Raw genomic sequence first — 68,077 nt, forward strand, 5'->3', positions numbered from 1 at the left:
ACTGATTTCATGTTAATGTATACCTGAAATTGTTGTAAGATTAAAAGCTACGTGTTAATAATTACAAGTAACAGATCTATCAACAAATATTCAAGAAGATTACACTTCAGTTAACTTTTTTATATGATATGTTAACTTAATCTTAGTAATCTAATCATTTTAAATTGCTAGTTAATAAAGTTACAGTAAAGAAATATAATTTATATCAGACAAAGATTGGTACTAGAAAACAGCTAAACATTAAAATTAGAACACAATGCTGGATCCCTTTTTTTGACATTTTTACCAAAGATGTCTGTTTGTTTTGTTTACACACTGTTGTCAATATAATGAAATTTTAACTGAGAGGTTTAGCTAGCAATAAAGTCTTGTTCAATCGGCCTTTTTTGTACATCAGAAAATGCCTGTTCCAAGACAGGTCACTTGTTTGATTTTGCCATTTGACAAGGGACTTTCCTACGTTTTGAATTTCCTCGGTGTTCGTTTTTTTGTTGTTATTTTACTATTTTCTTAATTAAGGCAATAAGACAACAACTGTTATCAAAAACATATTAGTTAAAGACTGCTGAGTTATTAGGTTGCTTATGCCTTACCTGATTAACTGTTCCTGGTGTGCTTGAAATAGAAAATAAAACGATGATATAATTTGAAGCTTACAATATTAATATCCCAATATACTAATTTTACAATTGTAATCATTTAAAAATATTTGTCAATGGTACGTACGGTCACGGAGAATCGTAATCGTTATAAGTATAGTACATGTGTTCATACATTTGAAAACAAACTTCCAAAAATGAAACAAAAGCTTTATTTAAGAAAGTATTCTATATTTCTCGCATTTCGTTATTATTTTTGTTTTATGTGAAATATTTGTCAGCAAACTACCTACTACAAAATTATGATATGTGTTACTGTTATCGTTACCATTGGACATCAAGTGTTTTTAGATTCCTCTTTACAACTGATTGATGTAAATGGTCCAGTGACAAATATTTTATGAATATGCAGCAGCAGAAGAGGCAGTAATAAATGTGATCGAAAATAAAGTTATATATTGGATAGTGTCAGAAATGATTTTCATGTCAGGTTATACATGCTAAAGATTGATTCTTACACTCCCTTGTAACCACTTAACATCAGGATAGGATTTTCTTCTATAGAATATGAGTGTACACATAAACTCATCATAGATACCAGGACTAAACGAGGGAAGAAAGATACCAGAGGAACAGTCAAAATCATAAATCGAAAATAAACTGACATGGCTAAAAATGAAAAAGACAAACAGACAAACAATAGTACACATGACACAACATAGAAAACTAAAGAATAAGCAACACGAACCCCACCAAAAACTAGGGGTGACCTCAGGTGCTCAGGAAGGGTACGCAGATCCTCCTCCACATGTGGCACCCGTCGTGTTGCTTATGTGATAACAAATCCGGTAAATAGTCTAATTCAGTAGGTCACATTCGTGAAAGGGAAAATAGTATACGGCAGGCACACGTTTGGTCTACACAAGATTCACCAGTGATGCATGCTTCAATAAACTCATCATGAATACCAAGATTGAAATTTTGTATTTGCGAGAGATACGCGTTTCGTCTACAACAGACCCGCTAGTGACGCTCGAGTAAACAAACGTTAAAAAAGACAAATAAAGCACGAAGTTAAAGAGCAGTAAGTACTAAAAATTACCAAATACAGTCAGTACAATCTATCCCCAAGGTAGAAAAGCCGTAGTATTTCAAAAATTCAAAGCTTTGTAAACAGTAAAGTAATTATGACCACATCAATGATAATTCGTGTCATCACAGAAGTGCTAACTTCAGGGCCGGTGATACCCTCGGGGAATAGAAATTCCACCAGCAGTGGCATCGACACAGATTTTGTTAATAAACTCATCATAGAAACCAGGATTGATATTTTGTATTTGCGCAAGACCCGCGTTTCGTCTACAAAAAACCCACCAGTGACGCTCGAATAACTAAAAAGTTGAAAAAAAACCTAACTTAAGTACGAAGTTGAAGAGCATTGAGGACCGAAAATTCCTTAGCTATTCTTATGGAGAATCAAACAACTCGACAAAACTACAGTACCAATTTGATAATTTTTTCTCGAATTTGAAAAGAAAAAATCAGATCTGTCAGTTAAATAAAAGGAAATAGGACTTTTTGCCTTTTTGTTTTAATATGAAGTATTGTTATGAAGTTTTACACATAAAGCATGTCACTGGTGAGATGTGCCAGTTAGATACATAGCAACAGGGGGTATGACCCTTATGAGATGTACCAGTAAGATAACAACAACAGGGGGTATGACAATTCAGAAAATACCTAATATGTTGTATTGTTTGCTAGCTGCTATTGACATAATCAGTATGGTTGAAATGAATTGCCTCACTGATTTCTTCCGCTTACAGGAAATTGGCAAATTAAAAGAAGTCCAGCAAATTCTAATCGTAAAGTTTCGTCTCGCACAATTGCCAATGATTGATATTAATCATAGTTTATCACAAATTAATATGATAGTGTCCTAGGTTTTTTCTCTTCAAATTCTATAGTATTCACTGGAATCATAGTTATAGTTGTAGGCCAATTTGTTGTTTAAACTTTTAATATTTTGATAGCTTTTCTCTATTTAATTATCAAAACAAACGTTAATACTCCATTTACCTTCAATGATTCAAGTATAAATTATCAGGTTTCAAAGTTCGATATGAAAAGCTTTTTATCGAATTTTGGATTTTGCTATAATTAAAAAAAAGTCCCTTTTTTTTTGTTTTATCCGGTTGGTACATTTGAAGTTAGATTTTGGATTTTAATAAATATTTTGGCCGCAAGCATATTTGAAAAAGACACATTTATTGTCGATTCCGTTAATGTTATTGATATCTGATACAAATTTTTAATAAAAGCGTTTGTGATGTCAGATTATGTTTGTAATGCTAACTTTTCAATTCATATTGTCAAACGAAATAACAGGTTATTGTTATGAACTTGCTGTTGGTGGTATTTGCTATGTATAAAAAAACGTATCGTTATACAAGCAAAGGCGACAGTTGTATGACGCTGTTCATCATAAATTGTCTTTTATAACATAGACTTTCAATGTTTCAGTCAAACATCAAGAAATGGAATATGTTTGTTATTAATGAGACAATTAGAAAGAAATTCAAAACAGTGTGGCTGTGTCCATTGATTGACACATTAAATTCATCCATTGACTGGGACAATTTAGGTGAACGTTTGTATGTAACGACCACTGCTCACTATGTACTTTTTAAAGACACTTAAACTATGGGGTCACCAAAGGTTCTCAACACCTTAACAAAATTTGATCACCAGATCATTCCAAATATGTTCTATGTTAATTTAAAGGAGAATCATTATTCGAATTGATCAAATATTAAAATAAGACATGCACAGTTGTTTTGTTTAGTAAACAAAATATAAGTGAGATCACCTGACTTTAGTGTAAAATGACAAATATTTAGAATACACCTCATTCATGTTATATAAAGTTTGATTTCCAGATCAGATTGATATAAAGTTTTTAAAATTTTAAAAAGGAGACAAAAAAGGTCTTTTAATAATTCAAAAAGTACATGTTTTTGTTTTAGTTTTTAAGAAGATATTAATATATATTTCAATACCATTACATCAATAACAGTTTAATAAGATTGTTTATTTTATCTAATTATATCATTTATATCTCTTGTATACAAAATAGTTGACATCGTAGTTTTCATAGGTTGCATTTCGGTTTGTTTTAAGTCAACAATTTACTTAACCCCTTTTTGTCTACAAAGGGACTAACTAGCATGACCAATAATTCTGAAAATATCTTTTATATAAATTGTTCTGTTTTCTTTGTCTTTGAAGATATCAGATAGAAAGGCTGATTATTTATATAATAATGCATGTTGTGTGGCAGATATCGACATAAGATATGCCAGTTTCTTTGATGGTGTTGTAATAAATTTGAATTATTTTCAATGCAGAGACAAATGCTTTCAATTAATGAAGATGGAGATCTATCTTTGGTACACTCAAATTGCACTGTAAAAAGCAACTAAACAACTTGAAAGCTACGCAACGTTTCTCTGGTATAATAAATATCAACAGAAACAAAATGAAGAGCTACTTGTAGGAATATCACAAAACCTAACATCTGATCCTTAAAAGGTTTATAACGTTGTTCAACCTGTTTATCAGGATCATCTGTGTGATGGTGCAGTATACCAAAAAAAAAAAAGACAATCAACACAGATATTCTTATTTCCTGAAAACCTTGGTGTTTAGCTGACCTGTCTTATACTTCAATATATCGCGGGTACACCACCTCAGTGTGTAGAAGAGAGAGGGGTGAAAGATAATAGAGGGACAGGCAAACTCATTGATCAAATGGAATGCTGTACATTAAGTAATTTGTTAAAACAGCAAAGAGTGCAATAAAGAATTTATGAATGTTAAAAAAAACAACAACTCATTGATCAAAAATAAACTGACAACGCCATGGCTAAAAGGCTAAAAAGTAAAAAGATAAACAGACAAATAATAGTACACAAGACACAACATAGAAAACTAAAGAATAAGCAACACGAACCCCACCAAATCTAGCTATCATGGTGACAATTTTGTTTTCGTTATACCGTTCATCACCAAAATGTCTAGCTGACAAAAGAAATCAAAGTCTCGAAATTACAGAACATCTTTTCGGTGTCAATCTGATAAGACTACTAATTTTATCAATCTTATTTCCAGTATACTGTACAACTCCATGATATCCAGTTAATAAGAAAATTGTTTTATTTCCAGTATATCGTACATCACTTTGATGTCTACTAAGTACCTACAATTTCAATTTCGTTCATCTTGGATATTCCGTACACCACCCGTTGGTGACAGCGTCCAGCTGATAAGACAACAACCTTAATCTTGGTCATTCCGTACACCACCACATCAACTAGTTGATAAGGCAACAGTCTTAATCTGGGCTATTCCGTACGTCACCCCTGTATCTGGCTGATAAAGCAATAGTCTTCATCTCTGATATTCTGTATACCACCACAGCAACTAGCTGATGAGACAAGTCTTAATCTGGGTTAATTCGTACACCACCACCACAGCAACTAGTTGATAAGACACAGTCTTAATCTGGGATATTAGTATACCACCTCACAGCAAAAAGTTGATAAGGCAACAGTCTTAATCTAGGATATTCGTACACCACCTCACAGCAACTAGTTTTAAGGCCACAGTCTTAATCTGGCATATTTTCATACGCCACCACAACGCAACAGTCTTAATCTCTGATATTCCGTATACCACCACAGCATCTAGTTGATGAGACAAGTCTTAATCTGGGATATTTCGTACACCACCACCACAGCAACTATTTTATAAGGCAACAGTCTTAATCTGGGATATTCGTACACCACCTCACAGCAAATAGGTGATAAGGCAACAGTCTTAATCTGGGATATTCGTACACCACCACCACAGCAACTAGTTTATAAGGCAACAGTCTTAATCTTGGATATTCGTACACCACCTCACAGCAAATAGTTGATAAGGCAACAGTCCTAATATGGGATAATTCGTACACCACCTCACAGTAAATGGTTGATAAGGCAACAGTCTAAATCTGGGATATTAGTACACCACCTCACAGCAACTAGCTGATAATGCAATAGTCTTCATCTAGGATATCCCATACCCTACCCCAGCATCTAGCAGATAAGACAAGTCTTGATTAAGGCTATTCCATACAAAAGACATCATTTGTAAATATAGCTCAACATGCAGACTTCTAATACGTTCAGGTATTTCACATCCAATTTTTTATGGTAATATTCTTTATAAAGCACAAAGGTGTCAGTATTCACCTCAGAAACTTACAAAACCTTTGAATAGGCTTATTAAGAAGGGATATAATTACGATACTGTTGTCAAGTCATTAAAGATTGCATATTTTGGCGTTAATATTGAGTCACTGATAAGGTCTTTGCATCGGAACTAAACACATTTATTCTAAAAACAGTTGTTGGCATGACACGGGTTATGTTCTTCTCATATATGTTATGATGGTATGATACTAAACCCCTAACGGGAAGGATTGTGCCTGATGTTTATATGATGAAATCATAATCTTTCAGTCAGTTTAATTGAAGTCTGGAGCTGGCATGTCAGTTAACTGCTAGTAGTCTGTTGTTATTTATGTATTATTGTCATTTTGTTTATTTTCTTTGGTTACATCTTCTGACATCAGACTCGGATTTCTCTTGAACTGAATTTTAATGTGCGTATTGTTATGCGTTTACTTTACTACATTGGTTAGAGGTATAGGGGGAGGGTTGAGATCTCACAAACATGTTTAACCCCACCGCATTTTTGCGCCTGTCCCAAGTCAGGAGCCTCTGGCCTTTGTTAGTCTTGTATTATTTTAATTTTAGTTTCTTGTGTACAATTTGGAAATTAGTATGGCGTTCATTATCACTGGACTAGTATATATTTGTTTAGGGGCCAGCTGAAGGACGCCTCCGGGTGCGGGAATTTCTCGCTACATTGAAGACCTGTTGGTGACCCTCTGCTGTTGTTTTTTATTTGGTCGGGTTGTTGTCTCTTTGACACATTCCCCATTTCCATTCTCAATTTTAACTTCTAGCTGATAAGACAACAGTCTTAATATCGGATATTCCGTACACCAGTACAACGTATTGCTCGTATAAAAGAGATCGCTGTTATCCATATTTTCATTTGACAAGTCAATAGTCCCTTTTCCAATATACTGAACATCACCTAGGTATATAGCTGACCAGACTCATTGCTCATAAAAATTATTTCTAAAACGTAAAGAAGCAAACATTCAACAGATCACAAGACAATGGAATTTAAAGGTTTATTCCTAATTCAAGTATATCAATTATACTCTAGGTTTGATTTTTATAACCATCGTACTGGACTAATGGTATTCTAGTGATTGCCGTGTTCATCCGTTCATTCATTCAATAATTTGTACGCATCAAAATTTATGTTCAATAACTTTAGTCAATAACTATTTTGGAAAATATTACAATAACTGCACTTTATTATTGGTGCATCTTCATTTAAGCAATGCATGGACTATCCGGGCAGCCATGTATTCCAATTAGGGATAGACATCTTGTAAACGTCACTCCTACAAACCATTGAATTTCAATGTTATTTTCTCAGAATATTTCGTTGATACTACCATCATGACCATGGGCACATCTTGTTTATTTCTCGATTTCTTTATTAAAATGACTTTTTTTTTGTCTTTATATATTTTCCATGTCACATCTATATATCAGTAGATGATGTCAACAGGATTCTGATTCCTAATGAGACAAATATCGAATTACTATTGAACAATTATGTGAACTTTGACTTTTTTTTTTAAATGAAATTAGTATGGTAATACTTCAGTTCTCACATGAAGAAAGGTTTTTAGTTTGTTTCAAAGTTATCAGAATGTAATTTTGATTGTTATATTTGGAATACTATCAGTTATCTTATTAATGTTGATATCAGGTTAAACCATAAATTGTTACTCCTGCTTAGTTCTCGAGTAGCTCATAACCACAAGTATCATATCCTACGGTGAAAACAACAACATTTCGATATACTTATATACTTATTTCATAAATACAATTGAAGTTTACAAGAATCGTGCCTCATTTTAACGTTAAAATGTTCATTTGATTATTATTATCGTCCAATCGTCTAGAATATATATACTTTGATATCGTATTTTAATTCAATTTAATGAATAAGTATGATAGAAAATTGAAATAATCTAAAGTCAGTAGTTACGTTTTATTTGTCTATTATCATCTGACTTTGGGGTCACGAGGATTTTTTTTACCCAGCTTTGGAGCTTGATTCATACAATCAACCTTAGTTTTTGAAATTTTATTAAAGTATTGACGAATAAAATATAACAGAATCATTATCAATATATTCGTGGATATATATGTTTTTAACGTTTTTCTCTTTTGAAAATCTGTTGCTATTTCGATAAAACTTTAAAACGGATGACTTTTTTTGTCTTTTTAAAGTGTTTGTTTGTTGAAAATTGAAAAGAAAGAAAAAGGTCAGATTGATTTTTTGTAAACAATTTGTTTGCTTTTTGTAAGCAAAACTGAAAAGTATGAATTATTGAAATAGTGCGAAAACCATTGTATACTGGTTTATTGTTAAATGAATCAATATCATATAACTTAAGAGAGCAGTAATAGTAAACGATCAATTTTTATTCCGGTGTCTTGATTGGTATATCGAGGTCCGGAACTCCTCTATTATATAACAGTTTATCGGAATCTATTACTTTATTCTCAAATATCTGATTAGTAAGATTGTATGCAGATTTCCGGAGTGAGCAATATAAAAGTTATTCCATTTTCTGGTTTCACAGTAAGCTGTTGACAAACAATGGAATTTGTAATAAATACTTTTATACGTTGGAGGAAATGTTGGATTATTTTTGTTTTTATACAAATTGGAATATTTTCAAAGACAGGTAAGATATTGAAATTTAATCCGGTTTTATCCATTCTGAAATAAATATTTAATTTGTTTGGAAATTGATACTGTTATCTTTGATGAACAAAGAAGTTGTCTTTTTGAAATATGACTTAATATGCAGTGTTCATCTGAGCGATTATTAATTGATGCTACATGTCTTAATTTAAATCCGAACTAATCATTTCTCTAAATTCAATATTTGTTTTAAACTGAAACAACTATATTTCTACATGACCTGATAAGTTCATTATATAGAAATTGGTAATCTTTAAATAAATCAAAATCTTCATGAAACAAGAATTAAATTGATGAAGACTGGTAACTTAGGACGCTTACTTATATCTACTAAGAAAAGTTTCTATAACCACTAAGTCCACGATCGCACTGACGTATGATTGCCCTTTGGAACTAGTTTTGAACGGGGGATGACATACTGCTCTAACACATTCTAAAAGCACCATCACGACTGGGCAATCTCGAACTAATAATGAGCACTATGTTATTGGAAAGGTCAATCCAAAAGTTAAAACTTGATATGCAAAACTATTTTTACGTTTGGATAAGTAGTTCGAGTATATAACAGACCTAATCTTAAGCAACTGGACTCAACAAAACATATTGTAAGTGGTTGTCCACAGGCACTTGTCACATATTTTTTTCCCCTCTTTACCTTTATATTATAACACTATAAAAGTATAGAGGATTTTCTTTCTGAGACAATTGCCAGTGTGGTTGTCATTGGTCAACTTTGATATGTGTTATACATCATTTTGTAAAAATTGGTGCTCATAACAAATCTTTGATAGTATATTTTTTACTATTTTTATTTTATTGACTAAATCCAAGACCTGATGCGAACTTGTTTATCGTTGACTAACACATTTTGAACTTTAGATTTCTTTTTGACTATTTTGTTGCTGTCTCTTGAATGTATATGTATTCACCTTTCCTGTTATTCATATAAAGAGATTGTGTAAATACCCGAACTGTATTAAAACCTTGATGTTACCCACTGGTTGATTGTTAGTTGTTTAAAACGTCCAGTGACAAACAGTTCATGAATGTTCATGACTATGGTGCCTGCTTATATTTGTATCGTACGAAAAAGATATGAAAAAGAAATGCTTGTAGCAATGCATGCCCAAGGAATATATGAGTAATTATTGGTTGCTTAACGTCCAGTGACAAATAGTTCATGTATGTTCAAGACGTAGTTACCTTTTCTATAGCTATAATGGTATCGTACGAAATAGATAGAAAATAAATCGTGCTTGTAATTATGAATGATCAAGTATCAACTGATTGATTATTGGTTGCTTAACGTCCAGTGAAAAATAGTTCATACGTGTCCAGGACGATGTTATTGGTGACCTACTGCATTTTAGTAGCGTACGAAAAAGACAGAAAAATACATGCTTGTAACAATGCATGACCAACTCCTCCTGTATTTATATAAAGCTCATCAAAGATACATCAAAGCTTCTTATGTTGGTACGTCAGACGCGCGATTCGTCTATACAACTTAAATTTTATAGATTCCAAATGAGGAAAAAGGACAAAAATGATTAAAATTGTTTGCCTATGAGATTGCATATATACATGTTATGTATGTTGACTCACAAGGTTGTGGTAACGAATCATTAAAGTATTAAAAAGATGTAAAGAATGTGTCAATTGGGTACACTATGTATAATTTTGTTAGATATTTGAATTAGTCTTTCCTAATATATGCATCTACACTTTGTAATAGCATGGTAATGCGTGAAAGGGACAAAGGTCATTTTTCTTCAGTTATTAACTTGACTAGGATTAAAAAGTACTATGTAATATAATACTGGGTTCATTATAAAAACATTGAATTAAAACGTAAATAATGCAATACATAAAAATGAGAATGAAGAAACTGATGAAAATGAAAAAAAGCATTTTGAAAAACATCCAAAGAGATAGAAGATGTCTGTGGAACAATGAAAGTGATGAGTCAAAGAAAAAGAGTGACCACCTAGACAAAAAAAGGAACTCAAAATCCGAACAAACGAAAAAAATTAAACTAAATTAAACAAAAACAAAACACAAAATAAAAAAATGAAAAAATAAGAAGATTACGTTAAGTACTAGTTTTTTTTTTCTCTATCATTTTAGGAACAACCTATTCCATAAGACATAGATTCATGGTAAACCCATCAAATCTGCATTTAAAACATAAACATAACATATACTTATAGGTTTATACTATTTTCGTTGATGATAATATAAACGATTTACTCAATAAAGTATAATTCAAAGTGCACTAAAATCTCGTACAATCTCATTAAATCTTGTGAGATTTTTAATATCAAAACTACTTTAATTGCGATTGTCAATTTCTACACGTCAGTTGATTTTTAAAGATCTTATTGAATTTTTAAATTGTAACCTTTTATCAGGTGCATTCGGATGAATATGTTTGGTTGCATTCTCTAGTCCCAGGACAATAGTTCAGCGTTACCTTGATCAATAAGTTATTAGATAGTATCAGTGTTATAACAGGCAGCTTTTGATACAGAAATTACGATTATTGTTTGTTTATAAAGGTCTCTTGCTTCAATGGTTTTGTCTCTCATTAGTTACAATAACGGAAAAGCTTTAAGTTGACGTTACAGGTAGAAATAACATTCTATTCTCCTGTGTCTTATTAACCTGATTTAGTTTGGGAAATTCAGGTGTTAAATACGTACTTTTCTATATTGTTTATTCAATAAATTAAAAAAAAAAAAGAAAAACAACAGTTTACAAAACACAACATAGAAAACTAAAGACTCAGCAATAAGAACCCAATCCGAAATCGAGGGTAAGCAGATTTGTTTGACATGTGGTGCACGCTGTGCTGCTCATGTAAGAACAAACCCGTGAAAAAAGTCTTAATTCGGTACACATAAATATTAAGTCTTCTTCCGACCGTTTCTAATCCTTGCCAAAGTTCGGCATCCTTCCGCTGCGCGGGATGCATAATTACGCAGTCACGTCCTGTCAGAATGGGAATTTTAAAAACGTTGCCTCGTGTATCCTCTGTGTTAACTCTGTGACAGGTTAGTATAGGTGACAGCAAGCCAAAAGTGCTGTCTCTATCGAAAACATACTCATTTTCTAGTAGGAGACAAATTAATCCCGACCTTCATCATGGATGGCATCTATTACAAATCAAATCAAATCAAATATAGTTTATTGTCAATTAAAAACGCCCATTACAGGCAGAATAATCACAAGTTAAATTTGGTACAAATGATTACAAAATGAATACAATTATTTGAATACAATTAAATCAATGATTACAACAAAGAAAAGAAAGACACACTAATGTATATTTATAAAACAATGTACCATGTTTCAACTTTGACAAATACAGTGATCCTAAAAAGTATAGGAATCTGAATTAAAATATTCTGTTTTTTCCCCTGGTGCTTTTATGATCATACACTAAGAAGCTTCACAAATATCTAAATTATGCCTCTGTCTTTTTGACAGTAAAATATATAAATTTACTAAGTTTCTAATAGTTGTTTTCGAACAACATTCAAATTATTAATTAAATTGCTCAATTGATTAAAAATGTGACTATCTTCATTGGACATGTGATTGATAATATAAATTGTGAAAGTTTTTGTAACGTTTAACTATGTTGGAAATAATGGAAACTCTCTCACTTTCCAAAGATGAACATTTTAGTAAAAAATGGAGTTCATCTTCCACTTCATTTTTACAAAGATTACAAATTCTATCCATTGCCTGAGGTCCCCCTGTATCTACCTCTCTCTATTTCTAATTCTGAATTTTGACATCTGAATTCTCAGATTCCTATAAGGTTCAAAATATTTATTTCTCTTAATAAGGCTGTATGTTCTAAGTTTATTCGCAAATGACATATTTTTTTCTGTCATCGTTTAAAGATGAATACCACGACTTATTATACTTTGATTTTAGGAACTATACCTATTATATTTATTGTTTATTTGTTTTCGTTCTGAACTTAAATCAAACTTTTGCCACTGGGCGTTTAGTGTTTATAAATAAAGGTAAACCACTTTATGACTTGGTTTATTTGCAAAATATTTTGTATTAACTCAATAAAGCAGTGCTTTTTTTATTGGTTTTGGTTTATTTTTGTTGTTGTCATGATGGCCTAATGACCACCGAATAAAACAGAAGTCTAATTTCTTATTTTTCAAATGAAATCTCCCGATATTGACAAAACATAGGGCACTGCGTGAGCAACTGTAATACTACAAACACGGGAGATATAATTTGTTCTCTAACCCTGCATTATTTACTATTTACAAATAATAGTTTCCTTTGCCCAAGAAAAATGTTGAAATGAATACATGAACATTCAACATTACGTCCACATCTTCAAAGGATGTCATCATCAAAACGCACGCAACTGCATAGCAATTAGTTTAATTGCGTTTTATTATACTGCAAAAAATGTTATAGATGATCATTGACTGAATCATGATAACAACACAAAGCCATAACTATGTAACCAAAGTGTAATCTTATCTGTTTTAATATAGCATCAACAACTATATGAATATAGGTCCATACAGGTCCAATAAGCTATATCAAATATAGCATCGGCATCTATAGCAAAGAGAGGTCTATTCAGGTCTCAAGCTATATTAGATATAGAATCCGCATGAAAGCTTTATGTCTATACAGGTCCGGGAAAACTTTATTGAATATGGAATCGACATAACAGCTATAAGTCAATGCTCGTCAACTTCGTACTTTATTTGGCCTTCTTAACTTTTTTGGATTCGAGCGTCACTGATGAATCTTTTGTAGACGAAACGCGCGTCTGGCGTGTATACTAAATTTAATCCTGGTATCTATGATGAGTTTATCTGTAAAGGTTTCAAAAACTATATATTCAATATAAAATTAAATATATAGTGAACATAGGTCTGAATACCTGTCGCCAAATGTATACATGTATTCATATTTTGTTTATAAGAGGGATTTGTGTTTTATAAGAATGTAAATGAGGGGACAATGTCTCAAAGGAAACATAACATATTAATACAAACTAATTACAGAATAAAAGAGGAAACCGTATTGACACATTCAACAGCAAGTTGCGGTCAATATTTTATTATGATTCCCCTCCATTTAGAATGTGTCTGGATAGTTGCATTATTTGTTAAAGTAACAAGTCAGTTAGTGTGTAAAATAAAATATTTATATCACATGATGTTCCTTTATATACATACATAGATATTTGACATCTAGCAATAAATATTGCAGTCCAAATGTGACGGAAAAGGGGTGATTTGAATGCACCCTACCGTTCGAATAATAGGGGAATGGCCAAACGGGGAAATTAAAACGATTTCAAATTTAAGCAACAGTAGGTAGTTTATCGATGTCTAAAATGAGGCAAGTTCGGTAACAAACATAAAACTGAGTGGATCGCATGAACTATAAAATGGTAGATCGACAGGGTTAGCGTCTCCTTCTATGCATGCATTTCCCGCCATGCGCATCTACACTCAGCGAAATTGTGTAAAAATTGGTTGATTAATATCTAAGACAACGAAAACATGAATTGTCGCTACCGAGTTGAGGCTAAGACATTTTTTTTGTACTCTGTCCAGACGATACAGGCAGTGGATTCATTATTTTTCAGTAGCTTTTCAGACCATTCAATAGTATGCTAATGTGTGCAGGTAAATGTCAACACTAAGACTTAACTGATCATAATTCATTGCAAGGACTTAACTGATTATAATTGATTGCAAGAGAATTGTCTGTACAATATGAAATTACTGCAGTGGATAAGTATAAAAATTGACCGAAAGACTGAAAATGACTTGCTAATTCATTGTCAGTCCTTTAAGAGCGGATCCGATCAAAATGACTGTTTTAATGTTAAACTAAAGTCAGTCAATTTCAGTCGTTTTTCATAACTTGGTTGGGGCAGTTTGTATCATTACACACAAGCGATAAACTGATCAGCCTAAATGTTGTACTGCTAATCCGATATCTTTAAAACTAACTTGAAGATGCCTGCGAATGATCGCGGTACAATTGGGCAAGTATAGGAACAAAGAGTTTTTAAATTTTGAGAGCAGTACTTCGACTGAGCATGCGCGTAGGCGATTAAGACACAGATCGACAATGGTATGCGAATTTGGATATTTTCTTAAACATCGGCGTTGTCTGCGGGAAAAAAATGTTGTCAAAGAAAAATTTAGTAAGTACAAATCACTACATGTTATATACGTCATATCCCAAATATTTCTTATTTTGCAGGGGCGGATCCAGCCATTTTAAAAAGGGGGAGGAAGGGGGGGGGGGGTTCCGGCCAACCCAGGACAAAGGGGAGTTCAAACTATATGTCCCCATTCAAATGCATTGATCGTCCAAAAAAAGGGGGGTTCCAACCCCCGGAAACCTCCCCTCGGATCAGCCACTGCTTTGTATGCCATCAGTGGAGATACGGCTCGATGAAATCGGTCTCTTCATTTAGCAGTATAAAAGTTTGGTTGTTCTTGCTTAGTCACCATACCTAAACATATTGCCATTTTTAAATCTAAATTACTTCACCAAATTTTAATGACGTTACGTCAGACAACTACCCGGAAGATGTTTTCTCTTTTTTCCTCTTACTTTAATTGGCAGCAAGTTCAGTCTGTCTGCGTAAAAAATGCGATTAATTTTCTTCTACATTCGAGAATATCAAAACAATAACTTACAACAGACACTTTAAAATATCGACAATAGAATTTAAAATCTTTGAAAATCAAATGAAGGACGTTTGCCTGTAGCATTTATCGAGTGACGAGTGAATTATTGGAATATTCGCAGACAAAATTGTTTTGATCATTTGTGTCTAGGGGATTGGAAAATCAGGATTAGCTTTTATTCGTTCTTTGGGGAATACGATTTTCCAAAGTGCACGTTGATGATTAATTAAAAGTGAGATGAAATTCAGTGTCAGTCTGACTATAGCAACCAATTATTTGCGATCAAATTAGCAATAAAGTAATTCACCGTAAATAAAGCCATCATATTTGTCGGTACAGCAGAACTATATCTTGCGGAAGTGGAAAGTTGACCATATAAAGCTGTAGTAATGAGAATATTCATATTGAAAATTTCTAAATACATTAACCTTTGGCAAATTTTGTTTTGTAATGTATTTTTGATAAATTCTTTCGAGTGTTAATCTTGATCTTTTGCCTTTCGAAATATACTATGAAATATTTCTTGGGTATGAATTTTGTGACTTCCGAAAATCCTTAAAGTTAATATCTTTAATCAACAAAAAATGCAATGAAAGTTTACACCGGTGTCAAATTTTTTTTATATACTGAGGAAAAGATATATCTTAAAATAGCCATAAAGCTGCAGACTTAAAATTACTAAATGAGATATCAATATTAAGTGTTCTTAATTTGTTTTAAGTGGTCTGGGTCTCAGAGTCTGGGTGTACATAGCTGTTTTTATGAATTACGAAAACATGTTCTTTTTATTTAATTTAAATGTGTTTTTTTTTTCTTCTATCTTGACTTTGGTCGGCAATCTACAACAAGTTAACAAGGGTTTTTTGTTAACAAGTACAAATAAGTGAAAGATTTGACCTGTGGAGTATTTTGTTTGACTTAATACACGTATTGAACATTAAACTTGTATTTTTCCATTGTCTTAAAAGTTTCTTTTTGAATTTGAAAACACATTTTTTAAACTTTTGTTCTTAAGTCGATTGGGCTTTCATAAGAGAGCGCCAGAAATACACTCAGCCGATCGATATGAATATAAAAAAAGGAATTGCTTTTAACAACGATAGACACGATATATAAAGTACATGTATATTAAAATGGATTTTCCCATGTTTTCTTAAAGAGAAAGTTAAGTATACATGCGTTCAGAATTTGATCGAAAATATTTTGGTCGTCGGTTTTATATAGATTCAGCAGGGCATTCATTGACAAATAAAAAGAGAAATGATAAGTTTAAGGAAATAGGAATAGTCCCTTTTAGAAAATAACAGCAAATATCGAGGTGCAGTTTTGTTTGAATCAACGAATAAATGATAGATTTAATAACTATCCGACTGCTTTTTCCCGAATGATTCCAAATGTGTGCAAAAGTAACTTTTCCTTGCTCATATGCAGACTACATATAACTGTCATGATCTGATAACAACAAATACATAAACAGTAACCCGTCTGTTTACCAGTTTACCTGTCTGACTGTTTGACTTATTGCCAATAGACATAATACGTTCTTTTAGTGATAATTCAGTATAAAAAAGGCAGAAGATATCAAAGAGCGAATAAATCTCATAAGTCTAAGAGTCTGACAAAAGCATGGTCCATGTCATTGGGTTGGACATTCTATATCATATCAGCTGTTATAAGTTTCTAAGAAAAACTAAAGTTGAAACTTAACTACAAAGTTATTTTTTCGAAGTTATCTAGAACAGAACAAATACATTGTAAATATCGTAAATGGTCAGTTTATTACTTTTGATTATTGTCTGGATGTTGGAGCTAATGTACAGATAGTAATTGGACACAATTGACCACTACGAGTCTGTTTAATGGGTCCCTACAGTATAGTTAAGATTCTTAAACATGAAAAATATCAGTATTTAGTGTTATTGGGGATAATTTGGTTGTTGTGCGTTGTTTCTTTTATTCATTCGTATTTATCGGTAATTAGGCCTATTTACAACATTTAGTAGAAATGGCTCAAGTTGGACATTCAGTCAAACGTAAGATTAAGGAATAGAGCAAATTTACTTATTTAAGGTTTCTTACAAAAAATATCCATATTATCTATAAACATTGGTGTGGGCTAGATTTCTCTATTTTTTTATAGGAGTATTTAAAAAAAAAACCAATTCTACTGATAAAAGATACATGTATGATGGTAGCTAAATTTTCCATTTCTTTAAAGGGTGTATCAATCATGTAAGATTTAAGTATTTTTACAGAATTCCAGACACCTTAAAGGGCTTTCAATGTTTGATTTATTAGTTCAGAAAATTTTAACAAGTTTTTTGTTTATTGAAAATCGTTAATTTTTTTATGGTAATGTTTCTTTGTCATAATGACTCGGGGAAAATGTAATTCAACTAAATAGGCTGGGTACATAAGTATCTACTCCGATATATAAAAAAGAAGATGTGTTATGATTGCAAATGAGACAACTATCCGTAAAAGACCAAAATGACACAGACATTAATAACTATAGGTCACCATACGGCCTTCAACAATGAGCAAAACCCATACCGCATAGTCAGCTATAATAGGCCCCGATAAGACAATGTAAAACGATAACCTACTTTTTCTACCATTTCTAGATTTTGCTCAGTATGTACATAATCTTACCCACACGGGTAATTGTTTTCTGGACGTCTGTATTTAGCAGTGCTGAAATGTGAATTGTCCAGTTGCTTTTCATTATGTCTCGATTTATTGTTGTCATATTGACAGTAAATGATAGTTCTATTTACTCTATTTCATCTCATTTTGATATAAGAAATAATTTATGAGACAAAACGTCGGTTGAATATACTGTTGCCATTGATTATTTACGAATTTATTGATTGTAAGCATTTGATGAAACAAATAAACATCAAGATACAAATTGTGGACGATAATATAGGTCCATAATGCAATGCTTCGAGATTATTTTTTTTCCTGTTATCTAATTACCAACGTTTTTCTTTCTCATACATTGCAGGTTGTGATATTCAAAACTTCAATTCATTATATTTCCGGGTGCCAAATATGCGCATGTCAAGTCTTCCAGTCATCACAATCAACAATGTTAATGTAGAAGCGTGTGCAGAACGGTGTGTTCGAGAAACTGCATTTGAATGTAAATCATTTGACATTGACAACAAAGTTCAAGGATGTCGTCTGTACAACGATTCAATCGGTGACCCGTTCATTCATCTGATACCATCAACTTATGTTGACCATTACAGAAGTAGGTCTATTACTAGTTACTATATTTACCACATGCTGATAACGGTCATGGACTATAGGTCAGAGCCGGTGTGATCTAGTCTATAAAGTTTTAAAAGAGAGAAGAAAGATTTCAAAAGGACAATCAAACTCATTAGTGGAAAATAAACTGACAACGCCATGTAAAAAAACAAGGAAAAGGACAAAAAAAGACAAACAACAGTACACAAAACACAACATATAAAAATAAAGACCGAGCAACACGAACCCCACAAAATAAACATTCCAAGTTCTAAGATACTACGAAAATGATAATCTTGAGACAAATATCACATAACTGTCAAACAAGGTCTTAGATTTGATAAACAATGTGTTTTTCTTATTTAGACTTAAAGGATTTTTTACATAAAATAAACTGGAAACAAATTTAAAGTACTAGTATATATATATCCATGATATGTTTCTGAGAAATGTTTATCCATTTATAACTTTATTCAATGTGATTATTTTTTTTTTATTGTTACAGCTGCATATGAAAAGCTTTTTCATCGACTTCCAAATCATATAGTGACAGTATCACATGATAGAAAAATATCCGGGATAGATGTAGAAAAATGTGCTCGTCGATGTGTTCTAGAAGTTTCATTTAAATGTCAAGGGTTTGATTATGAAGTTAGACTTCAGAACTGTTGGTTGACTTCAAAGACTCCAGCGGCTTCCGGAGGAGTGGTAATACAATATGGAACAGATTATTACCAAAGAACATTCGGTGAGTAAAATGTCGATACACCGTTGGGCCGCGAAAGGGTTGTAAACATTATGTGTGACATATAAGACGCATTCATGACGGTAATACATTTGCAGAGGCTATACTCTTATCTTCTCCAGCTTTTAGTGGGGTTTGTGTATTGCATACTATTAAATGTTGGGTGACATGTTTTGTATGTTGTTGTTTATAATAGGTATTTTTCGGGGTTTTTTTTTGTCATAGCGTTGTCAGTTTACTTTTAACTTATAAGTTATGAAAGTCCTTTTTGTCTTTCGTTTTAATCCATTCTGAGGATTTTTGCTATAATACAGAACAGATATGTCTAACGCTCGATAGAACAGCAACCCATTTATAGACATTAAAACTTACCTTGCAGTGCAACATACAGTACCACTTCTGATCATTAAGATCTTTAAATGAAGATAATTAGAATGATTTAAGCGCAATAAAAATTCGCAGTTGGAGGTTCTACGTTTTATTAATTTTGCCAAAACGTTTGCTCTTTTAACTTAAACTGATTTCTTGGCCTTTTAAACTTCTGCCTTTGATAATATTAGAAAAAGCAGCAAACAAAAATCAATAACAATTTAAAAAATAAAGAATAAACAAATCAGATTACATGCTTTTAAACTAGTAGGGAAATTAATTTTGAGAGCTATAAATGTCTTTATGCGTATAATATCAACGTCAATACATTTTCATCAAAAACGTAACCATCAACATCAAACAACTTCATTTGTTTATTTTAATTAATGAATTATAACATTGTATCTTATCTAACTTATTCGTGGCCTTTGTGTGTTTTCTGCTCTTTGGTAGGGTTGTTGTCTCTTTTACACATTCCCCATTTCTATCCTTAATTTTACTTTATTTTGTATATTATCAACTGTTGTCTTATGCTATGTGATCATATGGAAAGGTATGTCAATTGTCCTTGTTTTTGTTGCACTCGCATGCTCAAAATCTAAAATTTGCCAAATGCTATTGGAAATTGAATATGACTGAGTCTACATCATAAACTTAAAATAGTCTTTCATAAGTCTACACGATATAAAAATGCTATTGACTCGTTGACACATTCCCCATTTCCATTCTCAATTTTATTCAATGGAACATTTTGATATTTAAGGCATCTTGCTGAAAAAAAAAATTTCGAATTCGAGAGACAATACAATTTTTACTTTCAACAAAATTTTGGCTTCAGTTTACGGTGTAATTTTTATACACCTCAAAATTAACTAAAACTGTGGCTTTCAAAACTGATGGTTGATATCTTTTCTTAAAGCTTTATTATTTGGAGGTCTGTTTAAAACGAATCCATAACATTATTAGATTCTTAAAGGACACACATTGGGCTGCGATAGTACATGAATATAAGACTTTTTGAAAATGGCCCGGGTTTGAAAAACAAGTCCATGGTTAATTTAGCCATACCTCTAGTCTGACAAAATATAACAATTGAATACAATTGCTTTCAGATGGACCCTTTGAAAAATTCATCAATTTTGGATATGGAACATTACGCCATCTTGAAGGAATACACATCTACAACAAGATAATGCTTGGAGTAAATTTAGAACATTGCGCTCAGTTGTGTTTGGTTGAAACTGGTTTTACTTGCTCTAGTTTTGACTACTTATTTAATGATAAATCGTGTCACATGAGTCAATATATAGCTGCCAATGTCCATGGTTTACAGAATGATTACTCGGAAGAATCAAAATCTATGCATTTTGAGGTGAAAGGTAAGTTTACAAAAACTCACAGATAACAAGCTTAATTATAATTGTTTACACTAGACGCGTGTTTCGTTAATAGTTATCCCACGATGACGCGGTGTGTCAGTGTAAGATCACCCCGATGGCCCTTTTTGACCCCCGAACACGATGAGTAGATATCAAACAATGTAAACTTGACCCACTGGCCAATCGGCCTAACCTATATCGCCACTTTATGACAAAAATCGCCCCACTCTTGTTTACCGACTCCCCCCACGTTTGAAAAAGTGTAAAATCCAACTGAACAATCACTGACAACTCACTTATTAACGAAAAGGGTTTAAACCCCACTGAATAAAGAAAGGTCTGCCAACTCGCCCCACTTATAAAAATATCTTGCTTCCTTTAAGTATGTTAAATTACTGACAGTTTGTATCCAGTCGTCCTGGTGTAGTGGTTGTGTCGTGGCTTGAAATGCTAAAGGTCTTGAGTTCGAATCCCAGCATATACACTGGATTTTTTCTACGTGAAATTTGATAGATAGTCTTTTCCGTATAATTGTATATTTAATTATAAGTTTTATAGTGGATTTGACATTCTCGTCAAAATGTTTCAGAACAAAGGAAAGTAGCATAACAAAGAAACTCAAACTGTAGTGATCTGGTAGGGGTGATCCGGCTCAGATCACCCCTGTTAGAACAAAGGAGCTGGGATGTTATCTTTAATAACTCATCGTCGACGCTCGAATGATAAAAGCTAAAACGTCAACACTAAAACAAAGTTGAGAAGTGTTTAGGACCCGAAAAGTCTGAAAATACAGTTTCATAAATGTCCACCTGTTTAATATTTACATATATTTACGTAAAAGTAACTACTATACACGGTATTCAGATATGTCACAAGATCTATTCAAACTTTTGAAATCATTCGTTCGCCGACAATTTATATCGATAATTATTTTTTACTATACGATAACCATCACCTCATACAAAGTTGGCCGTAGACCTTTTTTTATTAGATTATTTGTTTTATCTTAACGAGGAGCTTTATGCCAGCCTTTTTCTATTCTTTCATACAAAGTTTTCTTTAAATCTTCTTTTCATTACAATACTAACAAAACAGGATGAATTTTTCCCTAATGTGTAGTTATTGATTTCGACATATCAACGAATTATACTTGCCATCAGCAACACGACGACAATCAGAAATGTTGCAGTAATTCTTACCTTTCCGAAGCAGATAGTGTCATCCCTTTTTTTCGTGTTTTTTGTTGTTGTCAATTCAAACATTTAGAATTGGAATATATGTTGGTAAATTTTTAATGTTCATAACTTAACAAAGAAGAAAAACAGATTTTAAAATGTCAAATAATTCAAGGTAGTATACGCCAGTAGACGTTTCAACAAATATATAAGAAAAACGTACTAACATAAGCTTATTTGTAGTTCTTACTTATATATAATAATTAAGACTTAATAGAAGTAGGTTTATAGCTTATCGTATTCTTCAGGGTATCAATTAGATAAACGCTGACGAAATGAATAATGACTATGCCCAATAAAAAAAAATAAAATTGTTGTGTGATGCCAACCTTATAACTGAAAATTACATTGTGTTTGTCCTAGACAATTGAAGTATTAACGTCTAATGATTTTTATTTTTGTGGTTCTGAGAAATTTTTATTGTCCTTGGTTGGAGGATCTACATTTTTGTTTGCAAGTGAGATGATAATGGAATAGTTAATTGAAGAAATCGACCATAAACTCTCAGTGTGATTATTATAGCGACACAAGAAAGCAAACGTAGAATTATTTTTTATACGGAAATTAAGGTTATTAAAGCCAGATATTTTTTTTCTCAAAATCAAACGAATATTCTACGACCGAAAACAAGAGAACTAAATAAGTTTTGAAATATTTTTCTTTCAAATCTGCTCTACAACTTTATCTTGAAGGTTACAAGTACCAATCGAATTGGTTCTATAAAACCGTTGTCGTCTTGATAAAGTCTTGTGTCTCATTAATTAAAGAAATCTCGCTCAATTCATTGAGAATTACTCGTGCCAACAAAATGGATGAAGACTCTCTAGTTGATATTGGCTTATTCATCATACTGAATCTTTATAATTCAATACCCCCGAGAAGTAGAATTAATTAAACTGGTTCGCTGTTGAACACAAGAAGATACAACAAGTAGAAATGCAAAGTGTTTTAACAATAATACCAATGAAGAATATCATGTGTATGCAAAGGATTAACCCCAAGATTGTATATTCTCATTATATATCTCAAAATTCTGATTATGAAATTTATGTTATTAATATTATTTGATGTTTTTTTCATATCTGTAATAAAATAGAAATGTTTTTCTTCACAAAAATAAATTTTCTATTAAAATATTGTAATTGTATAAAATTCGTTGTTAATAATCCTCAGATTACAACTTTGAGCTAGTTTTATGTCTCACGAATATACTATAATGATATTTTTATTTATTTTTATTGTTTTCTTTTATTACTCTGGAATATTTAAATAAGTTATGATTATTGCAGTTTTGGATTAGTATTATTTGTCTTTTAACAGTGATAAAAATAAGAAAAAAAGTTTAACCCACCAAATGTTTCGTTTACCTACATCTTTTATTTATACTAATCCAGTTCAAGATATCAAATATTTTACTTACGACTAGTCGGATTAATGAAAAGGGGCATGATCTTTAAAAACGAACAAGAAGTGTATAAAAATGCATGAAACTTTTTAACCATGCTACAGATATGGTTATTTGACTACCTTAAGTCTGGAACAACGTCTATAGTAATTTGGTTTTAATTTTTGGTTACTAGTATCATTCGGTGTTTAATGCAGATATCTTATATAGACGAAACGCGCGTCTGGTTAAATTATAATCCTGGTACCTTTGATAACTATTTACACCACTGGGTCGATGCCACTGCTGATGGACGTTTCGTCCCCGAGGGTATCACCAGCCCAGTAGTCAACGCCGAAACACTTCGGTAATGACATGAATATCAATAATGTGGTCATTTTTATAAATTTCCTGTTTACAAAACTTTGAATTTTTCGAAACACTAAGGATTTTCTTATCCCAGGCATAGATTACCATAGCCGTATTTGGCACATCTTTTTTGAATTTTGGTTCCTCAATGCTCTTTAACTTTGTACTTGTTTGGCTTTATAAATATTTTGATATGAGCGTCACTGATGAGTCTTATGTAGAAGAAACGCGCGTCTGGTGTACTCAATTATAATCCTGGTACCTTTGATAACTATTTGATTTGTGAATTTTATTCGTCATAATTTTTTTTTACTCGGGCCGATTAACAGCTTTGTAAAAAAAGTAAAACATAAAAAATACCAATCTACAAGAAAAACTAAACTCGGAAATGCAGTCATCAAATGGCAAACTAAAAAGCTCAAACACATCAAACGAATTGAAAACGACTATCATATTCCTGACTTGGTACATACATTTCCTTATGGTGAAAATGTTGGATAAAAAACTGAATTACAGTAATAGCTAGCTAAACCTTTCACTTGTATGATAGTCGTATAACATAACATCATATTGACAACAATGCGTGAACAAAACAAACAGACATAATAGGTGAAAAAATCAAAAATAGGGGTACAGGAGTCAATATTGTGTTATAATCTTGTGTTGATAGATAAATGTCCTGTTGTCGTTAACCATCATCTCCTTCGAAAAAGACATCTTCATATCATAACGAATTTCAATACCTCTTAAAATGTAAAATACAAGTACAAATTGTGCTTTCAATGTGAATGCCACTATTAAACTTATCTAATTTTCGATATTTTAGTCTGCGAAGATCAAATTTTCAATTTTCAACATAAAGTTCATTTGAAACAATAATGGCAAACCATTTTATTGCGTCTTTTATTTGTCTATTGTAGAGCAGATAAAAGGCTTCAAGCAACTATTTGCGTTCTTTTTATAGATAATACAAAAATCAATTCTAGAAGAATTTATTTAGTTTCCAGCTGAAAACATCTTCAATTAATGCAGATTGAAAACTTAATTGACAATATAAGAGATGGAGACAGACTTTTATTAACAACAATGTGTTTATGTCATCTTAACCAAACATGCCTTGTGTTGAGATACTCAACCATTTATGTGTTTACCAAAAATGTCAATCACCGTTCAGTGAACAGTCATCTAATAACAAATCTTGCTACATTTCCTGACTTACAAACACATCTCATCTTGGAAGGGTTTTAATTCAAAACCACGTTCTCAAATATATTTGATCGAAATGAATTTCTGCAATTCTGTTAAAGGACATTCAATTTGTGAATGATCGATATTGAAATCAAACGATAGTGCACATACCAACAACAAAAACTAGTTCAATTTGTATTTGTATATTTGTAAATTTTTAAAGCGTTAGTTTATCTTGAGTATCATGGTAAGATTTCACCGCGCGGCTTTTATTTGTCATATCAGGTTTTTGTACGTTGTGACGCTCTTGTTTCCGTCGTTTGGTACACCGTAGTTTGAAATAGATAATGCTATTGTAAATAAAGGCAACAGTAGTATAGTCATAAATCAATTGAGAGAAAACAAATCCGGGTTACAAACCAAAAGCGAGGAAAAAACATACGAGTAAAACAAAGGAAAAGTCGGAACACTGAGTGCAACAAAAACAAACGCCAACATATTATTACACATAAACGAACTATTTTATAACAACTGACATTTACCTGAGTTGTTACAGGACATTAAGCCATATCTCCCTCTTCATAACATTATAAAAAAAATATCGCTAAAACTACTACATGCTAGAAATGCAGCACAAACACACGCACGAACATTCATAACAAGGACACGTTAGAAATTAAGGTGTTGTTTTCTCAAGGATAACGACTGAACTGATCAATGGAACATACAATAGAAATATACCAGAATCGTGTTGAAATTAAAGGAAATATTTTTTTCAATATTTTTCGTTTCATATATATATACATTATTCCGCCAAGCACGAACAATTGACCTTTAGCTTTCTTGTTAATTAATTTGAAGAGGTGAAGAAAGTTTATTGTTGCTTAATATTCTGATTTAATAATTCATCTTCAAGCCATTTCCTTTACGCTATATTAGTTGGTTATTAGCTGCATGGTTTATTCTCTATCATTTTATAGACATCAATCATAAAAGTCATCTTATTTACCGAAATGTCAACCTCTGACAAAACAAATGCAAGTTAATCAATTTCTCTGCCCGGGAAAATCGTTGACCATTTTGACGATGATATATATGTTATCTTTGATAGACTTTCCTTTAGCTTTACATCTTTAAAGATTAATGCGTTCAATACTGCTATGTAAAAGAAAAGTACGATCGAAAACAAGTTTATTTACATAAAAGATATTATACTTCTTTGAGAAAATTATCTGTTATAACACTTAGTTTGATAATAAAATAATGAAATCGCCCATGTATTTTTCTCGCTCTCTTTTAAGAATAAAAGTAAAATTTTAAGAATAAAAGAGAAATATTAATTCCGAGTCCTCACAACTTTTGCGCATCTGACTAGACCCAAAGAAAACGATCAACACTTTTATTGCAGTTTTTCTTCTCAAAGTCAAAGGTGCCTCACAAGTCTGTACAAGTTCAAGTGAAATACACAATGTATGCTATTCCAAAACCGGACCAGCTATAGTGTGGTACTAAGAATAGCTATTTAATGGTATTGTTTTTAAGAAACTGATTGGTAATATTTTTTATATTGATTTTGTTTAGGTAAAGTGTAAACAGAGTTTATTTTGAAATTCTTCTCTTTTGTATTTGCTGTTTCAACATAATAACCCATATCGACTATTAACATTTTCGAGGTATTCTTACTTTTGTCCCTAGTTGTGTATTATCATGATGGTGTATTGTTTGCTAAGATATTAGTGAATTTACCCCCATGTCAGTCCTAATGTCACCGAGAGTGACAAAAAGTCAGATATTGACTCTATAATTATATCCTATTATTCTCTTTCATTAACGCCGTCTGACAGAATTGATTTATTGAAAATGTTAGACTGTATTTACTTATGGTCGAATGGTTGTTCCTTAGAAGTCTTTGGGTTATTCCCCTAACTAAAGTTCGAATTTGTGGCTAGCTGAATTGATTAATAAAGTTTTGGCTGGTCATTTGAGGTGAAATGATGTGATTTATAAGCAGTTTTTCGCACTGTAGTTTTATCGAGTTTCTCAGACAGATTCTTGAAGGATTTACGTCTTATATGTAATGCGTCGGTAACACAATGGAATATAAGAATATTAATACAAAAATGATATTCGATATGGCTTTTTCATGCAAGATGTGTACACTGTCAAAACCTTGTCTAACAGTCATACAACCTTTGAATTTAATTATCGTTCTTAAAGAAGACTAAGCCATCAACCATTCAGATATAGGACTTGATTTTGATGTTTCGAGCACAAATTATGTTCCTCCTAGAACTGAGTAAAGATTTTATTGTATTTTAAAATTATACTCATTATGGAGTTCATAGATTTTCTTTATATATTGTTTAATTTTTCTTCATCTATGAGTCTTAAGCTTATAAAACAGATGCCATGTCTATGTGAAAGGTATATTGTGCATAATAATCAAGTCACCCCTGTGTGTTCGGTTTCAATTATTCAATCTATTGTGTTTTATATAGTAGTTTTCTGGTTGCATTTTGTTATTTTTTTTCTTGCTTTGAAATTAAAATAAATATTTAATGTTCAACTACTTAGATTTTCAGTTGATACATTTTTGATCAATTTATTTCGCAGATGAGTATTTGGAAAAGTTTTATCCAGCGCCATATTCAGCAATAGTTGGACATAACGAGAAAACAATATCACGTATTACACCAAGTAAATGTGCCCGGATGTGTTTGATGGAGAGAGAATTTATATGCAGATCATTTGATTATCAGGTAAGAAAGACATACTTAACTGTGTAACATACGGGAATCAATAAATTGGAATGCAAGCGAGATTTAAAAGGAGGTACAGGCATACACACCACTACTCCCTATGATCGGTAAACATATATTGTGTTTGCTAAAAATCGTCGATTGTACATCAACATACTTTGACTATAACACGTCCTACGATTCCCATACAATATATCGACCTTGAAAATGATAAGTGGATGATAATGAATAACAAAAAGAATATAAATAGTGACCGGCTTCAAATAAAATATAGAACTATTTCGTTTTCTGATAACGCAAATAAAAAAAGCTAGAATCGGGTGAATATTTATATTTCGGTTATAAATAACTATACAAGCGCATGATCACAACGAAACTTCTCATATACTCATTTCTTGCTTAAACGTCAATCATATGTGACGGGATTGCTTCCCTTAGAACATGTGGTAGATATTTAGTCAGCCGTAAGCGGTTGAGCTTAGGAAGTACATCATTGGATAAGTCGCTTAATGCGCTGCCTAGTAACACAGAGATCGCGGGTTCGAGTAACCGGTGGAGACATGCGATTTTGCAAGTAGAATCATGCTCTCCGGTTACATATGCGCCCAACTAAAAAACATGGTGGTTAGAGAGGAATTCTAGCTAGGGTATGTTTGTGTGAGAGTCATAATGGTATGATGACTCTTGAGTTGGGGGAAGTGTGACGGGATTGCTTCCCTTAGAATATATGGTAGATAATTAGTCAGTCGTAAGCGTTTGAGCTAAAGAAGTGCATCTTTAGTTCAGTCGGTTAACGCGCTGCCTAGTAACCCAGAGATCCAGGTTCGAGTCCCGGTGAAGACATACGATTTTGCAAGTAGAATCATGCTCTCCGGTTACACATTGTACATAAACTGACTAAATGCGTTTCTCGGTATAAGGCATATTTAGTATTAATTGTTATAAAATGTTTATAACAGTGCATGTGCCATTTCGTACTGTTTATGAAGATGTCTTTACACACTTGAAATTATTCCAAATTCCAAATCAACATTATTATTACATTTTCACATCAAATATAAAGTTTGAGATCAATGAAATCAAAATATAATAAAAAGATTGTAAAATGAATAGCGTAACTCATTTCAGAGTCAAAATACTCTGAAAATCATTTAACGATTTTGGACAATATAGATATAAAAAAGAAGATGTGGTATGATTGCCAATGAGACAACTTTCCACAAGAGACCAAAATGACACAGACATTTACAACTATAGGTCACCGTACGGCCTTCAACAATGAACAAAGCCCATACCGCATAGTCAGCTATAAAAGGCCCCGATATGACAATGTGAAACAATTCAAACGAGAATACTAACGGCCTTATTTAAATAAAAAAAAAATAGACATGTATCAAATAACGGACTCATATCAACAAGAACTTATGTGCGATTGATAAAATTTCACCGTAGTTACTACTATAATTTCTAATACAGCCTTTGTGTAAGTCGATCATATCTTCACTCCGATAACTGTTGACACCACCGATAAACGATAACACCGCATATTAACAAGCGTGAAGACCGCAGACGAATCATATGTTCTGATCAAATTGAGAGGTCTTTGAGAATGTATGATCGTTTCATTGATAATGGATTAACAAAGCTAAAGAAACACAAAAGTGACATTGTTTGGAATAATGCTCATGTGGTGCAGTAAAATTGGTACCGTTTAAGTTTGTATTTAATTCAAGATGTTGTTAAATGAATGCTCTGAAGTCGGGTTGTTGTCGCTTTGAAACATTCCCCATTTCCATTCTGAATTTTATTTTAAGTCTTCTTTTGAAATAGAAAAACATGTTTACGCCAGGGAAGAACTGAAACAAAGGATTTTTGTTTAATTTTGGTTTCACACAACTGACTTTTGCGTACAATATTTGCCCGAGTCCAGATAATCAAATGGTTGCTACTTTGGGTGAATAGTACAAATTAGTGGTATTTGTAACATGCTATTTTTATATTGTATTTGCTTTCTTTTATAGATTCAGGACGTTAAATGTCTTTTGAGTTCAAAAACAGGAAGTGACGTAGGTGGTCTAACTTCACATGGTCATGCACAGGTACACCATTTTGAAATGAAACCTTATTTAGGTAAGAATAGATAACTGTTACGCGTAAACGAATTATAAAATCAAGTTAGTGTACATGTGCATCTGGTGTAGGGAAAATTGTACTGCTAATATTATTACTTGTCATATTGATACTGTTTTTGAAAAAAAAAAAACTATTCTTAGAATTAATTAAAATCAGATAACTTAAAAAAGATCAACTATAAAAACCAAACAAGTTTAACAACTAAGTTTAACAAAAACAAATACGATTGGTAATCTTTTATTTTAGAAACGATACAATGTCATAATTTTTTTTTAAATATACAAATTATGACGCATTTCTCAATATCAAATCCCCATTGTTATAACTCATTGTATTTCATAAATTTACTATTGATAATTTTTAATGATAATGAAACTTAGTTTCTAATTACCTTACCCATGGCTTTTCATAAAATGTCTATGGCTTTTGTTTTGATATGCATTTTTGATACTTGGCTCCTAAAGTTTTTACATCTTTTTAGAGTCACTGTTACTTATGAAAGTAAATACAGAAAATCACTTCGGACGCGCCAGATTAATTAAATATTTTGTTCATTTCTTTAAAACATATATTAAAACATGAAAATGAAATGTTTGAATAGGTTGTAGACGTGAATTTCTTGTTAGATGTTTATCACATCTAATACACAGACTGTATGCTTTTTAAAAATGGTTTACGGTACATTAATTAGGTAACGCATATTTCAAAATAATTTATTCTATTAATATTCATTGCATTTCTGTTATTTTAGACTGTGGAGGAATATTTACAACATCAACGGGTAACATAGCTAGTCCGAACTGGCCAAGGAATTATCCACATAATATGAAATGTACGTGGAATATAACAGTATCAAAGTTTAAGGTACGTTTCCTTTGTAAAATGATGCAGCATGATTGCCTCCTACTGCTGGAAACAGATTGGTTCTTTCAAGTTACGACTATGTAGTTTAACCCTGTTGTTAGTCAACATATCACTAACAGCACAATTCAATGAACTTCAAACGATAAGCATCTTCTGATATGCAGATACAGTAACATAGTATGTTTCTTTTGCTTTAAAAAGTAAAAAAGAAATGGCCGTACGGTGACATACAGTTGATAATTTCTGTGTCGTTTTGGTCCCTTGTGGAGAGTTGTTTCATTGGCAATCATACCTCATCTTCTTTTTTATGAGCAGATGATTACATATAGATTACAATGACGGCTATCTGTAAACCAAGAACAAACCTCCATTATTAGGATAAATTATTGAAATTCTTATATACTCAAACTTGAGTAATTCAGGTTTACAGGTGAAGCTCTGAATTAGTTATTCATAACAGTTGATATCATTTTGTTAACTACCAACATGATGATTGTTTGTATAATTGAAAAAAGTTATGAAATGCTATAGAATTATGTTTGATATGAAAACTGATATTCTACAGAACCAACAATATATATACACTAAGTTTACCTTAAATCTCACTATAATGATTTCAAAACTTTATATATACATATTACCAATAAAAACTAATTTCCTACAATGCCTGAATGATGCCCTTTGATTCATCTTTTTCTGTAATTGTATAGCAATGAATTGCCTCACATCTTTCTTAATGGTAATTATTATAAATTTTGACTGTCAACTATAACTGAACTAACTGTCATACCATGGCACGTTTTTTTGCACTCTAGAACTTGTTTCAGCCATGTCTCCGTCTTCTAATATGTATTTAAAAGCTCAGAATTTTAATAATGAATCGCATATATATTTCAATGAGGATTGTCTGTAACAATATAAATAATAATACAGTTTATGCATGAGGCGCTTTTCTGACTCTACCGTCAGAAACGCTCAAATCCAAATATATGAAGGTGGAAAATTGGCAAGTGTCAGTAGAACATGTAGATAGTGATGCCATTTAGAATAATCAAGGATACCATACTATATTTATAGGTCATACGACTAACCATTATTCATTTTAACCTCGGCAAGTTTACAGAATTTCCATGTGATGTGGTAAATGATAGATTAATCATAACAGAGGAGTACCAACACCAGAACGATACACTTTGTGTACAACATGATGTTGACACTTACACAAGTAAAACTAATAGTATCAGCCTTACTTTTCAAAGTAATTCAAAACTTGATGCGCCTGGATTTAAATTGTTTTATCAGGAAGGTAAGTAAAAGTATTATTTATCAATACATTATCTTATCATTACTAACAAAATATTCTATTAGCTTTTTATTACTTCATGTATTTTCCAACGATTTGACTAAACGCGTTGAATCTAATGCAAATTGTCTGACATATCTTAATACTTAATAATATGATGAACAATGTTACAAATAATAAAATCTCAAGGTGCAATATTATAAAGTCAAACATGTGAGTACATTCAAGTGTCTAAATTTAAAAACAAAATTATAGTTGGTTTAGTCTGTATTTTTTTCGAAATCAAAATATTGTTTGAATTAAAAATAATAGTTTTTAATGTTCATTTATAGATTGGGCATGTGGTGCTGTACTCATAGACGATAATGGTGAATTTGCATCTCCTAGATGGCCATATCAATATCCATCATTATCATTATGTAAATGGACTATAAGAGCTCCTTATGGAAGTACAATATATCTCAGTTTCACGTCTATCGAATTAGAAGAACATATAAAAGGGAACTGTTCTTCTGCATATGATCGCTTAGAGATTTTTGACGGTTCAACAAAGAATTCTTCTAGACTAGCATCACTTTGTGGAAAAAAAGGAATACATGCTTATACGTCATCACTAAATGTGTTAACTGTGACGTTTATATCTGACGATAGAGTACAAGAAAGGGGTTTTCATGCTGTATATAAATTCTTTTATCCACCAACTACTACAGTTGAATCAACAACAACCGAAGATACAACGACTACTTCAACAGAAAAAATGACAACAATACAAACTACAAATGCAACTATTACAACTGAAACAGCCGCAAAAATATTCCCATTCAATGCCTCACACCTATCATTGATAGCGATGTTTGTAGAACCAAGAAAAAATAATTCTCCTGTAGATAAATCACAACAATCACAGATGATAGATCAAACAACAGAATCAGGTTTGTTTATATTAACTTACCAGTATCTTACCTATTAAACCAGGTTCAATCCACCATTTTTTACATTAGAAAATACCCGTACCAAGTCAGGAATATGACAGTTGTTATCCATTCGTTTGTTGTTTTTGAGCTTATGATTTTGCTTGATTAGGTACTTTCCGTTTTGAATTTTCCTCAGAGTTCAGTATTTTTGTGATTTTACGTTTTGGACTTTATATGAGCAAAGAATCACAAGTGTATTCCTTTGAAATTTGCAGTGAAAATAGCAGAATAACAAATTCATTTAGAATTTCATGACTTTGTTTTGAAAACCATTTGTCGCTTGTTATTAGTTTTGTCACCTTTTCCATGTTTTATATTTAGGGATTTCATTTTCACTTCGATTATTGTGAGTTCACATAACTAAGTATCTTGCTAGGTTCAAATTATGATATTTTTCTTTAAGCGAGTGCTTGGGTATTTGTCTGATTTGAATAGAATATTGTGACAAAAATCGTTGCGGAGATATAGTGCTAAAAAACAGTTGCATATCCGTCTTAGTTGCTCAGTGAAGATCTTATCTTTAAATGTTCTTTTGTGTGATAATCTCGCCAAGTTTTGCTTGATTCCTAAAATTTAGATCTTTTTCTGTGTTTTTACGCCACTTTTAAGCACCGTTTTGGGGCTTTTTCGTGGCGGCCAGTTTTTATTGGTGGAGGTCTTTTTTTTATTTTTTTATTATTTAGAGCGTATATGATTACAGTGGTCGAGGATCAAATGGCATGTGCACTTGAATCTGTATAATACTTTAACATAATGTTGAAGATATATTGTCGAAATGTGTAAAAAAATGAAAACAACACGTATTATAATTTTTTGCATCCGAGGGGCTTTTCTGGATTTACCTTCATCCGGAACGCTCAAATCCAAAAAATTGAAATCCGAAGATGTATAAGTACCGAAACCGTTGAAGATCTATAGATCAAATATACTTAAAATAAACTGGTACATTACAAAATAGATACGTTTAATACTCCTCGCAATGGAATGTCCTTCATGTCTTACCAGTATTTAAACAAGATATATAATGGTTTTGAAAAATAAGAAAAACGGGACGATTTGACAGTTTTTAATAATTCTGTTTTTGCCAGAAAATGTAGCGAAAAAGTGAACCTCCGTTCATCAACGTATTTTGTCATTCGGTAATGTCACATTCGTGGAAACTTAATAGGTTTTTATGGCATTAACATTTGTTCATATATGTGGTCATCTGTGAGACAGATTTTCCATAATAGTAGACTAAAACAAGGTTATGTCCGTAAAACAAATTTAACTATTTGGTTAAAAACTATTTTACAAGGAGCAACACTCTTTCAGGGACGTCGTGATAGGAAAGATAAGAGTAATCATATCGACAGGTAGATACACACATTTTGTACTACAAATATCGTTAAAACTTAGAAATGGAAAATTCTAAATTTGGAAAGCCGAAATCATCTCCTCTGTCATTAACTTCTCTTAACCGACACTCCATGTCAGTTATCTGTCGTATCCTGTATATCGACTTTGGTGCAACAGATGTGTACAACATAGATATCCTGATGTAAATTATTTTGTTAGAGGACATCTCTCATAGTAAGAATATGAAGTTAAAGCATCGTTCTTAGAAAGCTTCTGCTTAATGTCTCATGTGAGTGAAATAACAGTCATAAGCAGAAGGAAACAATTGGTTCCCATATGCATGTTGATTGTTCGTTGAATAACACATCCTCCAAACGTAACAAATATGTAGCCAATAAAAAAAATCAAAGATCTTAATGGGGTCTGTTTCAGAGAATCTTTTACTTGAATCGTAGTGTTTTACAAAGTATTATTTATTCTTACTTTAAACAAGATAAGGATGTTAGTCAGCCAGTCTTTTTATGAAACGAAATTGAATTGATGTTATGTTAATATATTCTACAGTAAATTACTGATATTTAAATATCATAAATTGATTGAAATACAAAACAAATTACCAAATAAAATACCAAAAAAAGTCAAAACACGATCGATGGAGCAGAGGGTATGCTCTATGAACGCATTAAATTTATAACGTGTTGTTTTCATTTTTACTATTCAGAAACGGGAAGTTGACAATTCGGAAAATGAAATCATTACATTTGTCATAGATCCTAGCTTGAAATTGTCCATCTTGGTAAATATCTAGGAAAAGATACAGATATTTTCGTGAGGATTTTTCATTTTGCTTCAATCTATGAGATGCAACCACTCACTGAAACAGGATATTTAATGCGATTTCCTTAGTTTTGTTTTTACCCTATTCTTACGTTTTTTCAGATTTATGAGATTTCTACATCGACACACTGATGTTTCCTTTTATTTGTATTACTTCAAGGCATCCTTAATATGTCTATGAAAGATAAGATCATCATTTTTTTACTTGATATTTTATTAATGTTTGACTAGACTTATTTTCTAAAACATATAACTTAGTTTTAGAATTCGTCTCAAGGGAACAATACCTTACTCTGGTAAAGACCACATTCTTGTTTAATATTATATCGTAAGATCAGACGTACATGCTTAAACTTTGTAGTTGGTTTGGTTTCAAATGTGTTTTGATTCTAGAGTCACTGATAAGTCGTTTGCTTCAATATATACGCGATGTAATCTATTTTTCAAATACAATTCATTGTATTTTCTATGGTGTAGTTTTTCTCTGATACAGCAAACATTTTATTAAACATTCAGTGCCATTGATAACGATTCTTAAACAAGTATAAATCATAAAAAATGAAATTGTAAAGCATCAGGGGATGATATGGTCATATTTTTTTTTATCTTAGAAAGTTGAACAACACTCTTTTGTACTTTTTTTCTATTTTTGAATATTAAAACTTCAGATAATTATTGTTATTCTTACAACTTAATTTGCTATCTACGTCTGAGTTGACTGTCTATTACATAATTTCCATTCTACTTTACCACCACAGTAACATAACTTAACGCCTGTTTATCTTCACAGCTTTTTATTTGTCGACTATGTAGTTTTTGTTTTGTTTTTATATTATTATCGTTAAACTGCAGTTTAATGATATTGTTTATGAAGTATATACAAGATTGTATTCTTGACATGATATGTTACTGAGGAATAATTTTAAGCAAAACATAATTCACGCCATCGCTATTAGATTGACAAGTGTTGTCATTTTCGTTTTTTTTTTATCTGCATGTCAAGAAAAGGAGTTGTCGTTTTAACGGCCTATGAAATAATATTTTTACATTGCACATGAGCAAGTTCTTCTCAGATTACAGATTAAGTTTTTACAGCTTAACCTACAACAGGTAAAAGTAAATTTTGTGTTTTCTGGCAGAAAGCGAGATACTGCATGCTTAGTACAACATGATAATGCTTACAATAACAACACACAAACAAACATATCGATATTTACTTCGTGGTTAATATTATAGTCTTCAATGAGTGGTTATTATTGAAGATGAGCAACACATGCTCTTTTAAACCTTTATTTTCATTAGTAAAAATTTGGCTTTCACTATCGTTCTGTTACTTTGAGTTCTATAAGAACACAGCATCAACGTTTTTACTCATTCTTTATAATATTAAAACCTTTTAGTAGTTAGACGTCATTGATCTGAAATCCGTATAGTATTTGCCTCTGGGCATGAAGAAGTGAACATCTAACCGACTATACAACTATTCAAAAATATATGCTTTTGAGAAAAACCGAACGTACAAATGTAGTTATGAATGTTTTAGGAACAATATCATTGTAATCTTAAAATATTTTTAGATTGACGGGCAAATGTTCATGTATTCAAAAATGTCCTTTTCCCTTTCAGAAAATATTGCTGTTACACAGATAGACAAGGATTTAACAACAAGAAATGTTCGACTGTGGCATACAATAATAATAATGATAATAATATTCATATTTATAGTAACAGTTGTGGTTGTAACATTAGTTATTGTATGCCGATATTATAGGTAAGGAACACTTTTTTGTTCTGTCAGAATTTTTAGCCGTTTACATTGCAATAAAAACACTTACGAAATATTTCACAAACGCTTCGCTCGCACCAATAACAACTTTAAATGAATACAGCTCTTTTGTCAGAAATGATGAGAGCATGCAGATGCAGAAAAAACTATTACATTAGAAATAAAAGAAATCGAATATCAATAGATAAACTATCATCCGATGAGAAAAAAATAGCTATACTAAGGTAGCACAATACAAAGATTTTATAACTCCAACTCCCAAGTTTAAAAATGCTGTAACTTTCTTAATAATACTTGAAAATTTATAAAAGTGGTAGTTTTGGATAGCTAACAGATTACTCTTTCAAATTAATGCAATATTAGTATTACAATGCAACAATTATGTAACCAATTATAATGTTAACTGTGTCTAAAATATTTCAAAACTTTGAATTTTTCGAAAAACTAAGGATTTTCTCATCCCAGGCATAGATTACCTTAGCCGTATTTGGCACAACTTTTTGGAATTTTGGATCCTCAATGCTCTTCAACTTTGTACTTGTTTGGCTTTATAAATATTTTGATATGAGCGTCACTGATGAGTCTTATGTAGACGAAACGCGAGTCTGGCGTACTAAATTATAATCCTGGTACCTTTGATAACTATTAACACCACTGGGTCGATGCCACTGCTGGTGGACGTTTCGTCCCCGAGGGTATCACCAGCCCAGTAGTCAACACTTCGGTGCTGACATGAATATCAATAATGGGGTCATTTTTCTAATTTTCCTGTTTCCCAAACTTTAAATTTTTGAAAAAACTAAGGATTTTCTTATTCCAGGCATAGATTACCTTAGCCGTATTTGGCACAACTTTTTGGAATTTTTTATCCTCAATGCTCTTCAACTTTGTACTTGTTTGGCTTTATAAATATTTTGATATGAGCGTCACTAATGAGTCTTATGTAGACGAAACGCGCGTCTGGCGTACACAATTATAATCCTGGTACCTTTGATAACTATTTACACCACTGGGTCGATGCCACTGCTGGTGGACGTTTCGTCCCCGAGGGTATCACCAGCCCAGTAGTCAACACTTCGGTGCTGACATGAATATCAACAATCTGGTCATTTTTATAAATTTCCTGTTTACAAAACTTTGAATTTTTCAAAAAACTAAGGATTTTCTCATCCCAGGCATAGATTACCTTAGCCGTATTTGGCACAACTTTTTGGAATTTCGGATCCTCAATGCTCTTCAACTTTGTACTTGTTTGGCTTTATAAATATTTTGATATGAGCGTCACTGATGAGTCTTATGTAGACGAAACGCGAGTCTGGCGTACTAAATTATAATCCTGGTACCTTTGATAACTATTTACACCACTGGGTCGATGCCAATGCTGGTGGACGTTTCGTCCCCGAGGGTATCACCAGCCCAGTAGTCAACACTTCGGTGTTGACATGAATATCAATAATGGGGTCATTTTTCTAATTTTCCTGTTTCCCAAACTTTAATTTTTTGAAAAAACTAAGGATTTTCTTATTCCAGGCATAGATTACCTTAGCCGTATTTGGCACAACTTTTGGAATTTTCTATCCTCAATGCTCTTCAACTTTGTACTTGTTTGGCTTTATAAATATTTTGATATGAGCGTCACTGATGAGTCTTATGTAGACGAAACGCAAGTCCGGCGTACTAAATTATAATCCTGGTACCTTTGATAACTATTTACACCACTGGGTCGATGCCAATGCTGGTGGACGTTTCGTCCCCGAGGGTATCACCAGCCCAGTAGTCAACACTTCGGTGCTGACATGAATATCAACAATGTGGTCATTTTTATAAATTTCCTGTTTAAAAAAACTTTGAATTTTTCAAAAAACTAAGGATTTTCTCATCCCAGGCATAGATTACCTTAGCCGTATTTGGCACAACTTTTTGGAATTTCGGATCCTCAATGCTCTTCAACTTTGTACTTGTTTGGCTTTATAAATATTTTGATATGAGCGTCACTGATGAGTCTTATGTAGACGAAACGCAAGTCTGGCGTACTAAATTATAATCCTGGTACCTTTGATAACTATTTACACCACTGGGTCGATGCCAATGCTGGTGGACGTTTCGTCCCCGAGGGTATCACCAGCCCAGTAGTCAACACTTCGGTGCTGACATGAATATCAACAATGTGGTCATTTTTATAAATTTCCTGTTTACAAAACTTTGAATTTTTCAAAAAACTAAGGATTTTCTCATCCCAGGCATAGATTACCTTAGCCGTATTTGGCACAACTTTTTGGAATTTCGGATCCTCAATGCTCTTCAACTTTGTACTTGTTTGGCTTTATAAATATTTTGATATGAGCGTCACTGATGAGTCTTATGTAGACGAAACGCGAGTCTGGCGTACTAAATTATAATCCTGGTACCTTTGATAACTAATTTCACCAAATTTCCACTTTCAAATGAAATTAGCTTCTTCATAGGTATCCCTAGAGGGTCGATTTTATTATATGTTGTTCCTATGGCCATTATCTACAAAAGGGTGTCTCAGATTTCAGATAGAATCTATAAAACAAATTTTACACCTAATTAAACATTATCTTCTTTTATGTGGTTAGGGTGTTTACATTAATTAGAGATTTATGAGAGAATGGAATACCATAGAGACAATCTGAGACACTCTTTTGAAGCCCATGATGTGTTGATTAAGATTTCGTTAAAATTTTCTGTACAGTTAAAGAGATGATAGAGCTAAATTCATTCAAGGGAACTTTCCCACATTTTGCCACTAATTACATAATAATTGATTACATAATGATTGCATAATAAAAATATTGCATTCATTTAAAAGATTTATCTTTTATCTATCTATATATACCTCTTTTGTTATTTTCTATGCATTCATAAGAAAGTTACAGCATTTCAAAGGTTAGTGATTGTAAGTAAAACAATCTTTGTATTGTGCTACCTTAAAAGTTGATATCTTGTATCGAAATTTAGCCCCATTAATGAGATATTACCAGAAAAAGATTTTATCTGTACTGTTAACATAATTGTGAATACACGAAATAGTCAAAGTCTAAAAACACTATCTTTTGAAATGCCAAACTAATAACACTTTCTTTTCGTCACAGGACTAGAATACCAAAACGACGTAAAACAAGTAATTTGCCCTTTACTGAGGAAAGTGAGACTTTGTATCGTCATGATAAGTACGTATATTGTAATTTCAGCTGTAAAATTTTTCTGACCGTTTATGATCGTTTCATATTTAGCTTTGTTGACACTGCTGACATCTGTTGTACTCAGTTATATGCATTAGTAATGCATGTGTACTGAACAAACTTAAAATTGTTACCTCTCGAAAAAAATATCAAATTATGTCATTTTTGGTTACATTATATCGGTAAACTTAAACCAAAAAAAGGAAACAAGACATTATAAATTTCATGCGTCAGAAACGCTTTTCTGGGGTTGACCTTTATAGTGAACGCTCAAAGCCGAATATTTGAATTCCAAGAACTAAAAACCCGTCGAAGAGTTATACACCAAAAGGACCTTGAAATATAGCCAAATTAATCTCAATAATGTTTAGCTAACAGTCCATATAATATATCTTGCGCAAATATGAATTTCTTTTGTATTAATTCAAATTATTTTTATTTCATACCAATTATCGATGATAAAGATGCTTAAAGTATTTTACAAGAACTAAGATAATTTAGCCATACATATCAGTTTGGCATCCTGTAGATTTTATAATAGTTTAGTCTTTTTTTAAACACCAAGAAGTTTTTAATGTGATCGATTTAAAAACCAAGAAATTGTAAAAAACAAAAAAACAAAATCGAATTCAAAAAATGAATATGACTTGCATATGTGCAAACAAGGACCCATCCATAAAATACCTTACAACTTTAACTTAAAGGAAGAAATATCCAGAAAGGTATATGAGCAGAAAACACATTACTCTGATTCTGTTTCGTCGTCCTATTATGCATGAAATATTTGCCAATGGATGTTAAGCGAGCAATAATCATATTATATCAGAGTGAAATTCGTATCAATTGTTTCGTTTGAAAATAAGTTCTATAAACTTTATATTTTATTTCAGTAGCTTAAACGATGATTTAGAAAAAGGGTCATCTGAAAGCATCAACCTTCCACAACCAAGGTTTGTATCATCCAATAAATATAAGAAGATGGGGTTTGAGTCCCAATGATCAAATCTCCGTCCAAATCCAATTTGTAAAAGTAAACCATTATAGGTGAAAGTACGGTCTTCAACACAGAGCATTGGCTCACATGACGAGCAAGCTATAAAGCATTAAAGGGCAATTTTAATTGTCAGCATGACTGCTATACACAGATAAAAATGTTTTGTAAGTTTCAAAGGCAGTGATGTTTTGTCCTTATCGTGCTCTTGATTTTTGTTTTAGACCTAGCTACAAATTCGGGGATCTTGTTTATTTCAATATAGATACCCAATTCAAACAAGAGGAACAAAATTGTCTTCTCTGTAGAATAAATTGATCATTTGAATTATCTTATTGCATTTCTAATTTAATAAATGAACGCCTTTTTCACTTCAGCTGTTTCTCATTGCATACATGAGTTAATGAAAAAATGTACTGCTATGGGGCATGTTAGGTCGAAACATTCTTGAGCAACGACATTAAAAGAATAGATAAAAGAGTCTTCACAAATTTTCAATTTTCATAAGTTTGAAATTAACAGCTAAACAAAGTTCATTTGGTTTATGTGTATAAGAACTATAAACGTACGTAAACGTTATTAATTTCTTCTACATATTTGTTTATATAATGAGTGACGGTTTGTTTTTAATTACACAATAAATGTATGCTTCTTTCTAATAAAAACAACTACTCGTGTACACTTTGTCCTTTTGCTAAACATCTAATCCGAATGAAAAACTAGTGATGAATAGATTTAGTTATTGGTATCTGTACCTCCAACAACTCAATTTCAAAATCCAGGTTGATAAAATAACATTCGTCCGTGTCTCTATTTAGTAAACACTAATATTTCATGCTTTTTACAGTCCAAGTGGTCCACCTCCAGATGTAACTTTTACTAACCCGATGTACGTTAGAAATCATGGTACGTCATCATCAACATTAGCGTCAAGTACTTATATGGAATATACTATATAATGCAAAAAAGGTTTTAAATGAATGCTGTCATCAACGCCGACCCACAGAACTTTCAATTGAATACATATTAAATGAATGGATACGTTCAAGCTAAAGAATTGTTGTATATTGATGGAATCTGGACACAAAATAACAAACACCAGAAGTATTATTTTATCTTTATTGTACGTTGGAATATTACAATGGCACTGGATTGACATGATATACAAAGACATAAATGTAGTAACCGTTGCCATAGTCTGGTGGATTCTATAAGACATAATATAAGAAATAGTAACAGTGGAATTGTGAAAAGTTTCCTTTAAATTAACGAAAGGAATTTGATGTTTAATGCAGGCGAAAAGATAGACTAAAAGGAGTTGTGATAACAAGACGACTTAGATCTTTGAAATCATATTTATATTGTTATCATATTGTTTGTTTTCAAAATAAAATGTTTATTAGAATATTACTAAATTGTTTTAAAAAACCTATTTGTTTTACTATTATAATAGCTTTTATTATTATTATTATTGCAGCACACGCAGAAACGAACTGTAAGATAACACCTTACTTGTTACAGGACATTTTAAGAAAAAATGGTGGGTTGAACCTGATTTTTCTAGCCAAACCTCGCGTTTACATTGAAAAACTTACGTTTGTTACTATGGAATTCTACAAATGTCTTGATATTTTGTTAAGATCGAGTTGCCGTTCCATTGACGTATACCCCTCTTCTCCCTAGTTTGATATTGACACCAACTGCAACATTGGAATAAAGGTTAGGTATCCTCGAGAAAATACCAGCATTGAAGATCTTTTTTTTTCAACTTTAAATATTTTATTTCACTACTGGTTTTAAACAATGTCCCTTAGCGCTAAGGATCCGCCCTGTGTTATTTATTGCAAATAAAAATAAAACAAGGGGATTTAATTAGCAAAATAGATCATATATTTATATTCTGTGTTAGTTAACAATCATATGAGAAAGAAAAGAAAAACAGATTTGTGTCCCTCATTTGTTTTGATATAAATATAAACAAGTTTAAACCAAAAGTAAAATTCGCCATACAAGCATCGTTGGCAACATTGTTTGACAAATAATTTCATGAAATGGTAAATAGTTTCTTATAGTCGTCAAGTGAATTATCTAATGTGTAAATTTTAAAACTTATTGAATATCTTAATGGACAAACAGATGTACGAACCCAGACAGGTGGACATACCTGCATATTCTAGATAAACATCAGTGAAATGGTATGTTGTTATTGAAAGACATTCACTTGTGTTATGTACACTTTGTAAATGAATGTAGACCAGTAAGTATGCATTTACCATCGATATCAGTAAACATGAAATATGAAAAGAAGGATAATAAAAAATCTACGTATCAGAGAAAACTTTTATTACAACTTATAATTCGTCTAAGAAAACAATACGTTTATCATGATAGTATGAAACTATATAATGAATGTTTTTGAGTTTAAGTACCGGTAATTCTGTTGGTATCCATCGTCATTTTATATTCTTTTTTTTTGTCGTGGTCATTCTTTTTCTCTCATTTTTAGAATATTGTGCTGACTGTGAAAATCTATTTCATATAGTATTAACCAGTCTATGGAAGGTGCGATACGATAAAATCTTTTCTTATATCAATGAGCGATATTGTCTTATATCAACGAGTTGCATTGTGGGAAATCTCAGACGAATGTTTACATTTTTATGAAGGAACGAAGATTTCTCGGAATAAAGTAATGATGTTTTTCTTAAAACAGGCTGACATTTAACAAGACATACGTCTGCTGTATAATTTCTATGAATTATTTTAAGTTATACCAAGCAAGGTGTATTTAAACGAGAAAATTGAATTGTTGAATAAATGAGACATAAATGCACGATTTATCATTTGTAGATGTACAAATTCAATGAATGTCATGTAGCAAATTATGTAAATGCAATTAAGATGAAATCAATTGTTGGATAAGCCAAAATCGCCTATAAGTAAAAGATACTGCTATATTTTAAAATATCAATGCGATGTTTGTCTTATATCATAGCGATATTTTTTTAATATCAAAAATTTATGAATGCGATTCTTTTCTAATATAACTGCTATAGTTTTCTAATATAAAGTTAATACGATGACACATCACAATGCATGTCAAAAGAACCGCAAACATGATTCACAAACTTAGTTCATGACCGGCTTAATGTTTGAGGATCAATATCACTAAAATTTCGTATCTGTAACAAAATTAACGCTTACACGATCTTATCATTTTAAACATGTTGCTTGACCCTATTGATATTTGAAAGTGTTAACAACCTGTTCAGTCTATTGTTTTCAATCACAAGGTTTAACCGACTAATTCTGATTGAAGTGATGATGCAATGGTGGAATTTAAATGCGGTTGTAAATAGACTACCAACCTATTAGATTCTAATATAGGTCCAGTGGCCGATCAATGCTCTTTATAGCTTGTTGTTCGGTGTGAGCCAAGGCTCCGTGTTGAAGGCCGTACTTTAACCTATAATGGTTTACTTTTTAAATTGTTACTTGGATGGAGAGTTGTCTCATTGGCACTCACACCACATCTCCCTATATCTATTTGAATTGGGACATATGGTTGGACCCCACCCCCTTATCCTAGGTTTGGAACCCCTTTTGAAAACGGCTGGATCTGCCTTTGAGGTCACACTGCTATTGCCTATCCACATGGGTAATATCGAAACAGACAAAAAGTAGATATGTCAAAGAGACACGAATTGTCCCGTCTTAAAATGTTGAAAAATCTGCAATTTCAATAACAAATGTGGACACAAACATGATGGTAGTCTCACATGTCAAAAATCAGCTCAAAATCTAGAGGTGTATAGAAAAAGAGTCAGTATAACTGTGATTTTCAACAATTTTCGAAGTTGTTAACCCTTAATTTTGGCCAAAATTAGCGGAGCAAAACAATTTTAAATTTCATCTGCAAATCATCATAGTTAGCTCACATACAAAAAAAATCAGTCCAATATCTGAAAGCATTTGGAAAAAAGTCTGTATAACTGAGATTTTCAACAATTTATCAAAGTCCATAGCCCGTAATTTCAGCAAAAATTAGCCAAGCAGAACAAAACTTAAACTTGATCTGTAACTCAACATGGTCAACTCACATAACAAAAATCAGCCCAATATATGAAGGCGTTTAAAAAAAAACCTCCGTATAATGGTTTGTTACGGAATGACGGAATTTCGAAATTACGGATTTTCAGAATGACGGAATTTCAGAATGACGGAATTTCGAAATTACGGAATTTCTAACAAGGATAAAGCTATATGGCACCGACAACTTCGTTGTGGACCATACATATCATTACTTAAAAAAACATTCTTTCAAACAGTCCAATCCAATACAGCTCCAAATAACAATAAATATTCAAATGGTAAAATAAATATTCCAAACAAATTAAAATGTACAAATGCTGATGTTTCGAACTTTGAAGACACCAACTGAGTAGCCTCAGACTATAAATTGAACAACTTCAGATACAACGAAAATCAAAAATCTTGTCAAACAGAAAATAAAATTGAGAATGGAATGTATTTATTATTAACATAGAAAAAATATTGAGAAGGAAAACAGTTCCTTTTTAATATCAAAGACTTTCCCCGTTGGTAAATCGATATCACTATGAACATAATCAGCTCGCCGCCTGGACGCTCTTTTACATCGCGATGACCGTGAGGGCATTCCGTTGCTTTGTTACCACAGAGATCTGACTTGCGTTTTTGACTAATAATCGATCGTATAAATAACAATCCGTATCGCTTGTTATAAATTCATTTCTTCAATGAATACTAAAAAAAATGTTTAGAAAACAAATGAATAAGATGTAAATGTCTGTTTACGTAAGAACTGTGTATATATTTTTTCTATATTTATACATTTAGATCGTTCAGTGCTGTTTATTTGGTATTTTTATTGACGTAATTGTTCTTGTACCATCATAACTGTCGTTGCCTTTAAAGCTTTAGAAGTGTGCACTTAACAAAAGATTCAGCACCCAAATGACGTTTTGAAGGACAGGAAAGCAGTTATTTATAAGGGGTTTATCTGATATAAGATTTATAGATATATTAAGAAGATGGTGCATGAGTTCGAATGAGAGAATTTTCCATCAAAGTAATAGTTTGTTTTAAGTAAACCATTATAGATCAAAGTAGGGCCTTAAACACGGAGCCTTGACTCTCAGCGAACACCACGCTATATAGGAACCAAAAAATAACTAGTGTTAAACCACTCAAACAGGAAAACCAACAGTCTAATTTGTATACAAAAAGGAGATTTAAAAAAGCACAGGCCAAATTTTGTCGAATCAATCTGAACGAGTACAGTATGATTCATCTTTGTCAAAAGTTAGTTTCATTGTTGTCAATAAAGAAAGTCTTCCATGCATGCGTTACGAGCATATCTGATATATATTATTTGGGTGCGTTCATTATAAATTTGCTAAATGTTATATATATGTGAACAATGATTTTGATACTTAGCTATTTGATTACGACATTGTTTATTAAACCCTATCGGTACTGGCGTTTTCAAATTTTGAAAATGGTGGATTGAACCTGGTTATTTTGCGCTAAACCTGTCACGTGTATGACAGTATCATCAAATTCTGTCTTATTTACAACGATGCATGAACAAAACAGACATAAGAGGTAAAATTGTCAAAATTTGGAGAAAGCAGTCAAATATTAATACTAATAATTACTATTATAGATATTACAAAAACACCGCTATGATATTTTAAAAGTATCGCATTGATATTTTAAAAGTATCGCATTGATATTTTAAAAGTACCGTATTGTTTATTTATGTATATAAGAACAACACAGCACTTCAAATTTTTCACGGACATAAACTTTAGCTTCTAACTAACTTCTGAATGTATATTTAGACTCAATTGTTGTTTATATTTGAACAATAAGTTTTAAAGTTAGTATTTTCATAATTTTTCGTTGCCAAAAACAACATTTTCCGCATGGAATGTCTGCATATTTACAATTAATATTAGACAATATCGCTCATTGATATAAGAAAAGTTTTTATTGATACGCTTCTTCCATAGACTGTTAACGTTCTTGTTCAAGTTATAGTTTTATTGATAACAGATGAGACTATGAATCCTTGTAACTATTTTTATAAGTGGAAATTTCCTATTACATATCAAAGCTAAAAAAAAATAAAATTTCATTGTTTAGAGTTAATGCCCTTTGTTCATGTTGTACAGTCACTTCTCTCTCTTTGAAATGTTGATATGTTTCCCCATTCATTAATAAATTTATAGATGACAAATATTTATTCTGGGCGATAATTCATGATACCGACCAAACAAAATCCGCTTTACTGTCATTAACTATGTGTGTAAACAAATACACATTAAGTATACGTCACTAAACGACACTAAACGTAGTTACACATATCACAAAGAAGTGGAATGCCTCTTACAAAAGACAACAAATTATTTTGTCTTTTCGTTTATCTTACTAATATATATACTTTGAGCATAAGATTTTATTTTTGTACGTTTTAAGTTAACTTATATTTTAATGAAATTTTTAAAACCTGATTCTTGTTGTGTGTTACTAATGTGAGTATTGCATATTATGTTTATGAATGTTCAAACGACAAATTTCTATTAAAAGGGTTATAAAATTAATTTTCTCTATTTTATATTTTTCATCATATCATATGAAATCAATCTTATAGTCATTAAACAATTACAGTATGTTTGTGGCAATGCAATTTTGACAAACCATAAACAATAAAACATAAACAAAACAGTATGCAAAAAAAACGTAATTGATTAATTGCTGTTCAGTTTTGATGACCTTTTGAAAAAAATGCAAATAATTCTAACATGTCCAAAAGGAGTCATGGTCAAATAAATAAAAACACGTTTGTTCATCAGGGAAATAAATGAAATGTTCATTCTCTCATTGTATATCGCTTAATAGATATTGTCTGAAATTTTTGTTTACCTTGAAATTCATAATAAAACGAAATTCATTCATGACTTTGCAGGTATCGTACAGTCTTTGATCACGAGGAATTTTGTTTTAACGAACAGTGTTATATCAAGACTAAGGTCACTTATACTAAATTTAGTAAAAATATTCCTGATAGAAAATCATTTAGTTTAATTTATCATGTTAAAGATTTACATGCAGTACCATCTGAATTGGGTTGTTCAGATTCACCGGCAAATTTGAGTTTGGCACCGATATCAATAAACAATGACAATAAAATTCAAAAGTACGATTACAGACATAAAATAAAAACAATACATAAAGAAAATCAATGCAAAACAATTTAGGTACAGGATAGTATATACTTCAAATATTTTTTGAATGTAAATGATACTTTCGGTAATCCTCTTCCTTTTTCAAAATTAAAAGGTTATAAAATTGAAGACACAATAAAGGAAACTACACCATAATATCATTTGTATAAATAACTAAACATATTATTATTATTATTATTATTATTATTATTATTATTATTATTATTATTATTATTATTATTATTATTATTATTATTATTATTATATAAATTTTTATTTTATTATTATTATTGTTGTTATCATCATACAAAAGAAAAGGAAATAACTATGAAGTATCCCTGAATCATTTTTCTCCTATCGCTTCACTGTACATCAGCAAACTAAAGAGCAATTGAATATTCTTGTTTTGGTAAACGATATGAAACACATCTGTTACAAGATATTGAAATATTTCATGTTAAAATTTAAATTATTTTAGTTTTGGTGACCTGCTTTTTTGTGGTTGAATCCATTCAAGTACAGCTCTCTGATCAATGCAATTGGTAGGTATTTCATACGTCACCATTCGATCACCTGCTTCCGGAATATAAGTTATAGTGTTATTTTCTGGATTTTTATGAATAACAGAGCAGTTATTGTTATATGTTTTGTTACAAGAAATGCAGTAATGATTCTTGTCCTTTTTACATAGCACAATCTCCGTATCGTCGTCATATGAAAACTTGTGTAAAATAAAGTTGGTTGGAAGTTGCACTACTATTTTAACCTTTTCTTTCCATAATTCAAGGTTCAAAATTCTTTCTACAATGAATAAATACTTATCTTTATGCATGAGTGATTCAATTATTTTATCATAATAATAACTATAGAAATACAGATCAGCATAAAAGTTCAGCTAGTAAAAAATGATGTATATGCAGTATTTCTGGTGTCATAACATTTGGGATTCTAGGGTTTTATATTTCTTTTCAAATTGTAGTAAATTTTATCTTTTTTAATTGGACTTCTAAGCATGTGAGACACTTTGGAATTGTGCTATTTTCGCTTTCGATTTATTTGTTTAAAATGAAATGATTTCAAACCCATAATTTTATAAATTGTTTATGTTATGAAATATATGTATTTAACTTGTTGAATCTTATGTCTTGATTCCTCGATGGAAAATCTGCCTGCTACGTGCATTTTAGTTTTGTTCATAAGATGTTTGTCTCATTGACATATACCTTACACATACCTTTAGTCATAATATAGTATTTTCTGTATTAATGTGAACAATGAAAGGTCCTATGGCAGTCTTATAAATCTATAACATCTTGTCACTTACCATTTGATCATTAAAGACCTTGTTGAGATTTGCATAGAACTGTTGACAATCCCCAAGTACAACGTTGTGTGCTTCCTGAAAATATTGTCAAACGTGTTTACAACTTCTATTAGTGTATCATACTTTTTATCATTTATTCATCACTTACCGTTGGCATTACCATTGCGTGCTAATTTTCTTGAACAGTTGTAAACATCGGGTTCTAAGAGCATTTGTGGGTGAGTTATATTTTGACAGGTTTCCACAGAAATGCAACTCTGCTTCTGTAAAAGAAAATGCTGTAACCAGAGACAAAGTTTCAATCAAAGATTTCTTTCTTTCTTTTTTTTTGTTTTTTTTTAAATGAAAATATCCGGAATATAGAGAATGACAAAATGTGAAACAAGGCAAACGTAGAAAACCATTTACCTGATTATAATGAAAATACAAATCAGAACAAGTATTACAGACAGCAATCCTACAATAAATTGAATTACAGTCTTCCATATTCATTTTCAGTATCTTCTACTTAATTATAAATAGATGTGTGTCTATCATTTGAACATTAATAGAGATAAATCGTCGAAGGAATTTCCCGTTGGTAAGAATATTTTCGATTTATAGAAAAGAAATTGATAAAACCTATGTGACTTACCTGTTTACAGTAATGAATGTTAAAACCGAAAGATATTATCAGTAATATAGACAATAATACGATAGTCAATACGCAGCATGAATTATCTTTGAAATGAGCAATCAATCTACTTCCATTGTCAGATTTGGAAAGTACATCCGTCTTTTCACTTTCATCGGGAATGAAGGCTTCGCTGTCATCATGATCTCCACTGGATTTCTTTGTTTTTTCTTCAATTTTTGTCGTTTCTGTCATTATGAGAATAATAAAATTGTGTTCCTTTGTTTTCTTTAAAAATCAGTTAGTATTGACGTTCTGATTTAATGCGAATTTTAATTCATCTAAATAGATTACCTATCCTATATCATATCTTTTTGCAAAGTTTACGTAATTACTATTAATATCCTTTTCCGAGTTAAGTGTTGTTTAAACCAAAAGTAGATTTTGTTGGTCCTTCTTATTTTCGTTTTGATATATTTTTGTTGGGATATTTTAATGATTAAGCTCACCTGAACCAATAGGCCAAGTGAGCTTTTCTCATCACTTGTCGTCCATCGTCATCTTAACTTTTGCAAAATGTTCTCTTACGAAACTACTTGGTCAAATTTAACAAACCTTGGCCACAATCATTATAAGGTTATCTTCTAAAAAACAAAATGTGTCCGATGACCCCCGTCTGCAAACCAACATGGCCAACATAGATAAAAATAGAACATGGGGGTCAATACAGTTTTGGGCTTATATCTCTGCAACTAAAGCAATACGAGTAAATCTGACAGGCGTTATATAATGCTCACAAGGTTAAGATCTTTCTGCTTTAAAAATTTTTGACGACTCAGACAATCTGTTGTTTGTTTGCTGCCCTTCAATTTGTAATTTTAAGGAAATTTTGCAGTTTTTGGTTATTATCTTCAATATTATCATAAATAGACTGTAAACAGCAATAATGTTCAGCAAAGTACGATCTGCAAATCTGACCAAAAAAGACAAGTTTAAAAAAAATATTATTGTAACCTTTTTAAAACAAATCTTCTCCTTTTAATCTATAGGGTCAAATAAAAATTATACTTTGCCACAATTTTCAATAGGGTATATTGATTGAAAAATGTAATAGATGATTCTGCCATCAAACTAACATGGCCGCAATAGCGAAAAATAGAACGAAGGAGTTTGTTTTTACATTTTTAGAAGTATGATGGAAAATTGTAAAATAAAATTATATGAAATTACCACAACTTGAAAAATATTTAAATAATAATAAATGATTTTCAGTTCCTATAGAAAGACTAAAATAGGATGACCTGCTTTTGATTTAACTACCGGGCCAAATTTAAACAAAAGTTGGCCTCAGTTATTTTAAGAGTCTTTAATGCTATTTACTATGATAATAACCTCATAAACCACAGTAGACACAGGCTCTTGAGCACCTATATTTTTTTAATTTTCATTTTACCTCCAAAGTTATATTAGTAATAACAACAGTTTGACACGTTACTGTTTAAGTTTGAAATTTCAACCGTGTCTGCAGTAAACCAATGAGGTTATAAAATCCTTGAGTAAACTTGCAAAGATTCATTTGATAGAGCGATCAAACAGATTGTCATGCTAAAAGCTATGCACACAGTATCGGTTTAATGCTTATCTCATAAAATTATTTTGAATTCGACGTGAGCAAAAGAGAAGGGTTACGAAGGGTTATAATGAGCCCTAAATTTAGGATGTTTTTTAAATCGGGCAAAAATATTACAAATTTCACGTAGACATACTTGTGATAAAACTATTAAGACAAACATATATTTTTTGGCACTTACTTATAACATTTATGAAGCTATGACCCCTTAAATGATCATTATTTGTATATTAAGGTCAATTTTGGTTAAAAGAACATACATAATTCTAATTGTTTTTGGCATATTTAAGACTTTTGCCACCAAACACGATCCATAAAGTTTTTATTTCGATGAATTCTATATCAAAATTGGATTCTTTTGGTAACATCACATCTTAGATCATAGGTGGCGGCCAAGGTGTTTCTAAAGCTTTTAGGTCTGAAAATTGCACAAATCATAATATTTTGACAAAATGTCTAATTTGGGCTTACTTTGGAGAATATTATGTACTTTTATGAAAGTAATTGATTTATTTAGCTTTCAAGACTTTTCAGAAAGACCCATATATGAACCAAATTGTGACCTTGTTGGTGTTCCATTCTAAAGTTGATATTTTAGGCCATTTTGTGCCATAAGTGAAACTTGTTTTTTAAATGAGATATATACAAAATACTAAAAAAAATATCACAGCGAACGGTTTGGCAACTTGTTTATTTTCTTGTTCGGCAAATAAAACCTCTTTCAAAATTTTTTTTCTCAGTTTTTGAATATTTGTATTGCAGAAGATATCATGATAGTTAATCTCTATAATGCAAACATCATTTGGTCTGCAGATTTTGGCATTCAAATCATAGTGTCTGATTAAAATTAAATGTAGTCAAAACAAAAAGAATCATTATGTGTGGTGATGAGTTTAGTTTCAAATTAGAATGCACTAAATAGAACCGATTTTTTTGAAAATATGTTACACTTTTTTCGGTGTGTTTAAAATTAGGAATTTTTTTTCATTGATAAAAACAAAAAAATGAGTTCTATTTGTTTGATCTGTGAAAGCATATGAAAGATAACCAGAATAACGAGACCATAAGAGTGACTTAGGGTCTTTTGTACTATTATTTGTCTGATTGTCTTTTTATTTTTTAGCCATGGCGTTGTCAGTTTGTTTTCGATTATGAATTTGTCCCTATAATATCTTTCGCCCTTCTTTTAGATATATGGTCGCTTAGAGTGGGTCATCCGTTTGGTTATGCAAAAAGTATGAATTCGCTGCTTCGTCCGATCCGATGCCTCAGGTTGAGAAAGAGTGCCAAATATTGAGCAGGATCTGCTTGTTACCCTTCCGAAGCATCTGCGATCTCCCCTAGTTTTTGATGGGGTTCGTTTTGTTACTATACCCCTATTTGTTTACCCTTTTTACCTGTTGTGTCTTTTTGTTTTATTCACACATCGTTGTCAATATAATTGATTTTGATGCGACGGTCATTAAAGTGAGAGGTTTTACTAGCTTTAAAACCAGGTTCAATCCACCATTTTCTACATAAAAAATGCCTGTACAAAGTCAGGAATATGACAGTTGTTGTCCATTCGTTTGCTGTGTTTGAGCTTTTGATTTTTCCATTTCTTTAGGGACTTTTCGTTTGAAATTTTCCTCGGAGTTTCGTATTTTTATGATTTCACTTTATGCTGCCTGCATGTTACGAACCCTTGATACAACGTTTCAAGAGAGGTCATTTGGTGACCGTTTTCAAGACAAAAGGAGTAGGTCCGGTAAGGACCGATTTTGGCCTCAATTTTCACACTTTTTAAACACTTAAATGTCTATTTAAATTGATTCGCGAAGTTTTTGTGATAGATTTTAACTGATTTAGTCATTAAAAACGCTCCGATTAAAACTTAAATCTAAAAAATCTACCAAATATGCCAAAAAAACTCACTTTTTAGATGCTTTTTGTCAAAAATGAAAGTGGCCGCATCCGTGTTCATCCTCAACCTTTATATATATTATGTATTATCAACAAATACAACTTACATTTCAATATTATGAATGAACACGAATGCGGCCACTTCCATTTTTGACAAAAAGCATCTAAAAAGTGAGTTTTTTTGGAAACCGTCTAAAATTTAACTAAAATGCTAAAAATTTTGAAGATTTCAGTAATTTAGCATGACTTAATGGTGCTACTACCCGATATATGTGCATTGTATTGTCAAAAACAGCTCATATCCCTGTAGCAGAGACATTCTTCTTTCCAATAAATAGCTTAAATATTACATTTTTACTATTTTGTAAAACTGCTATATTTTGGGGCCAAAAAGGGGTCTTACTGAACCCCTTCCATCCGTATCTAATTTACTCTCATTTTCCAGTGGCAATCCAAATTTCCCGCCCTTCATCTTGGTCGGGCCTTATTAATGGACTTTCATATTGTACGTGTTGTGAATTGTATTCGTCAAGAACATACAATATTTGGCCACTCGATGTGAAACAACTCTAGAGAATACCGCCGAACCAGCAACGTCTCGAATAACCATGGTATCCTTGGTCGAAGTCACATCGGGATATTGAAAAGCTGCTTATAATTGTTATTTTTTTTAGATTATTTTCTGTTGAGAAGCATTTGATGTGGTGACGGTAAATTCAGGTGGTGACTGTCTTGTGGCAATCATACCCCATCTCCTTTGTTATAAACAATATATAAAGGCAACAGTAGTTCACCGTTGTTCAGTATGACGGACGAAATTCCCGTCTTTGACTTGGCACTAAAATTTGCGTGTTTAATGTGATTGAATGCTTAAGTAGTATGTCGGATGTACATTGGCATATATTTTTGATAGCACAATCCTAACATGATTTCTCACTCATTCAAAATGTCACAATCTTAAATTCGACACAATCGTTAAAAGATGTCTACATATCTTTGTATAAAAAGCTAATATGGGATTGCAAAGAAAAACAATGAGATTAATCATTCATCAGAAGCATCATCCGCCATAGGATTCAAAATTTAAAAAGCCAACAAATTAGAAACGAGATATGACACTATGGTCATATTTATAACTCATGTCTTAAGATAGTTAATGGTAGAAAAACATTTATGCAAATATCATTTATTGATTTTAATGTTTTATAGAACGTTGTTTAGATTTTTTTGTTCCCTTTTTCTTCAAATATCGTGTTTTTCAAAAGATAATTTCTCTCTTATATTAAATCTTTTTTTATTACAAGGGAATAGATATGTGATCACTTCAGTCTTTTTTTTCCACCAGAATTGAAACCCTTGGTGAAGAGGGGCGTCCATTTTGCTGTGATGAATGTCCATGGTAGCTCCATTGTGATGCAAATTTCTGTCCCTATATATAAAATAAATCCTTACTTTCCAATGGTAGTCCAAATTTCTCCTGACACATCCCAAACGGCCTTTATGACAGGATTGTAATTCAAATCAAATCAAAATTAATTAAAAATAAGTTAAACTGTATTTGATCAAGTAATGTGTTAAATATATAGTTTTTGCACGTCGATCATCCTTTTTTATCCAGTAACATTTGCTATTAATAAAATTATGTATTTTGTATACATCAAAGAGACAGCGTTACTACAATACAAACAACTAAAATAGATAGATTTAAGTTTAATAATATGTTGTACTTAAATTGTTTCAATTATAAAACATTAATGGTGCCAGTTTATTCTTCAATCAATTTGATAAGTATTGCTTGTAGAAATTATTTTTACCTTTAAAAAAAAATGAATAATTCTTTTTTTCGGTTCTACATGTTATGTATCGTTTGAAAAAGGGTAAGAATAGTTGATAAGACCCTTTTAAGTTAGACTGAAAATACAAGGTACCAGGAGGCAAAAAGATAAACTGTTATTTTAAGAGATTTACACGATTACTAGAGTCAGGTGTAGGGTATGAGTTTAACTGTCCCTCTGGTAGCTTTCGTCACCTCTTTTCTGTCAATAAGACGACAACATCAAATATAAGACATAATTGTAGTTAAAGTAGTTAGAACCGACATTCCCTTCATCCCTTTTTTTAATTCATGCACATGTCGGAATTTTTACAAAATATAGGTGTTCATTGATGATCAATTATTTCGTACGTTGCAAATACCTATACCAAAAAACGCTTACAAGAATTATACATTTTTAATTTTTTGTTTGTTTCAAAAAGTCATCCAAATAAAGGATTTTGTCTTAAAACTGTTTATGTTAAATGGACACTGCATTATAACGTTTATCGTTTTATTGTTGAATTCCATATTTCAATTCTTCCGTTCAAAGCGAGACAGCTGTCATCCATTTTTAGTAAGATCATCTGCATTTCAGAAAGACTTATATCGAACTTTGTACATTTGTAACTACAAACAGCTGTATCGTCACCCGTTCTGTGATCTTTATCACAATATAGTTCGAAATGATATTTTTCTCCAGAACGTGTAATGGAAACATTGCTATTTTCGTTTTCCTTCTCGAAAATTGTCTGAATTGAATATATTCCTTTAAATGGAAGGAAACACTTTATATTCACAGTAGATCCTTTTTGGGGAAATGCAGCCGAGAAAAATGCTGAAACAAGAATAAAATACAAAGAGTAGAAAATAATGAACCATCACACATATTATATCTATGCATTACGTTCTTCGTCATCACATGTGTCAAATAAAGGCAACAGTAGTATACCGCTGTTTGAAATTCATAAATCGATTGAGAAAAAAACAAATCCGTGTTACAAACTAAAACTGAGGGAAACTGATGACCGAGAACAATAAAATCAGAAAGAATAAAACGAGACAATAGATAAAATCAATGACGGTGACAATATTGATCAAAAGATATATCTAAACAACAATCGTATAGATAAAAGAAATTATTTGCTAAACAGTATTATTAGAAATAAGCATGCATATCGATACAAATTTTTTTGGGGGGAAAATCAATTCATATACAAACTCTGAAGATTTTGTACGTTATCAGTGTTTGGAGAGTCTCACATAGCCATTAGCATGTTACAAAACTCAAATTATACCTTTTTTCTCGTCTAAAATTGTGAGTACTCTGGTCCGAAATTATCGCGTAAACATTCAAAACTTCAAACCGTATGTTTTGAGATGGTATACCACAATAAATTGTAACACATTTATTCATGTTAAAAATAAGCAATTAAACTTCTTCCTTTTTTAAGCAATTAAGGATGTTCTTAGGTGAGGTTTTGAAATAAGTGTAAAATGTTCGGACTTCTTGGTGTTTTTCCATATGATACAGGTCAAATATAATACCCGATAACACCTATTTATCTTTTAACATAAGACTTACTAGCCCATAAAAGGTCATTTGGCAAAATTTAAGCAGATTCTTGATTTTCTTTCTTTTGATTTGAGACCCAAATATACTAATACAAATATAAGGTAAAAGTCCGAGTCAGCTATTTCCCGCCATATTTTAAAAATCAAATATCTCGAAAAGGAGCTCCATGACCTAGCAATATTTTTAGCTTATTTTGATCATGAACTAATACTCTTCCAGCTTAAATTATCAATTTTCAATTCTTGAATCATTTGATTTTACCTTGGCTCACCTAAGTTCATCCTTAAAGTATTATAGTATTTTGTTTTGTTTAATCTTTAAAATATAATTTTCTGTCAATAAAAGTGCAGTTCGGGGATAATCAGAGAGTGTCAGCTAATTTTTTTTGTTGTTTTTTTTTTGTTGTTTTAATTTAGTGGCATTTGGGAATATAATTTAAAACTAAATAGGAACTAACTGTGTTAGTTGGTCCTAAAAAAAGTATGATTGTAGAAAGATAAAACTTAAAGTAATAGCAATAGGTAAAATCTAATAAACCAGCTGTTATATACAAAAAAAAAAGAGTTTTAAGTTCTTCATGCCAATTGAAATATATCACGTTTATTCGGTTTTCATTTTTCTGATTGTTTGATGTTAAAACATTGACAACGAGCATTTATCAAAAACCTTATATGAAGTTATGAACATAATTAACACTTACGATCATTTGAAGGACCATTACCAATAAGCTGTTTTTCTTCACTAACTTTGTGTTGCTAAAAAAAGGTAATACAATTAAATTCTAATACTAATTGAAGAAACATCTGTTTCCATATTTAAATTTGAAAATTTATGAAGACCATAAAATTTCATCACATTTTATTAAGTTCTTCGAAAGATACCAGAAGGACAGTCAAATTTATAGTTTGAAGATAAACTAATAACGAAAAAAACAACAGACAAATAATAGTACGCAAGACACTATAGAAAGCTAAAGACTAAGCAGCACGAACCCCTTAAAAACTGATGGGGATATTAGGTGCTCCGGAAGGGTAGGCAGATCCTGCTCCGCATGTGGCACCTGTCGTGTTGCTCATGTTATCACTGAACCGGTAAATAGCCTAATTCTGTAAGTCATATTCTTGAAAAAGGAACGGGATTGTAGTTACAACATAAGGATATCATCTGTGAAACGTATATTCCATAACGGTCAACCAAATCGTGAAGGCGTCGTTAAAATTAAAATTAAATTTACGAAAGGATTGTTTCAACTTCACCATTTGAAACTATTGATTTAATCAATCACTCTATCAAGGATATTTTGATAGGAAATACAAGCCCGGGAATATCGTGTCAACTGGAAGATATATATCACGTATGCAGGAGCTGCTGGTATGTTGCTACATAGAAATGGCAGGTTCACAATATAAGGGTTTTTTACATTTTGTCTGAATTGTGAATGTATAAGGTGTTTTTTATATTTTGTCTGAATTGTGAACAGTTCCAAGCTGCAATGTAGCCACATATTGTGCTGATAATAGATACTAATTGTCTCCTTCCGTATTGTCCTTAAGGGAGTTCGCTTCTCAGTTTCAAAGTAATTAACTTTTCAAAACACTAGTTTATATTGATAGAGAATTAAAAAAGGAATCCAAAGAGCAAAAAAAATATATAGGTCACCGTGCTTGCTTTCGAGATATATGCCATTGAAATTTTGGCGGGAAAATATTCTCTCTTGACTTTTCATAGCTTTATCATTGACAAGTATATGTTCTCAAAAACTGTTATAAAGTAATTAAAATTTTATAAGACTTTTACAGATGGCTTATTATTATACATGTAAAAGATTTTCCAAAAAAAAAATGGGGGTCACCGGGCAAATTTTTTTCAAGGCATTCAAATGGATAAAACCAGAGGATTCCGAAAATCTGACAAAAAATTCAAAACATGACAAGCCAGCTTCCTTAAGTAACATATCGTCTTTTTTAAACTATTGAACTTTTATCTTTATAACATTTACATAATGCATTGTGATTCCTTATAACCTGGCTAATGCGTTTAGTGATTGTAGTTGTGATTAAGAACGCCTTTGTTAGGGTTTGATTCTGCGACGGTCTACAGCACTCAAAGTTAAATATATTATGAGTTCAGGTGAAGAAATATAGAATTTCATAAAATTAATTGCATCAGTAGAGAGAGTTAAATATATAATATGTGCATAATTTACAACATTTGGATCTGTTTGTCTTGTTTCTTGTGATATCTTATTGTAAATATTGAGAGTGAAAAGAAGAAATTATTCACGATTGACCTTTTAAATGACCTTTTACGATCTATTCCCAAAGAATAAGATAGGTTGGTCATACACAATGAAGATGCAGTTTTGCGACAAAAATGTTGTAGTGGAACAGACAACCACGGAATCGAAATATAGCAAAATAATGCGCAAAGTGTCATTTCTAAAAAAAAAATCAAATGAATACGTACCTTGTATTATGTAAAGGTATATAGGTATTTTTTTAAGATACAATTAGGTGTTTGTGGCAACAACACTATAATGTGTAGCAATATATACAAAAACAATGAGTTTGAAAATATGGACACTTTACTCCACTTCAAATCAAAACCAGTGATGATTCTTCAATACGTTCACATAAGCCCGGAAATTTTTTCAGAATGATATCTTAAAGGTTTGTGCTCCTGTCCGAGTTCTGATCGGATGTTCACTTCAGTATCTGTTGCTTGGTAGGGATATTGAAGACAGAGGGAAGGGAAAATAGCATTTAAAGTAACTTGATTGTCACTTTGTTAATTGGCATGCAACTTGAATTATACTAATTGAAAATATACAAACAGTGGAAATCTGGATGGCAACATGTGTTTCTTTTGCTGTTTTGCATAAAAACTTATACAGATGGGGAAAAAATAGGAAAGGGAAAAATATACTTTTGATTTTGAAATCAATAGATCGATGTCCAAGATAATTGGTTACTAAAAAGAGGTTTCCTTTGCAAGATTGGAATGAAATTTCGAAAAAAATATGCATAGGGGAGACCAAGGCCTGTTGATTTTGATGTCAATAAGCCAAAGTTCAATGTCACTGTAACGGAACGAACAAAACGTAAAAACGAATTCGTGATGGTAACGTAGGTTTCCATTGTTTTATTGTAATAAAATTTATACAAAGATATATGGGTAAGATACTGAGTCTGTGAGTCACTAAATTCAAAGGAACTGTTTCTGCAAAAAGGATTTCTATTTTAAATGTGGTTGGGTATTTTAATATGGTATATAACAATAAATCGTTACACATTTATTAGTGATAAAATAAGCAATAATTATTGCAAGCCATTTTACTATTTATTCTTACTTTATTATATCTTAAAAAGTATACAAGATATCTTATATATACCAAAATGAAACGAGACTTATATCATATATCTTATATACTAAATTACAACAAGATTATTTAAGATATTTTATATACCATATTAAAACTATATTATATAAGATGTCTTATATAGCAAATAAAAACTATATTTTATAGAATATTATATTACATATACTTAATAATATATATAATATAGGTTATAAGATATCTCATATTTTATGATATATAGGTCAAAGTCATATATTTATAATATATAGGTCATATAGTTTTCTTTAACAAATATCTTATAAATCGTATGAGATATGAGATATCTTTTGAACTATTCAACATATCTTATAAACCAAATGTGCAACTATGGGATTATTAGTGATGGTCATCTTGGGACTATTTTTTTGTTTGTTTTTAATTTATTTACATAATCGTCATTTTATTAAAAACTTATATAAAATCGCTGTCCGGTTTTTATAAATCTATAAACTTATATCCCTTTAACAACCCTATTCAATTACATGTGGTATGCTAGAACTATGAAAGTACGTGTTAAAGTCAGCCTGTGAATTTATTTTTAATTTGTTTTCTTTCACTTTCTCATTAATTTCTATTTCTTTAATGGTTGGAATTGATTGAGGATTGATGAAATAAACTTTTGCATGTGTTATTTCAGTTGTTTAGTTGACGTAAGGATTGTTTTGGTCATGTGAAAAAAGGTAACATTTACAGTTTTCAGAACATCTCTTGACTCAAAACTGAGAATGGATATGGGGAAAGCGTCAAAGAGACAACAACCCGACCAGTGAGCAAAAACAGCCAAAGACCAATGGGTCTTCAATACAGCGAGAAAATCCCGCACCGGAGGCGTGCTTCAGTTTGCCCATAAACAAATAATGTGTACTACTATATATATATCAGTAGAGATATGTGTTTGGCTTATTTGTCCTCAAGGTCAGTGTCATTTTTTTCTAAATTTTGGAAGTATTTTTAGACCTGTACGGAACATTGCAATACCATTTCGGTTTCGCAGAAACCACTGGTGGGATATTTACAGTATGACAAAATTTAATATAAAAGAACAAATGGAGAAAAAAAATAATGTGGTCTATTCCCTATTGCATCCAATCTGGGAACAGTACATCTAACAATATATATGTTCCTGATTCAATGCAGAAATTAAATTTACTTCTGGAATATCTCAGCCAATCAAAAGTACGCTTCTATGTAATTTAACCGTACAGGTTAAGAATAGTTTGTCTACCTGTGATAGACATAAATAGAAATAAAAATTCCAATCAAGATAAATAGGTCACTACGATTTTTTTAAATCCTCATTTTTGGGAAATCTAATTTCCATTGAATCTCGAATAGATCATCTAAATTTCTTCACAGTCTATGTAAATATTTTGAAAGTTCAAAAGTTTCATATACATGGTAATATATAATTGCTTTTAATGGCATTTATGAATTTCTTCAGATGAAAAAGGAAAACAGACATTAAAGATGTTTTCCTTTACCCTTTTTTCAAAGGGATTTATAAATTCGACAAATAGAATAAATGTTTTTGACATATGTTTAAAGGGGAGTTACGAGATATATAAAAAAAATCTAAAGTATGACTTTTTTTTTGTTCAATCATTAATCATTGTTAATGAAAGTGAAATAGTGCTTTTGTCAGCTAAAATGGTTCAATTTTGTCAAATTAAGCTAATAAACATTGATAATGAATTATTCACTTGCAAGTGAATAATTCGACCTCATTTCATGTGAACACCAGTCTAACCCCGTAGAAAGAGATAGAATAATGCATGCATTGTCCGTGTACGGTTATTTAAAGGAAAAGAATGTCAACATTGAAAGTGAAACAAATGTAGATAATTTGATTGTCCGATTCGATCCATTAAAAAACATTCTTATAAAGGTAAAAACGACGATAAACATAAATTATTAATTTATAATACAAAATTTTAACAGACCTATAAAAAGCAAATTGCACGATTAATCTTTTAATATCTATATTTATGTTTACATCGCTTATATGGTCATAGATGGTCACTCGATAGTTAATTAGATGACGTCTTGACTAAAATTCCCACGAAACGAAGCTTCTCATCTTATTGAGACCATGTCCTGTAAATTGTTTATTTTATACTTTTGATAGTTTAGAAAAATGTTTTATTTTGTTATTAATAAAATCTGAGAATTTTAGTCGGTGAACATTAGTTTGACAGCTATTGCCCCTTTAAAAGAAAAGAAAAAGACAAAAATGATTAACACCAACTGTGTCCTACCTTTAAATGACAATTCTCAATTACGGCGATCAAAGATATAGTTGATATAACTATTACCACGGCCAAAATGATATTGATAATCACAAGAATCCTTATCTTTTTGCAACATATTGATTGACGTTCATTTGGTGTGGTATTATGTTCCTCGTTGTTTTGTGAAATTTCCATTAACGAATTGTGTTCCCGAGGCGGAACGAATTCTTCTTCATGTTCTTGAGATATGCTATTAAAGAACTGTATTCTATCGTTAACACCATTATCACCATTATCACCACCATGGATATCGTTTGCACTCACATTCGCCATTTTTTATAGGCGTTTGTTTGACAAAGTTGAAGGATTGTTTTTGACACATATAGAAGATATTACTCATATACAATATGATTTATAACGCAAATTACACAATCGAAACATAATCTACTTTCTATTCTAAACGATAAAAAATACAAGTTCTACCTTTGGAAACCAAAATGTTATTTATAAACGTCTATTTTAAGCAGGTTGGGAACAAACCCTCTATATGGTGTTTATACTTGTAGTTGTATAGATAGATAATCTTTCTATAGAGGGATAAAATTACTGAGGCAAAGCTGAGTAGAATTTACCTGATTATCACAGCTTTCAATCATGGTGAACAATTAAAGATTGTATATTCATAGATATAGGAAGATGTGGTGTGAGTGTCAGTCAGTTTAGCAGTAAAACTGGCCTGTGCATATTCATAGGCGGATCCAGGGGGATGCTGGGGGGCCCGGGTCCCCCCCTTTCGTGGAAAAAAAATGGTTGATTATATAGGGAATCACTCAAGCATGACTGGAGCACCCCCCTTTTTTTAGGCTAGTCAGCAAGCCCCCCCCCCCTTTTTTTAGGACATTTTCTGGGTCAGCTACTGATATTAAGCTAAATACATCAATTGGTGCATCAAAAGTAGCAGGTTATTGCCATAATAAGTAGAGAATGTCAATATGCCCTATTTTGCTTTAAATTCAGTCTAAACAAAAATACCCCTCTATACAGGGATTATTTTATCCTTCTATAGAAGGATTATCCCTCTATAAAAGTATAAACATCGTATAGAGGGTTTGTTCTCCACCTGTTTAGTACAATCTGAATGTTAACACTCAAAACAATTTAACACTTTAAATGAAATTAGTGACTGTGCAATACTGTTAGTTGATAGAAGGAAAAGAGCATCTATACTATTAAACGAGAAGACCTCATTTTGTGTGTCGCTTCTCTTCCTTCCACAATAAATTAATCATCATGCCTCGGTGTTCTTTAAGTAACATGCATATTCGCATTTGTCATCCATTCTTATGATTATTCTGATTGAGTTATTTGGGGAGAAAAACGACAAAATTGGTGTGCGGATATTGTATCCGTTATGAGACTGACTTTTAGTCATAGATAAGACTTCCGTTTTTACAACATGCACAAGAACAACCAATCGTATGATAGATTACAAAAAAGAAAAATAGATAAGCCAATCAGAGCGTTCTCCATATCATGGGTTTTAGATCGCAAGAACCACAACTATTATACCTCCTTAGAGACAATAATATTTTTGCGTTTATCCACCTGTAGATTACGATTATACTACTATAATATATAATTGTCTCTAAGGAGGTATAATAGTTGTGGTTCTTGCGATCTAAAACCCATGAGAGCCCTATTAACATGCCAGTGGTAGGACTTCAATCTCGTATAAATGACAAGGCTCATTTGAGGGGTGATCTGAGGGGCCCTGATCCAGAAATCCCGGGCTTAAAAACATGAAATCCCGAGGTGCGTATTTTAACGAAATTCATATCCCGACATCCCGAAATTGAAAAAAAATATTCCCGCATCCCGTAAAAATCAATCCCGAAATCCCGAGCTTATAAACACCCGATCCCGACGTCCCGAATAAGTCCTTCCTCCCTCTAATCTCTACCCTACTTTCATTTTGGCCAAATCACTACTTTCACTTTCAACAATAAATTTGTATGCCCCATTTATGGTAATTATGTTTTCTAGTCTGTTCGTCCGTTCGTTCGTTCGTCCGTCCTTCTGTCCGGCTTCAGGTTAAAGTTTTTACTTTCAACAATAAATTTGTATGCCCCATTTATGGTAATTATATTTTCTAGTCTGTTCTGTCCCGATTCAGGTTAAAGTTTTTGTCGAGGTATTTTTGATGAAGTTGAAGTCCAACCAACTCAAAGCTTAGTAAATATTTCGCGTTTATCCACCTGTAGATTACGATTATACTACTATAATATACAGAGACTCTGTATTCTGTCTACTTTTTTCTGAAATATTTACAATCTAAGGGGTCATATCAGTTGCATATATATTGAAATAAGTAAAACATGTGGAAACAAGAATGTGTTCATAGTATACGGATGCCACATCGGCACTATCATTTACAAATGTACTATGTTTAGTGGACCGTGAAATGGGATAAAATCTCTAATTTGCCACTAAAAATAGAAAGTTCATATCATAGGGAACATATTTACTAAGCTTTGAGTTGGTTGGACTTCAACTTCATCAAAAATACCTCGACAAAAACTTTAACCTGAATCGGGACAGACGGGCGGACGAACGAACGAACGGACGAACAGACTAGAAAATATAATTACCATAAATGGGGCATACAAATTTATTGTTGAAAGTAAAAACTTTAACCTGAAGCCGGACAGAAGGACGGACGAACGAACGAACGGACGAACAGACTAGAAAACATAATTACCATAAATGGGGCATACAAATTTATTGTTGAAAGTGAAAGTAGTGATTTGGCCAAAATGAAAGTAGGGTAGAGATTAGAGGGAGGAAGGACTTATTCGGGACGTCGGGATCGGGTGTTTATAAGCTCGGGATTTCGGGATTGATTTTTACGGGATGCGGGAATATTTTTTTTCAATTTCGGGATGTCGGGATATGAATTTCGTTAAAATACGCACCTCGGGATTTCATGTTTTTAAGCCCGGGATTTCTGGATCAGGGCCCCTCAGATCACCCCTCAAATGAGCCTTGTCATTTATACGAGATTGAAGTCCTACCACTGGCATGTTAATAGGGCTCTCAAAGGTAAAAACCCTGATGGATTGTCCTAGAAGCACATTTTATTAGAATAATAATGGTCTATAAGCAGTTTCATTTATTTCATGTTTGAAGCGGTGCAAATTTTTAATTTAATTTGACTTTTACCAAAAAATGCATTGTAGAAAAGGGGAAGAATAATTGTGGTATAAGGCCAGAAACATGAAAAATAATTGAATTTAACAGAAAGGAAACACATAACGGACTTTGGAAAAACGGGAGAGGGCTTTTGATACCTTAAATGAAATTCTCCAGTGATAATATCTTTAACAAAAATTCATCCTACAACAGTTTAAAAGCTGTATATGCCCGCGATTTCGCGGGTGTGTTCTAGTAATATATTATAGTTGATTGCAAGGTCAAATATGAAAAATTCTATTACTCCTTTTCGACCCTCGTGAGACATGTTGGAACAATTGGATAATGACTGTAAAAAGTTATGACGGTCCGTTTGAAGAAATTTAATTGGTTTAAATTTGAAAAGCTTAAATAAGATTAAAAAAAATTGTTATGATTGACAATTATGCATATACATATGTTACAGTGAATTTGAAAAAAATAGGGATTATATATTATCACTGGTTACTTTAGTGATTAAATTTGGATGATATTTACTATGAGTCTGGATAGGGGATCCCTTGTATTTTTATTTAACTTTAATTGTTTAGTTGTTTAGATAATTTTTCTCTATACCTTATCTTCCCCATTATTCTCTAATCTCTATATTTTAGCACAGTGGTTTCTCCTTTATTATATATTGCACTGTTGTTCATCATTCTCTATTCTGTACACCATATCCAGACCCTTTAATTGATGTTACTAATGCAATTAGCTCTGCTTATACATTTTTATTTGCAACCAAATCAAAACACACCAATAAAACCTTAACCTTCACATATTGAATCTGATTTAACTGCACATTTAAGAAAAAAAGTGTTCATTCGAAACACCTGAAGATGCTTGAAATATCAATGAAACTCATCAAATGCAAAATGATTACTTGTGAATAATCTTAGTATAATGTCATGTTTCATAGCTCGAAAGATCGGACTGAAGCCTCCAAAAACAACTTACATAAAAACAAAGACACAAAACACCGACATCAGAGTACTTACAGTTACTGAAGTCTAGCAAAAAGTTAATAACTATTTATGAACATGATTTATACACATCCAACGGATTAAGTGTGAAGACGACTTTAACAAACTGAGAAACTCACGGACTAGGCTAATGAATTCGTACACTTCTTGTTACACTTGGTTTCTGGTTTGCTAAACAATAGTATTGTTTGAACTGAGCACTTATCATTATAGCTCTGTTTTTTGGGGAGGAATATTCCTCTACTCTAAAAGCTGTTCACTACCTCTATAATGTTGTGCTTTCTGAGGGTTAGATGAAAAAAAATGATATCAAATTTTCATCTGCCATTTAAACATTTACAGATTGTTGTTAGGGTTTTCCGTATTCCATATTATGTAAAAGAAGCAGTGTTAAATGTTTATTCAACAAACATACTGATGATTGACTTCAAAACAGGAAATTGACCCCTATAATTTTTTTGCTTTTTTGATTCCTCAATTAAATCCCTATCAATATATACTAGTTTTGAGGAAAGTTATTTATTTTGAAACTGAGCAGCAGACATCCTTAATTGTACGTTGAAATATTACAATGGCACGGGATTATGATGATCTACAAAGACATCAATGTAATAACCGTTGCCATACTCTGGTGGATTCTATAAGGCAGAATATAAGAAATAGTAATAATGAAATTGTGAAAACACTTTCGTTCATAGTTTACAATTTCCTTCAATTTAACGA

At 31.7% G+C, this 68,077-nt stretch overlaps 2 protein-coding genes across 3 annotated transcripts; one reads left to right on the forward strand and one right to left on the reverse strand.

The window, feature by feature from the left end:
- The first annotated feature begins 8,345 nt into the window (after window positions 1–8,345).
- LOC139511767 (uncharacterized) lies at window positions 8,346–42,804 on the forward strand. 2 transcript variants are annotated; one of them, XR_011662090.1, is made up of 13 exons: window positions 8,346–8,547; window positions 18,282–18,530; window positions 19,035–19,277; window positions 20,756–21,022; window positions 27,812–27,957; window positions 29,979–30,087; window positions 30,842–30,954; window positions 32,032–32,260; window positions 32,590–33,211; window positions 36,984–37,177; window positions 40,309–40,386; window positions 41,289–41,348; window positions 42,237–42,804. XR_011662090.1 is itself a non-coding variant. In XM_071298819.1 (13 exons), exons 1-13 carry the CDS (start codon window positions 8,460–8,462, stop codon window positions 42,346–42,348), a joined length of 2,439 nt encoding a protein of 812 aa, XP_071154920.1. In that variant the 5' UTR covers window positions 8,346–8,459; the 3' UTR covers window positions 42,349–42,804. The 2 variants fall into 2 exon arrangements, 1 of the variants encoding a protein (XP_071154920.1); XM_071298819.1 differs by having other exon boundaries at window positions 32,590–33,189; window positions 37,033–37,177.
- A 12,495-nt stretch (window positions 42,805–55,299) lies between these two features.
- Window positions 55,300–63,541, reverse strand: LOC139511768 (uncharacterized). Its single transcript, XM_071298820.1, has 3 exons — window positions 63,171–63,541; window positions 58,219–58,273; window positions 55,300–56,780 (listed from the first exon to the last, which is right to left on the reverse strand). The coding sequence occupies exons 1-3, from the start codon at window positions 63,474–63,476 to the stop codon at window positions 56,449–56,451; spliced, it is 693 nt and encodes a 230-aa protein (XP_071154921.1). The 5' UTR covers window positions 63,477–63,541; the 3' UTR covers window positions 55,300–56,448.
- Window positions 63,542–68,077: the final 4,536 nt, after the last annotated feature.

This window comes from Mytilus edulis, chromosome 2 (assembly GCF_963676685.1).
Source record: "Mytilus edulis chromosome 2, xbMytEdul2.2, whole genome shotgun sequence".
NCBI lineage: Eukaryota > Metazoa > Mollusca > Bivalvia > Mytilida > Mytilidae > Mytilus > Mytilus edulis.

What these genes read in the sequence shown, in the direction of transcription:
- LOC139511767 (XM_071298819.1), top strand. Translation starts at nt 8,460, where the DNA reads ATGGAATTTGTAATAAATACTTTTATACGTTGGAGGAAATGTTGGATT. An exon ending in TATGCATTTTGAGGTGAAAG is followed by an intron (nt 21,023 to 27,811) that starts GTAAGTTTACAA and finishes TTTATTTCGCAG; the next exon opens with ATGAGTATTTGGAAAAGTTT. An exon ending in ATTGTATGCCGATATTATAG is followed by an intron (nt 37,178 to 40,308) that starts GTAAGGAACACT and finishes TTTTCGTCACAG; the next exon opens with GACTAGAATACCAAAACGAC.
- LOC139511768 (XM_071298820.1), bottom strand. Translation starts at nt 63,476, where the DNA reads ATGGCGAATGTGAGTGCAAACGATATCCATGGTGGTGATAATGGTGAT. An exon ending in TTGAGAATTGTCATTTAAAG is followed by an intron (nt 58,274 to 63,170) that starts GTAGGACACAGT and finishes ACCTTTTTTTAG; the next exon opens with CAACACAAAGTTAGTGAAGA. An exon ending in TAATGGTCCTTCAAATGATC is followed by an intron (nt 56,781 to 58,218) that starts GTAAGTGTTAAT and finishes TTCTTGTTTCAG; the next exon opens with CATTTTTCTCGGCTGCATTT.